A 72,089-nucleotide genomic window follows, 5' to 3' on the forward strand; every position below is an offset into this window, starting at 1 on the left:
CTATGGTCTGAGAGGCTGTTCGTTATGATTTCAGTTGTTTTGCAATTGTTGAGCAGTGCTTTACTTCCAATTATGTGGTCAATTTTAGAGTAGGTGTGATGTGGTGCTGAGAAGAATGTATATTCTGTGGATTTGGGGTGGAGAGTTCTGTAAATGTCTATCAGGTTTGCTTGCTCCAGGTCTCAGTTCAAGCCCTGGTTATCCTTGTTGATTTTCTGTCTGGTTGATCTGTCTAATATTGACAGTTAAAGTGTTAAAGTCTCCCACTATTATTGTGTGGGAGTCTAAGTCTCTTTGTAAGTCATTAAGAACTTGCCTTATGTATCTGGGTGCTCCTGCATTGGGTCCATATATGTTTAGGATCGTTAGCTCTTCTTGTTTTATTGATCCTTTTACCATTATGTAATGGCCTTCTTTGTCTCTTTTGATCTTTGTTGCTTTAAAGTCTATTTTATCAGAGATGAGAATTGCAACTCCTGCTGTTTTTTGCTCTCCATTTGCTTGGTAAATCTTCCTCCATCCCTTCATTTTGAGCCTTTGTGTATCCTTGCACGTGAGATGGGTTTCCTGGATACAGCACACTGATGGGTTTTGGATTTTTATCCAATTTGCCAGTCTGTGTCTTTTGATTGGTGCATTTAGTCCATTTACATTTAGGGTTAATATTGTTATGTGTGAATTTGATACTGCCATTTTGATGCAGATCTCTCAGCAGAAACACTACAAGCCAGAAGAGAATGGGGGCCAATATTCAACATTCTTAAAGAAAAGAACTTTCAACCCAGAATTTCATATCCAGCCAAACTGAGCTTCAGAAGTGAAGGAAAAATAAAATCCTTTGCGAACAAGCAAGTACTCAGAGATTTTGTCACCACCAGGCCTGCTTTACAAGAGCACCTAAACGTGGCACTACACATAGAAAGGAACAACCAGTACCAGCCATTCCAAAATCACACTAAATGCTAAAGAGCATCAACATAATGAAGAATCTACAACAACTAACAGCCAATTATAACCATTAGCTTGGGCCTGAGCAATTGAGGCTCCAGTCTGACATTACTGCGTGCTAGTATCCTTGATCCTTTCCTCTCTAAAGCAAGGCCATTATCTCTAGGTGCCCCTCCTATTCTGCCATCAGTGTGGCCCTGGGTTTTGGAATGATTATGTAGAAGGCCTGGTCCCTCACCTCTATTTTATATCACTGCAGGAGCAAAATAATACAACGCAGGCAAGTCTTTGTTACACAATTCTTAAGCCCAGCCAACTTCCACTCAAATTATTTGGATTCAAGGTCAAGGGAAGTCTGACTTAAAATTTCCTTGGGAAGTTTTCAGTTTATAGGGGCCCCAGTGTTTAGCTGAAGTCCCCAGAGTACCTGGAAGCTAATGTGCTCCCAAAGACATTTTAGAAAGACTTGAGTGGCACATGGTTTTTAGAACAAATTTACCTTTGTTCCTAAGCAGGTACTTCGATGTAGTCATCCAATGGGAAAGTGCCTTGTATAAGGGTCAAACCCAGGTAGGTGTGAGGAGGGAGGATGGATAAAACAACAACAAAGACTGTTAAGCTTAGTGAACATAGAGATCTGTGGTTGAAATTTTCCACAGTCCTTTACTGGCTGTGAGACTTGGGGAAAATCATACAACTTCTCTAGGCTTTGATTTCCTTGTCTGTAAGATGTGGTTAACTAATAAGTTGTTACGCTCAGCACAGTGGTTTAGGCCCATATTCCCAGAACTTTGGGAGGCCGAGGCAGAAGGATCACTTGAGGCCAGGAGTTCAAGACCAGGCTGGGCAATATAGTGAGACTGTCTCTACAAAAAAAATTTAAAAAATAGCTAGGCATGGTGGTATGGGCCTGTAGTCCCAGCCGCTTGGGAGGCTGAGGCAGTAGTACCTCTGGAGCCCAGGAGTTTGTGACTGCAGTGAGCTATGATTGCACCGTTGCTCTCCAGCCTGAGTAAGAAATTGAGACTGTCTACAAATAAATACATCCTTTAAAAAATTGTTGAGAAGATTGCATTCATGTATCTATCATAAATTCTTGATACAGAGTTATGATTTTACGAGTGATGTCACTGGCTTCTTATCTTAAAAGCAGACAGTCCTGTTTAAGGCAACACACTGCACAAAGAAAGGCTGAATGCTCTGGCTCATGAAAACAGGCCCAGCAATAGATTCCAAGTCTAGATTCAACAAACTCTTGCCAGGTTCCTCTGACTTACACCCTGGGGGCCTGCCCTTGTCTTTCAAAATGTCCTCTCTGCCCACTGTTTCCCAAGTATCTGCCATGGCTCTGCATTTCCCCTGTGTGATCCTGCTGCTCTGCTTTCAGCACAGGTGGCTTTTGCTATCAGGGTATTTGAAGTTTTCCTTTGATGGTCCTGCAACTAAGCAACTTAATTATGGATGAGCACTCTGCCTAAATGCTTGTATCTCTCTTTCTTTTTTAGTCAAATACCCCTGGCGTATATCCAGGGTTTCAATGCACAAAAGCAAAGGGAAAGCTGACCCACCCACCACTGAGCAACCCCCAATCCCTTCCCATCCATCTGCTGCTTGGTGCCTTTGTCAGAAGAGAAGAGGGACGAACAGTGAGCTAGGAGGAAAAGAAAAGGAAAAATGTGACCCATTTTCATAAAATATGCAATATTTAATTTTTTAAATTCTCAAAATGAATAATGCATTATCAGTAATGCTACTGTATGTGAAATAAGAGTTAACTATGTTCTGAGATTGTTCAAACCAATATTTTAATGGCATTACTATAATACTCCCATTTTTAATCATATATATAAAACATCACCCAGGCACAACCCTTGAAAAGAAGGAAAAGAAAAATAGAGAAACCCAATAACAAAAATATAAAGTTTCTTCGTGGTGAAAATAAAACAGGAACAGGTTTTTCTAAAATACCTTTACCTTGAGAACAGAGAAATGTTAAAGGAAGTGATTGTGTATGTGTGTGTGTGTGTGTGTGTAGCAAGAATATTCGTAGTACCAGAAGAGATATTCACAATCTAGCCTAAGAAACTAAGAAGTAGAAAGCCTAAGTAGTCCACTTGGAATCACGAAGTTGGTTACTGGTGGAGCCAGAGGTGCATTCAGATTTCCTGATTCTGAGAGTATTGCTGGGCAGAGTCATTGGCAATAAAGTCTCTGAAATGTCCAAGTAACTATTGCTTGCTAAATGCTAAGCTGGTTCATTCACCGTTTGCAGGCCCATCCTCTTTGCTCTTGTTCTTAGAGTTGTTCACCCCCATTGGCCTTCTTTTCCCAATGATTTCAGTATGCCCATGAAATCTCAAAAAGAAGATATAGCTTGTATTGATATGCCCCATAAGCATAAAATACACACCAGTCTTGAAAGACTTGCTATAAACAAGAATGTAAAATATCTCATTAATAATTTTTCATATTGATTACATGTTGAAATGATCACATTTGGGATATATTGTGTCAAGTAAAATATGCTAACACTAATTTCATCTGTTTCTTTTTATTTTTTTATAAATGTGGCTAAAAGGAAATCTTAAATGATACATATATAGTTCATATTATATTTCTATTAGGCAGCCCTGACTTAGATAATATAAAATTGTAAGTTTAATTTGATATTCTACCTTTTGTTCAAATCTAAGACTTGCTACAAAAGTTTCTGGCTCAGGAAAAATGGGAATTAGTGTAAGAGATAAATGATTAGGATATATTACACTGTGCTAATTAGTAATTGTGTTGTATTTAGAAAAGGTATAAATTATACTACTCAATAGTTGTACTATTTTGGAAAAACAGAAATTAATGTAAGCAATCAATGATTTAGATGTATTAACTTGTACTACATATTTAAATCCACCCCTTCTTGGGGTGGAACATACAGACCCTGACTCTCTGGTGTTCTTGAATATAAAATTGATGAAAAGATTTACCTTTGTGTGGTTCTTCCACCAGACTACTGCCAGAACATACTTCAGAATGGGCTAACTCACACGTTAAAGAGGAATTGTATCGGAGGGGTAGTGGTCCATAGTCTTTTCGAGAATAATTGGATGATGAGAGGAAGAGAAGGCCATACATTTACTTAAGAGCAAAGTCATTTCCTGAGAAAAATGTTCAAAAACTTGCACATTTTGTTGCTTTAGTTGTTCTCATCTAAGCCTGATTCAGACATGTAGGTGGGCACATAAAATAATCTTATAGGTGTTCTCTGCCACTACTATAAATGTAATTTGTTTTGCTTTGGTTTGTTTGTTTGTTTGTTTTTTGAGACAGAGTCTAGCTCTGTCACCCAGACTGGGGTGCAGTGATGCGATCTTGGCTCACTGCATCCTTGCCTCCTGGGTTCAAGTGATGCTCTCCTGCCTCATCCTCTCGAGTAGCTGATATTACAGGTGCGCACCACCATGCCTGGCTGATTTTTGTATTTTTAGTAGGGGCGGGGTCTCATTGTGTTGGCCAGGTTGGTCTTGCACTCTTGACCTCAAGTGATCCGCCCACCTCAGCCTCCCAAAGTGTTGGGATTACAGGTGTGAGCTACCATGCACAGCCCATAAATTGAAGGAAGAATACAGAAGCTAAAAATTAAGCCATAAAGTAACAACCAGCTCTAATTTTTTGTATGAATTTAGTGCTATAACCTTAAAAAATGAAAATGCTTTACTGTAGAGTAATATAACAAAGAATGTCAAGAATGCATAATTTTTGCTGGGAAAAAAATGGGAGGGTGTGGTCAGAATAACATTCACCTTAGCCAAAGCTGTATTTGACAAGTTACAACTTTTTCAAACTATGACTCCATAATGACAGCGGCGACTAATACTCATGAGTGCTTACCAGGTTCTAGGCATGGCTCTATTTCTCTACGCATCATGTGTTAACTCATTTAATCCTCAAAATGATACCATGAAGTACAGTATATACGTATTGTTCATTTCCTTGCCTTACAGTTGTAGAATCTGAGGCACACAGAGGCCAGATAACTTGCTCAAATTCACATGGTTAATAAACAGCAGAGCCGGACCCTGTAAACTCTGGCAGTCTAGCTCCAGAGTTCATGCTCTTTTCAATGAAGACGACTACGAATTGGCAGGTAATAGTGGACAAAGAGAAATTCACAATGTGTTGGTTTCAACAACAGTAAAGAATAGTTTTGGGTGGTCCATGGAAAACTGGCATGCAAAAAAAAATTACAAACAATATTGGCCAGTGGAGTGAACATTGGTTGGGAAGTCAGGAGACAAAGGATCATAAACCTCTATAAAGTGAGAGAGTTGGACTTCAGGCCTTCCATGTTCCTTCTCAAACCAGGGATTTTGTTAGTGCTGTGGTTTCTTGTGGCTTCTTCCAGCAATGGTTACCTAAAGACATGAATTACAAACAGAGCTGTGAAACCTAATAAGGGAAAGAGAAGGAGACTGTCCCAGTGCGAAAGGGGAAATAATTTGATATATTCAAATTATAGGGGAAAAAAAACCCATAGTGCTAAAGCAGACCAAAGATTGAAGAGAATACATTGTCAAGAATTTATTTATTTAAAACCACAGCAGGGTTTATAATGTCAGAGCTTACAAGGATAGAACTCGCCTCCTTAAACTTATCTCTAGAGCATGTATGCATGCACAGATATTTTTATATACACTTTGTGAGGATGATGGCAGTATTAGTGTTGGTGATCATTTTGAAGATAACGAAGAACTCTGGGATTTTTTTTAAAGCCAGAGTGATTAAGAACCATAAGCACTTATTCATATCATCTGCGAAGTGGGGGTAATATTAACCTCAAGAGCTTTGGGGAAGATTAAATGAGAGAAAGCAGGGGAAAAGGTAAACACAATGTCTGCTCCAGTATATGCTATTAATCGAGGGTAGCAGTGACGATAGAGGTTTTTGGGTTTTGTTTTGTTTTTAGAGACTCGCTATGTTGCCCAGGCTGGCCTTGAACTCACGGACTCAAGCTGTCCTCCCACCTCAGCCTCCTAGGTAGCTGAGACTACATCACCACACCCAACCTCTGACAGAGGTTTTTAACTCATATCCGTAGCTTTGTTTCACATACAATTTTGAACATATTTATTTTCTTCAGAAATTCATATTAGAGTAGTTTGTAAAGTTCTGTTGGGTCAGACCCTGTATTACTTTATGTCAACAAACTCCTACATGCTGGGATCACAGTTTGCTAATAAGAATTAGTAGATACCTACACATGGCTTGGTGGTCCTTTTCTTTGACCACATACTTTAGAAAAAAGAAAAAGACGGTTTTTGGAATGACAAAGAAAACATAGACTTTGAGGTCAGAAAATGACCTCAGGTTTCTTGTCTGTGAAACTTTTGTCATAATTAACTTATTCCATAAAGATATAGAGTCTTTTGAGAACCAAGTGAGATACTATCTGTGGAAGTGCTGTACAAATGCTAATGTTATTATTAAAAGTCATATCTCTTTTTGTTGAAATGGTTGCTTCAAAACCAAGAACACCAGATTATTTCTTTATAGATTATCTCTATTTGTCATTCGTGCACTTATTACAGTCATCTCTTACTCTCTCGGTCTGTGCACATATTAAAAGCAAGAATATGACTTTTTGATCTCAATATCTCCAGCATTTAGTATTCCAGCTGACAATAGGAGGCACTGTCATGTATTCTTAACCCAAGCGTTTAAAGGAAGCAGAAACACTGATTTAACCCCTTAAATATTATGAGCCACAAAATGAGACTAGATGGCTTAGGTCCAAAACTAATGAATTTCTTTCCTTTTCCAGACCAATAAATATGTAGAAGTTACTGCTGCACACTTAGTTCTCAAGAGTCAGATACTGAGTTAAAGTTTGTGGTGCAGGATGTTTATTAGGGATCAGCACCCATAGAAGACAAGTGGGGAAGCAAGCTTAGGTAGATAGAGGAGTGCTCATAAGAGTTGTCCTTCACTGGGCCAAGATAGCCAGGCCTTTATACCCTGGCTTCGTCAGTCACTGGATATGAGCCATTCTGGAAGAGCATGTCCTTGGGCAAGGTGACTCTTTGCAGCTGAGGCTGTTCCTGAAGGGGTTGACAGCTGAGGCAACAAACACTCCTTTGAATGGAGATCTGGCTGGTATATCACTATGTTTCTCACAGTCATCAAATTTAAAATGTGCCCCGCATGAGAAGATGGCATCGATATTTAGGGCACAGGATGACTTCAATCAATGAGACATTTCAAATTACATTTATAATTGAATAAAAGAGAAGGCCTATGCCCTCATAGATTTATGGTAAAATATACCAAAAATTAATGTAGTGAAGAGTTACAGAAAAACAAAAGGCCCTAACATTGATTTGTTGGCATGTGATGTCCATTTCTCATGAAATTCTGTCCTTCAGCAAGTGTTGCTGAGTACCTTCTATGCATTGAAACAGGCATCACTAAGCAAAGAGCCCCTCCCAGGGTGTAATGATACAGCAATGGAAAGAACTCTTCCCAGATTCAAGTCTCTCCACTCTTCTAGCTCCTGAAGAGAACAGGTGTGTCTGTCCAGCAGGAGTTGGCTGTACCCTAGAGTCACGATGAGTGCAGCATCAGCAGGATATGGCTTCCCTTTCTGATCTAAGCCTTCTCACCCCTACCCCTCAGCCCCAACACATTTGGCGTTTCATCTTGGGCAACTCTCTTGCTCAAATGTGTATGTTTCAATGGTGCCCAAAGAAGTGAACAAAAGCAAACCCATACCTTAATTTATTCAAGGTCACAATGAAGAAATTACCTTACTCATTTTTGTCCTTCATTTTGAGCTTCTGGGGACAGTTCAGGAGCTTATATGTATTAAGATTTAAGGGATTGGTCTGTAAAGCTGGGATCTCAAGAAAATCAATTAAGTTCATAAACCTCTCTATATTTCACTGGAGTATTAACTCATTATTATTAAATGCTTAAAAATGATGAGGGCAAGATCAGTTTTCTACAAGAGGCTTGGCCTCCACCATTATAGATTATTAGACAGATTTCTGAAATGTAAGCTACTAAAATTGTAACATATTTTAATTTTTTCATGCATAGTAAATGGGGAAGCAAATGAACATTTCTTAGGCTTTCCAGGAGTAATGTTTTTAACTCATCAATGTTTTCATTTGGTTCTCTCTCAATCCTTAAGGGTAGACACCAAAATAAAACTAAATATGTTTAATTTTTAAAAGATAGAAAACAAATTCTGTAGTAACTTAATATCCAATAATGTCTGAACTGTCTCAGTTCCCAGGACTATTTTTAGGTCTTTAGGGAAAATATAACTATTTTTCCCCTTTCTCAGCCTTGTTATGCCCCAATTAAACTTTACCCTGTCTCACCACACCCTTAAATCCTGAAAGGAGCCAGAGTCCTTTCACTGGAGGCAGGAAGAAAATCAAAGCAGTCAGGGTTGTGAGGAGCAGGAAGCATGGGTTCCAGTTCCAAATCCAAGATTGTCTGTGACTTTCAGCCAGTTCCTGCATTTCTACAGGCCTCCATTTGCTCATACATTTAAGGAGAGAATAGGATGTATGCTTTTTAATAGTCCTTCCAATGCCACTGTCCTGTGATTCTCCAATGCTCCAAGGATATTCTGCTAATTTCCATGGGGAAAACTTTGACAATAGACCATGTAATGGGATTTGAAGGGACTGTTTTCTACGGCTTCCAGAGAATTTGGAAGATATGAGTCATATAACTGCCCCCTGAAGTCCCAAACTGGTAGAAAGGAAATAAAGACTAGAGTATATAGTATGGGTTCTCAAAGAAAATTGGATTTCTAAAGCCCAGAAAATGCTTTTTAAGTCTGAAAGTATTGTTTTTCACTTTTTGATTAGCAACAGGAAAGAACATTCATAAATGTGACCAGCAGTTAATACTTTCATTATCAGTTAAAAATTATAACCATTTAACTTTCAGTATAAAATTTCATTCCTTTTATGACAAACTTCTTCACGTAATGGTCCAAATTACCATTTCATATTTGCCTTCAGAATGAGGAGAACCTCCAATTTAGTGGACTGGCTGGCTGTGTCACCACAAAGGTCAAGATCAAGGACAAGATTTAATAACATTAGTTTCATTCTGTTTCAAAGCCATGAATACAAATTTAACCCTGCTGGCTTTCTTAAGAATGTGGGAAAGCTGTGCTGAAGAGTGTTCGAAACCATTATCTCTACTGGAAAAGTAATTCACAGGTTGGCTGTACTAGCAGTCGAGGGGTTAATATCATCTCAGTTAACCAGGACAAGGTTGCCCTGGAAATTGAATTACCAAGTCTGGGTTTGTATTGAGATGCCTAAGATGGACATAACACTGAGTATTCTCGTAATGCTCATTAATATCATTGGATCCTGAGCACTGGACAGTCAAAACAGAGAAAGGTTGTGAACTATTTGTCGTTTTGCTGGCTCTTCCAACTTCACTTATTGGTATTTATTTTCTTCTGAGAAAAGTGAAGAGAATAAAAAGGCAGGGACTCCTCTGTTTCATTCCATAGCTTCTAAGGAAGCCAAAATCCATTAGATTTTGTGTTTATTCAATGGGCTAAATCTAAAACTCACAGTCAAATTTAATAAGCTCCCAACACCTTGGTACATTGATTTCAAGAAATTCTCCCATCATGCATTCTGGAACCCCATTTCTCTCTATTTTCATAAGAGATGGTCAAGTATCAAGTAGGAAAAAAATACTTATACAGTCAAAATTTTGAAGACACCCTCTTTTTATTTCAAAACATGGGAACAACTCAAAATTTGAGCCTCCAGGACAAAAACACATTTGAACCAAATGTTCAGTAGACAAGCCAGGCCACCATTTTGGCAACACATTTCACATGGACAAGTGGATATTAGCGAATGATGCCCACAACACGGCTAAAGCAATAACACATCCACAAATAGATTTATACTTGGTTGTCTAATTTGCATGCATGAGTATGGTGCATTCTCCATGCCACTAGTACATATATGCCTTTTCCAGAGTCAGTGCAGGATCCGTATTTGTGCAAGTCTTTGAAAGTCTGCTCCCTTACAAAATTTTACCATAATTTATATATCTGAGACAGCCTTCCTGTGACAAATCCTTTATGCCGCTTTTACTTCTGAAAAGTCATTTCTGAATAATAATTATAGCTGTCAAGAGTTCCAGGATCACATAAAAGAATCTGTTTGTTAGTTATTTAATGCCAGTTCTCTGGCTGTGAGTAAACCTAGCTAAACATATCCACATGCTTGGTGTCTGCAATTTGAAATCAGTAACCTTTAGCAGCAATGGCAACCTCAGATCAAAATGACAAGGTTAAAAAAAAACTATCAACAATAACAAGATGTCCAAGAAAGAGCTGGGCTTTCCTACTTTCCAAAGTAAATTCTTCCCCAATATGCACCAAACACTGACAGCCTGACACGCTTGTGTATGAGGGCCCACTTTTTCCCACTAATGCTGAATTGTTGGAAATCCAAACAGCATTGAGAGCCAAGGGGGAAAATGCCTGAATCTGAAAAGGAACCAAAAGAAATTGTACCAGAGAAAAGAGATGGGAACTGCAAAGAAGTTCCCAGAGTATCTCTCTGTGTCAACAAGCATGTAGAGTCTTTATTACTAGACTATGCAGAGTCCCAGGAGAATTGTTGCATCCTTTTTTGCCTTAACTCTTTTCTTGCCAGTCATTCCCTGGCTGGTTGAACTGCCTGTACAGTTGTCCCATCCAGAAGCCACACACAGCAGCAGGCCTCAGGAACTGCATTCCTCGCAGTGACAGGAGAGGATATACCGGTAGGTGGCAGTGAGTCGCATGCCCCCTGAGCATCGCAGCCTCAGCGCCTTCAGCTTGGAAGTCTGGGGCCGGCAGCAGTGACAGGAGGAACGGAAGGGTTGCTTGAGGACAGTGCTGAAGGACACCAAAGGCTCAGATCGCGATGCCTGGCTGCAGTGCCCCTCGCACCTGGCCAGGAGCACCATCTGGAGAAAGAAGAGTAGGTAGTTACTCTGTGGGCAATGCCGAAACCTTAGTGTGATAAAACAGCATCCTTTGAAAGATCCTCACACTCCTTGCCAATTCCTGCTAGATTAGACCAGTGGCTCAACGCAGGTTGCATTTTTTTAATTGTACTTTAGGTTCTGGGGCACATGTGCAGATCTTGCAGGATTGTTGCATAGGTACACATATGCCATGGTGGTTTGCTGTCTCCATCACCCCGTCACCTACATCAGCCTTTTCTCCCAGTGTTATCCCTCCCCAACCTCCCTGCCCCCGCTGTCCTTCCCCTAGCCCCCGCCCCCCAACATACCCCAGTGTGATGTTCTCCTCCCTGTGTCAGTGTGTTCTCATTGTTGAACATCCGCCTATGAGTGAGAATATGCAGCATTTGGTTTTCTGTTCTTGTGTCAGTTTGCTGAGAATGATAGTTTCCAGCTTTATCTCTCTCCCTACAGAGAACACAAACTCATTTTTTATGGCTACATAGTATTCCATGGTATACATGTGCCACATTTTCTTTGTCCAGTCTATCATTGATGGGCATTTGGGTTGGTTCCAGGTCTTTGCTATTGTAAACAGTGCTGCAATGAACATTCGTGTGCATGTTTTTTTTTTTTTAAGTCAACACCCAGGCCCCATTCAGACCGACTGAATTAAAATTTTGGGTGATAAGGCCCAGGATGTCACGGTTTTCAAAGCTTCTTAGGTGATTTCTAAGTGTTCTGAGGGTTTAGAACCACTGAATGAGGCCCATCATTGTGATGTGCGAATAAAAATCAAAGAACAAAAGAAATTTCTCCTGACAGGTAGTTGTCTACCACTGGCCACATGCATTGCAATTCTAGCAGTAGCAAAATGCAGAAAGTCAATTCAAATTGAAATCAACAAGTAAATTAACATGACTACCAAAAAAAAAAAAAAGGAATTGATTTCTGCAGGAAATAGCTAAAGAACAGGAATATAGTTTCTGAAGAAGAAAATAGAATAGACTGGGTGATGCTTGGGAAGAAATATTCTGGAAGCTGCAATTTGGGAAAAGAGAATGAAGTCGAGACAGGGCATGTTTGGGGCCCTGGAATCCTACTTCTGGGTTTATAAACTTTGTATGCAATGAAGGAGCCTGGGATTTGTGTAATTTCTTCTGCATCTTCAGAGTCATCTGGGGCAAATATTAGGATGTATCCATTCTGATCATCTCTATTTCCAAAGATTGAGCTGGAATAATAGGGGCTATGTGTTCTTTGCAGTAGCTCTTAATCTGGCTTTAGCAAGCAGATACCTTAAGAATCTGATGAAAACTACCAAAGTTATCACCAGAAAAATGTACATATGCACACACACAATTCACATTCAGCTTAAGAGGATGGACACAAGGATCATTTATGTATCCCATACATAAATCCTGTTATCCTGGGTGTGGAAGTCATGGGTGGGTAGGGTGGGGCAGCTTGACTCATTAAGTTACATAATCCTAATATCAAGTTAGGAAGGGGAGTGGAGAACCTGAGATTATTGGTCCATGGTTATGTAAGAGGTTTTGCTTGGTGAATTTCATGTTAAGTGAAGAAAAAATTCCCCTGGGCCAAGTGTATTGTCTCATGTCTGTAATCCCAACACTTTGGAGCCCAAGGCAGGAAGCTCACTTGAGCCCAGGAGTCTAAGACCAACCTGGGCAACATAGCAAGAATGTGTCTCTACAAAAAAATTAAAAGTTAGCCAGGCATGGTGATGTGCACCTATAGTCCCAGCTACTTTAGAGGCTGAGGCAGGAGGATCTCTTGAGCCAAGGAATTAGAGGCTGCAAGTCACTACACTCCAGCGTGGGTGACAGAGCAAGGCCCTGTCTCAAAAGAAAAGAAAGGAAAACTGTTCTACAATTCCAGAACCAACAGTAAGATCATAAAAAGTGAAACTGCTCAAATGAAAGATTAAAAGATACATATGTATGCATAAAACCTTTTGACATTTACCTTACAATATTGTAGGAATGATCAGTTATTATTAAAGACTAACCAGCCATTATCTCTGACACCCAAGGTTTAAAGGAAGAAAATGGCCAGTCCATCTTTCCAAAAGGGAGGAAAGATGAATTCTGGTAATTATAGATTATTGGAGTAGTTATCTGAGAATATGCTGGGGCTAAATCCAACAATTACTTAGCAACCAGTAATTGATACTAGAAAGATAATAATGAGATACTAGAAAAAAACAGCAGGGCTTAGGGAAGAATCAGTTGGACTAGTCCAGTGAATTTATCTTCTCTGAAAGATCACAGAGACAGAGAGGACATCACGGCTGTAAACTGTTTTGATTTTATTAAAGCTTTTGAGCCTATCCTACCTGCTCTTCCTATTGACCGGCAAAATCAACTATCATAAATTGTTCTGTTTGTTTGTTTTGTTCTTAGAAACAGAGTTTTGCTATGTTGCCCAGGTGCAGTGCAGTGGTTGTTCATAGGCATGATCATAGCACACTACAGCCTTAAACTCCTGGGCTCAAGGGATCCTCCTGCCTCAGCCTTATGAGTAGTTGGGACTATAGGAATGCACCACTGTGCCCAGTTCTGAAACTAGTTTTGAGAGATTTTGCCATAGGTCAGTAGCACACATGCCAGTCCCTAGGTCCCACTCCCACTTCTCTAATGACAGAGAGAGAGTCCAAGATCTTCCCTAGTCTGTCCTCCTGCCATCTACCTGTGTGTGGGAAGAGCTGCCTGACACCTCACCTTGGAGTAGTGTTACATTTGCTAATCTCTGATCTAGATCATCTATTAGGTCCATCAAGCAGTTATTCAAAGAGTCACCCTCCATAATGGAATCTTTGAAGGTACAGTTTCAGTCTGAGTGGACAAAGTAAATCCGTGCCAACAAACTTAATTCAAAACGGCCAACAACCATGTGGGGCATGATATCCAAATGATATCCATACAGGTGAACCAAACATAAAGCTAACCGACTGGGCCATTAGCACTGTACATAAAATGACCAAGTCAACAGCATAGGGTCATTTGTAAATGAGCTAATCTGACTGCAATTTCACTAAATGTTTTCAGGATGTACAGCTCCACCCCCAGCCCACTCTGAAGGACAAGAACCCCTGGCCCTGAAGGATGTGGGGCCACCTCCAATGGGCTGGACCCCTCTTTCTCAGGAGCTGGACTTTTATGAAAGAAGAATGCACAGATATGTACAAGAAATGCCTTCAGAATAAAATCCAAAATCTTGAAGAGGAGTCAAGGCCCTTGGTGACCGAGGTTTCACATGTATTTCCAGTCTTACTTACAACTGTTCTCATCGCTCTACTACCCGCTCCCTACTCCGATCAAACTTAACTACTTAGGAGTCCAAGAAAGTGCCCTGAATTCTCCTGCCTCTTGCCTTCGCTTATGTCTTCTGTCTCCCAAGAATGTCCTTTCCACTTTGCTCTGCCTAATAAAATCCCACCTATCTATCCTCTGTAGCCAAATTCAAGTGTCCATTCCTGGAAGAAAAGACTACGAAGCAATTATTGGACCCTCGGTGTTCTCAACATTCACACACACACACACACACACACACACACACACACACACACACTCCTAGATGGAAATCTAACTCTGTTTTGTGTGTTGAAGTGGTAAAGCAGAAGTTTGAAAGATAAGATCCTTTAAGGTATGGAAAGAACCATCTGCTTTCCTGGTTTACTCTCAATAGTTCACATTTTAGCCTTATCTGTGTTTCAGCACTTGATGAACGTCTCCTGATCTCTTCCAGATCAGAGCTTCTCAGACTGGAATGTGCATGTGAATCATCTAGGATCTTGTTAAAAGGCAAGTTCTGATTGAGCAGTTCTGGGCTGCAGCCTGAGACTCTTCATTTCTCATCAGATTCTAGCTGATGTCAGACTTATTGGGCTGATACCCACACTTTGAGTAGCAGTTCTCTGGACCCACTCAAGTTTGAGGGCTCTGCTGTAGATGGATCACTAGATAACCATCATTTCGCTAATAAGAACATTTATTGGGCACTAACAATGTGAGTTATTTTATCCTTCTAACAATCCTACAAGAAAGTACTGTTATGATCTATGCTATTATGACAGATAAGGAAACTCAGGCTTTAGAGAGCCAGTAACTTGCCCAAACTCACATAGGTGGCAAAATGCAGAGCTGGAATCAAACCAAGATCTATCTGAAATGAAACTCCTGACCTAAACCACTAGAATACCTGCCTCCTGATAATTTGTTTTCCTGAGGCATGAGCCAACTCACACCCTTCCTTATCTACATTGATTTGCCTCAGAAACCACTGACCATATCCATAGACATACAAGTCAAACTTTTTCTTGTGGGCTTCTTGGGACATTAACTTCACCACCCCCAAGCTTACGCAGAGCTGAATCTTCCAAGAGCCTTGACTGACCAAATGTCATCATTAGCATCAGAATACAGAACCCCTGTCCCATCCTAGAGCAGCATTTTTGCGCTTTTACTCCAGCAGAGAGGAAACATATTTCGCCGTTTTTGCAGCAGTGAACACTGCACCCTTATTTCCATGGTAGCTCCTGAAGCATCCCCTCTCTCCTCAGGAACAAGATTCACACATGCTTCTTCTCCCATCCTTTCCCCTGGGCAGCCTCAATAACTCAGCTCATTTCAGGGACCCAGGTCAACCTCCAGAAGATCTGTGCCAGGCTGAGGGCACCAAAAACATTCCAACCAGGGAACAGCAGAGAGATGGTGGGGGCTTTGAAAGGGTGGATGGGAGCTCAGCTAACTCCAACTAGAGTCTGGTCCCTTCACTCAGGTCATGAATCAAAGTGACACAAACTGGCCTTTGTGCACGGAACACCTCTCCTCCCTCTCTCCCCATTTGCTTGTAAGCATTATGAAGGCAAAACTTTTGTCTCTTTTTTCTTTCCACTTTAGAGTCTCCAGCACCGTCCACAGCACCTGCACATGGCAGACACTCAGTATAAATTTGTTTCTTTTTAAAAAATCAAATTACGTCTCTCAAGCTGTCAATTGTATTATAAACACACTATTCCTGACTCCCTGCATTTCTGCTGTCACACCATGAGCTTGGTGCGTAGCAGTAGAAGATGACTTGGAGGTCCCATTAGGAAGCTGTTAGGACTCAGCACTTAGCATACCAGGTCCTTTTTCCCAGGTTTTGTCTCCCAAACCTCTTTCTCCTTATCCTTTGTTGTTGCCCTTCTGACTCCTAACCTGCTCCTGTGGCCCTTACCAGTTCAGACAATCATGCCCTGGTTCCACGCCCTGGCCTGGGGTCACCGTCCCCCACTCCTCACCCAACTGACACTTTCCAGGTCTCCCTTGCCAATTTGCTTTCCCATCCTCCATTCCTGAAATCCCCTCCCTGGCCCAAGTCCAAAACTCATCCCCCTCCAGCGCCTGCTTCCTCCACTCACCTGGGAAGGGAGGTTAGACAACACTGGAGCTGTTTCTCTTTTACTTCTATCCTCCCTGTTAGCACCCAGCACAGTGGCTTACATTGAATTTGCTCTTCTGCCGCACCCCCTGCTTAACAAGAACTACAATAAGGTTCGTTTTCCTAATCCTTTAAGGCTATAGGAGATCCCAGCAGTTATTGAGGTCTCAGTAGTGACTGAAATAGAAAATTCAGTCTAAACACCTGCTTAGTCTTTAACTTCATCATCAGGGTCATAATATCATCTATTAGATGGCTATTATGTGCTGGGCACTGCTGGATGCTTTACAAATCACCAACACCCATGCCCATAACCTCGGGTGGACCGCTCTATTTTGCATCGGAAGAAACAGAGGCACCGAAGATGGAAGTTACTAAACTTCCTCAAAGTCACTCATTTGGCACACCATGGAGCTGGAATTGAAAGCCAGGTCTCTCTCACTTCAAAGCCTGGCATGCCTCAGTTCTCAGAAAGATTCCCCCGGGGCAGACTGTTTCCACTAACCACTGGTCTTTTGCCTGTTTGCTGTACAGCCTTGACTCCAAATTTTAGAGAAACCTGGTATCCCATGAAGATTATAAATGAACCTGCTACTTCCACGATCTTTTGTCCCTAATCCCAGGAGGTGCCACCACTTAAAACCACCAGGCACATCCTAATCTGTGGTCATGCTATCTTTCTTGGTGGGCCACTGTGGCCAGTCTTTTCTACCTGACTCCCTCTCAGTCCTTTCATGAATTGCTAGGAGATGGGTGGCAGGGACCTACGACTGGCCAGCTGCAAGTTCATGACTGGGATGAACAGTCTCATTGAAAGCTCCCAGAAAGGTTTCACTACTACTTATTTATTCTAGAAAATTGCTGACTATAAATTATTACTGCCAGCAGATCAGAAGTAGAGCCTGAACTTCTATGTGATGGTTTCTACATTCTTTTTTTTTTTTTTTTTTTTGAGACAGAGTCTTGCTCTGTCGCTCAGGCTGGATTGCAGTGGCACCATCTCGGCTCACTGCAACCTCCGCCTACTGGGTTCAAGTGATTCTCCTGCTTCAGTCTCCCGAGTAGCTGGGACTACAGGCGCGTGCCACCATGCCCGGCTAATTTTTTTTTTTTTTTTTTTTTTTGAGACGGAGTTTCACTCTTGTTACCCAGGCTGGAGTGCAATGGCGCAATCTCGGCTCACCGCAACCTCCGCCCCCTGGGTTCAGGCAATTCTCCTGCCTCAGCCTCCTGAGTAGCTGGGACTACAGGCACGCGCCACCATGCCTGGCTAATTTTTTGTAATTTTTAGTAGAGACGGGGTTTCACCATGTTGACCAGGATGGTCTCGATCTGTTGACCTCGTGATCCACCAGCCTCGGCCTCCCAAAGTGCTGGGATTACAGGCATGAGCCACCGTGCCCCATGGATGGCTCCTACATTCTACTTGTGTACCTCCAATGTGAAGATCCAAGTAATGGGAAGATGAATGTTGTGAGGTTTTCCTTACCAGTAGAATGGGAATAATAATGCCTGCCATCACAGGTTTCTTGGCAATGATTAGCATACATAGTATGAGGTGCATGGCACATATTAGGTGTTCAAGCAGGTATCCTCCCTCCACTGAGCCTGGGTCACATTCTCCCCTTTTGCTGTTTTTACAAGGTCAATATTGGATAAATGTGAGTCAGAAAGCATTAACAATTGGCAAGCAATTGTTTTTAGTAAATAATGGCCCTTGAGCATGATGTCAAGGGAATTTTTTTTTTGAGATGGCATCTTGCTCTGTTGCCCAGGCTAGAGTGCAGTGGTGCAATCCCAGCTCACCAAAACCTGTGCCTCCCGGGTTCCAGCAATTCTCCTGCCTCAGCCTCCTGAGTAACTGGGATTACAAGCATGCGCCACCATGCCCGGCTAGTTTTTGTATTTTTTTAGTAGAGACAGGGTTTCACCATGTTGGTCAGGGTGGTCTCAAACTCCTGACCTTGTGATCTGCCCATCTTGCCTCCCAAAGTACTGGGATTACAGGTGTGAGCCACCGGCCCTGGCAGAAAATTTTTACAGAGCAAAAAAATCTACCCTAGTCTTTCTTTGTAAAAAGGAGCTAGGGTAGATTATTGTTGGCTGTTTTCTAGACACAGGCTAAATGTTTTATCCCAAGTCTTTAAACACAAACAATTTCATTAAGTGAGACCCTTGAGAGAGAAGATCAGCCTGAGAATGTAAGAGTTAAGAATTACAGAACATTTCCAAATGAAAACAGTTTTGCTCCTGGATACATAGAGAAAAATCTAATCTAGAAAAGGTCTGGGTAGTTGAGATTTTGCCAGGCATATTTTATGGCCAGGGAAGAAAGGTTTATAATTGCAAGCACCATTTACATAAAACTACTGCTATATTTGGGATGTTTGAAAACAGATTGTTCCCATGAAATTACAAACATTTCTCCTACTATCACAATTTTGCACTGTTATTTGCCATGGCATTCTAGAACAAACAAAGGTGAATGACAGTGCACTAAAGTCTGTTTCTAAGACTCATGCTCAAGCACTGTGAATTTCTTCGGTTTGAGTTCGTGACGTCTCATCTTTGACCCTCCCTAGATCAACGTGATTGTTGCCAAGGTCCTCCGTCATTTAGTCCAGTCTTTCCAGATTGTTTTCCAGTTTTTATAGATGCTCTTGTTTCTTTGTTCCTTTCCATCATCATAGTGACACTTTCTTTGAAATAATTTTCATTTCTTTTTTTTTTTTAAAGAATCATGATTATGGAGGGCAATTCAATAGTGAAAGAAATTATCCATGGAATAAAATCACTAAATATTAGTGCTGTCTGTTTCTGAAGGAGGAGGGAAAGAGAAGCTAACAACTGCTGCAGCCTACCTTATGTGGGCCCACAATTTCTGAGCAATCACACTTGTAAAAGCACTTTTCATGGTTTTTCTCAATTTGTTTTAGTTTTCTTTCCCTAAGAAGGAATTGTGGCCCTGCAAAAATTCACGTTCCTCTATTTACTCCCTCCCTTTTTTTTTGGTTCTACAATCACAAATAAGAGCCAGAAAGTTTTCATTATGTGGAAAATCTCAATTTTTTTCCCACAGTCATAGATCTTATTAATATAATGGTTAAAATGATTTAACCCTAACTCTGATCCCCTTAAACTAAAATGAATCATCATCACTGAGCTATCATTAAGAAATTAATGGAAATGTTCAAGGCATACATACAAAAGTCATAATGTTTTGAATGGAGAATGGAGGGATTGACTTAGATGGTCTTAATTCTAGTGATTGATACTATAAAAGTTCTTAAATATGCTGGTAATTTCAAAAACTACTTGCCACACGAGAATGTTTAAGTGATTTTCGTCTCAAAACTAAAAGTCAAAATCTGAGGTTGTGCTAACCAAATTCATATTTACCAAGTGTGGACGAATTTCATTCATGTGCCTGTTTAGGGACAGTGACAGTTGTGAGATCTCATATGTTCCACCCTGCCTCTCCCTTCTAGATGGTCTATGTGGCTGGCCATTCTTGGTGGCCTTTTAAGCATGATATTCCTTTGCACACCACTGAGGCACAGATTGCCTCTGCAAGAAACACACATCCTTTTCCAAACAAGAACGATTTGGATGAATGATGTAAAAATGATAAATGATCACATTGCCCCTTATCTTTTGAAATCATTTTAACAGAAATATAGCACCTAAAGAGAGACTCAGAACACAAAGCCAGTTATTTCCCCAAGAAACTCTTTAAAGAGCCCTCCAAGAAGTATGTTCCACTGGTCAGTCACATTCTTTGCATTCTCTTCCTCTGTATCGATGACGGAGGTAGAGAGTTATAACTTGTAAACTCCATTTTTCTTTTTTGGAAAAGCTCGCTACCACTCATAAACATCACAGTCAGGAACAAAAGACGCCTCTCCCACTGGATGGGTGTGCACATGATTGATTAGGCGGCTTTACTGACAATAGTGTAAAGTGTGGGAGGAAATCCTAAAAGCCTAATTCTCGCACAAGTCCTGCAGGCCAGCCACATCACTTACATTTGGGCTGTGATCATAGTTCTCCATCCCCTGACAAATAAAATTATGGCTTCTCTGTTGGGGGGAATAGGGGAGGGACAGCGGGTGGTGGGGAGTTGGGGAGAGATAGCATGGGGAGAAATGCCAGATATAGGTGAAGGGGAGGAAGGCAGAAAATCACACTGCCACGTGTGTACCTATGCAACTATCTTGCATGTTCTTCACATATACCCCAAAACCTAAAATGCAGTAAAAAAAAAAAAAAAAGAAAAAAATATGGCTTCTCACCTGTTTCTGAGGGAAATGCTCCCTTCACAGAGACCTTGGTCTTACCTTTGAGCTACACTTGTACAATGGGTGACTGATAGAATCCACATAGTGGTGCCTCATGCAGCGTCGAGGGTCCGAGTCCATGATGAACGAGCTGTCCATTTTACTGTCTGTATCTCCCATTATCACCAGCAGGGAGAGCATAGAAAAGGATGCAGCTAGTACATGTTTTCTCATTGTTGTAAGGAAAAACTTCTCCAGAAGAACAGCAGAGGGAGGCAGAGGACAAAAAATTGGAAATGCCTTCACTTCCTAGGATCCAGTCCCTTTCAAGGAAAGGGCAGGATCGGGCTGAAGCTTTCTGGTTGTCATTGTCCTTTATGTGCTGGAGTTTTGTCTTACTCTTTGCACTTGCAATCCATCATCACAGTATCTGCTGCACAGCTGGAATGAAAACAGAAATTATTTTCCCCAGAATTATTTACCCAGAACCACTAATGGAACCCAGGAGGTATTAAGTAGAATTTTTCCATGTTATTTTGAGAGGAGAATATTGGTTTCTAGAGTGTCATTAGCAAAGGCTGTCATCCATTCCACCCCAACCCCCATAGCTTATGCTACATATTTATAACCATTTGGAGGTAGACACAATGGTTTAATGGAAGCACATGTTGACTTTAATTACTGAAGCCCATGTTCCTGGGGCAAGAATGGCTTGAACCCTTGTTAAAGATTAAACATGTTGTTCTGGCAGCAACATAACTGAATTGGGTGGTCCCATCTTTGCCCTTGGTTGGTGGGGGTAGGAGGGTCTATTCAGGTTCTCAGTGAGCTTTGGTGTCAATGTCAGCTTACAGGGCTAGAGAGGTGGCAGGTCAGCGCTAATGAACACAAGCCACATCCCACAGGGAAGCACATTTTCCATTTCCAAGTCCATACTCACCCACACACCTAATTTTCCTCTTCTGTGCTCTAGGCTCATCCTGTTTTTGTTTTAAGCCCCATGCCACCCAGCACTGACGACAAACTGCATCTGAAATACACATCATGCTAACTGGCCTCCGGCACGATTAAAGTATCGCATGTGTATCTGCCAACAGAGTCACATTTCTGCACAGCCTCTGTAGCCTGGGCACATGGTGTAATTTGAAAAAGAAAACAGTTGTTGGAACACACTTACCATTAAAATAGGATCGTATCATATCGGTTTTTCTGAAATTTGCTTTGTTCTTTGTTTCTTTGTTTGACCATACCTCTTGGACAAAAGACTAGGGTCCAGAGATCTCTCCAGATTACCTCAGTAACTCCCCAGGCATGGCCAACACTGGTGCTTTCTCTTTTTTTTAAATCACAACAGAAGACAGAGTGTCAAAAATATTTTCAAACATTTAGGAAAATTGGGAGGGCCTGATATGACATCCAAAACAAAAGGAACATGATAATTAAAGCTTCAGAAACTTTTTCAAAGGTATTTCAAAGAAAAGTTCGATCATTTTGCTCATAGGCAACATTTTCCTTAACTTCCTACTTATGAACAGTCTGAATAAACAGGGCAGAGTGTTGATAAAATCAAGATAAAGAGTTCAAGTTGGCATAAGCCAATTCATTTTGCACTAACAGAATGGCGTCAGACCCATTTAGCCTCAACTAGCTGTCTTGGAAGTGTGAGGCAGGGGACCCTAAGAGGAAAGGGGTGTGTGAGAAAGGGCTGTTTCAGAGCAGAGAATCCCTGGCAATAGCAAAACCTCAGCACATGTGTCTGAGGGAAGTCCTATAAATTGCAGGGAGGGCAAAGACCAGTAACCAGGAGACCCACCTGAACTTGAGTCCTGATACTGCCACTAATTAGCTGTGGAAACCTTATACAAGTCATTCAACCTCCTCTAGCCCAAGTTTCCTCATCTGTAGAGTGAAGGAGTTGACAGAGATGGTATCTGCTGTCCCTTCGTGTTCTAAAATGCCACCACTTGATAACTATGGATTCAGTTACCATCATCTCCATATGCGGACAGTGAGCCCAAAGTTGAGGAGACCATATTGCAATACAACTTTGCACCACTTTATGTTCATGCTAATAGCAACATCTCATTGAAATAAATCAAACCTGAGCCCAAAGTTTCACATCGGCAAAGGGTGCAGAAGAGCATGTTTATTTTCTTTTCATCTGCATAATCTAGATTTTCCTATACTCGTTACTGTGAAAATTGCCAAGACGTCAGCTCAAAGAGCCCAAACTTTCTTGGGGTCCACGTTCAGAGGATGAAATATTACTGACCATTTCCCGAGTTTCAGCATGACTAAATTATCCCAAATGATTATCTGTCTCTTTGAAGCCTTAATTAGTGTCCGAAAGATAATTGATTAGATTTCTCCTTTCACTGCTTCGGTCTACAGATATTTTCCCCAGGAGTCAATGGCAAAAGGATGAAGAGAGAAGCAGACATTCCAGTCCTGGCCCTCCTTCTGCACTGCCAGCAACTTCTCTTCAGAGCCATGGCCAGGAGGTATGGTTAAATGAGCAAAGCAAATTAAAGAAAAGCATGTATAGCACGATGGCAAAAGCAAGCTGCAGCAATAGCAAAACCCTCCATATATGTATGCATGGCTGTATTTGTTGGCATTTCCACTTTCTCCACAGAAAAGGGAAATATAAAGGACCCTTAAACATAGAAGAAAATTTAAGAGAATAAAATTCTTATTTAAGAAAATGAAAATTAAAGTACTTTGAAATACATTGTTCAACCAATCAGATTTACAAAGATTCCAAAGTCCGATCATGCACCCTATTGGCAAGGCTGTGGGAAAACAAGCCGATTTTGGAGAAAGTTCAGTATAAATTGGTCCAAGCTCTGGAGAGGCCAATTTGGCAATACCTTTGAAAAATGCAAATGTGTATAATTTGGACCCAGCAATTTCACTTCTGTGAATTATTCTACATGTGAAATCACATGAGCACATGGCTGGAATAGCATAAAATTGGAAACAGCAATGAATATCCATTAATAGGGAACTGGTTAATTGTATTCTAAAATATTCACACAACAATATGCTAACCAACTGTATTTGGAAGGATGCAAAAATTCTATGTACTGATTTGTGTTAAAATGGGGAGACATAAAAACATATATTTGTATAGAGAAGCTCTGAAAGGATACCCAAGAAACTAATAAAATTAGTTACCTATGGTAGTTGAGGGACAGGCATGAGAAAAAGACTTCTCACCATATATCTTTTTGTATTTTTAGACTTTGGAGCTTGCGGATGCATACTGTATTTAATATTTCATTAAAAAAATAAGGCTTTCTCTTTTAAAAGCTCAGCCTAAATCTGATAAACAAGTTAATGGATGTTTACTGTTTGTGCCAGTTTGAGTATTTTAAAAATATTATATTTTTATTTTTTATAATTATGGGAAGACCTGCTAGTCTCTTAGTCAAATACTCTTCCAGGACGAACACGTAGTACACTACTGCCACCTAGTAGCACCATCCTGAATTGCAAGCACAGTTTAAAATTTTTTTCCTAAAAGTGAATAAAACACTTTGCAAGCAGATACTAGGAAATTTACACAGATCAATAGATAATGTCACATACAATGTAACTTGATCATCTGGCTTTCTTTTTAGAGATGGTGAGCTGAGCCCAGAAGTAATATTAAAGAAGAAAAGAGTGACAGGAAATGTTGCTTGACCATTCATTCTAAGAAATAGATTTTTCACTTCAACACTTTCAGAAAACCTGACAGTTGTTGTCCAGTTTTTATCTTAAACTCTGAAATAAGAATGTAAGCAACAATGTAAATATGCCACAAAACTCACAGAACCCTCAAAACCAAAAGGTAAGATTCTTGAAACGTAACTGTGATTTCTTTTTCTTCTTTTGCCCTAAGCAATTGAATTGAATGAACCAACCAAAAAAAAATAAAAGATTTATAAGTGGAACAACGCGTGCTTCTTTAATGTTGCATTAAAGAAGAAATAAAAATACAGCTCAGGAAAATAGCAACACTAGGTCAAGTTGTCAACATGGTGTTGCTCAGGATGTGCATCGGTGAGAATGTGCAAAGTGTGGGAGTGAGAGGAAGACCTCACAAAGGAAAATCAGGAGTTAAGAACATGTACACCGCTGAGATCACCACTTTCTGGCAGCCTAGGGTTATGTCTGCCTTGTAGCAGCTTCTGTTGTTTTCTCAAAACTAAATTAATTCCAGTTTGCCTTAATTTTTTAAGCCATGTGTCATAAAATCCAGTGCTGCCTATGAAGACTTAGAACCTTGGCCCAGGCAATAATGGATTGAACAAGAGAATGACTCTCTTGCTGAACTCAGTAGCCCTGTGGCCAGTCTATGCTCTGGATCCATCTCTGAGACATGAACTTGGCCGATGTACAGAGCCCACATTCTAATAGCTCCAATGTGGAGCTTCTGCCGGCAGGAGAGGCACGTACGCTGGCGTGCCCGACTTTGGAGCTACCTTCTAAATGATACCAGTGGAAAAGAACAACTGGTGCCCAGATTTCCCCACCTGTCATCCTCAGCGAAATAATATAGCAGAGCTTACTGAGGGCCCGGCCTCCTGGGTGAGAGATGGTGTTGTGCCCACAGATCAGCTCACTCTTGGGCTGACCTTCTGGTTGGCAGAGGGTAAAGTGCTGGTTTCACACAAGTTGGCTCAGCAACAGGCTAAGACAAGTGGCATGTGCCAAGAATGGCCTTATTCTTGCCTTGCATGCCAGGCACAGGAGGGTGGTGCTTCAGTATCCATATTTTCCCCACTGGGCCGTTTTCAATATTAATATGTACTGATATTCCCTTCTATGGCTTCTTTCAACAAATATTTTTTAATGTGTATTTATTGAGCACCTACTATGTGTCTCCTTTTGCTCTATCAGATAAGAGACAGGGTCAGGGGAAAAATACAGGTCCTATCCTAGATCCCTCTTCTAGCTTACTGCATCTGCAGGCAAAGAGTCTTGGCCTGTTGTTTCCCTGGATAATTTTTTAGACACATTGTTAAGCTCCCTGAACATCTAAGTTGTATCCAATATTCATTCCTTCATTTCTAAGAAGATGGAGTTAAGCAGATAAAATATAATGACCTTGGAATGGAGTCAGTATATCAGCCAGAATTATTTGATATTTATCATAATATTTTTAAAAATATGATATGAAGCATAAACAAAGTAAAGACGGTAGAACATAGAGCCTCTATCAAAGAAACTGCAAAAAAAAAAGATTTATAAGTGGAACAACGCGTGCTAGATAACCCTAGATAAAACTTCATACAGTACTAGGATCAGAAAAGCAAGAAACCCAAGGTCTAAATCAGAAAGTGTGAAGTGCTAAATAGCCCCTTCCCAGGAACTCAAAGGATTCCAATTGGATCTAGTCAACTAGATGCCTTGGAGAATAAGTCAAATGCCTCTTCCCAAGGCACTTAATTTATAAACTGTAAACAGCGTGTTGGATTTTATAAAGCATCCTGTGCGCTCAATGAATGGTTTTTAATATTCCTATCTGGCAGCACATCAGTAGCAGCCAAGGAGCCAAGCCTGGGCTGACCCAGAGGCAGCGGCACTGATTGCAAACACCGCTAGGCCCCCAGCCTGCGAACTCCAGGTATCTCCAAGGATGGGCAGGCACAAGGTCAGTGGGGAGGAAGCAGTTCTTGCCCCTTTCATCTCAGAGATAGACACATTTCATGTGTCTATTCTACAGTGCAGGGGCGGTGGAGGGTGAGGAAATAAAGGAAGCAGTAACTACCCCCAGAGTGCTACCTTAGGAGAAAGAAGACAACATTCTTGTGATTAAACAATAGTCCTCCAGTCTGTGATAGGACTCTGTGTTCTCCCAACCTGCACTACTAGCCAAGTGTGGCCAAGGTCAGCAGTGGGGGTGATGGAGGAAGAAAAGAGATGGGAGAAACAAAAGGAATGGAGGAATATGGCCAGGGAAAGAGGCAATGAATTGCAATCCTGGGATAAAGAGGAGTGCTAAACTGAAGGACCGGAAATACAAATAATTTGGAGGGTGGGGAGAGGAGCCAACTGTCAGGTGCCCCCACCATGTGTATGTCCTTGGCTTGGATAGTTTTACTGTCTGAGGAGGAACTGGAGTGGGAGGACGCGACCTTGAGCCTGACTGAAGCTTAAAATTCTGATTAAATTTTTCAGGCATTGTCAGGAACACAAGAAAAACATGTCATTGTTATCCAAAGTCTCACTTAACCTACAGCTTTCATCTTTTCCTCCCAAGACCCTTTGCTTGCCTATGTTGTTAGTGTCCCGTGTCCCAGTACTGATTTGTCAGAAATGGGGCAACAATTTCACTATATTCTGAAACCTACAGAGCATTCCACTGTCACCTGATCTGGTGTAAGGATGGCTGATCTGAAGATCCTCAAGCCCTGAGTTCCACCCTCCCCTCACTGACTGTGTCAGCTTGAGCATTTCATTTGCCTTCTCTAGGACTCAGTTTCCTCATTCGCAAAATGAAAAGACTGGTCTAGATGCTTTTATGTTTCTATCCATTTCGAACAGTCTCTAACTCTACCTAAGCTTCTTAGAGTACAGCCCCTGCCTTGGGGTACATATTCCCCAAAGCAATCCTACAAAAAGAGTTCCCTTCTTACTCAAGGAGTTAATGATTGTCGAAAAGTTTTAAGGTGGTGCCTGAACCAATACTGAAGCCCAAGCTATAAGTATTGGCCCCTTAATGAGGCTGTATTGGTGGCCGAAAATAAAAATAGCCATTAATAACCATTTGGTTGAGTGTTTGCAATGCACTCGTTTATAAATTAATAATATCTTCTTAATAATAGGAAGTGGGCTGGGTGCAGTGGCTCATGCCTGTAATTCCACCACTTTAGAAGGCAGTGTTGGGAGTATCGCTTAAGCCCAGGAGTTCAAGACCATCCTGGGTAACACAGAGAGACTTCATCTCTACAAAAATAATGAAAAAATATTAGCCAGGCATGGTGGTACATGCTTGTGGTCCCAGCTACTTGGGAGGTTGAGGTGAGAGGTTTGCTGAGCATGAGAGGTCAAGCCTGCAGTGAGCTGTGATCGCATCATTGCACTCCAGCCTGGGCATCAGAGTAAGACCTGCCTCAAAAAAAAAAAAGTTAACAATAATAATAATTATTATTATTATTTGAAGTGGTGAGTGATGATATTTAACCAGTTACTATTTCTCTTACAGCTGTCTTAAAATTTGTGGGATTTTTGTCCAGTATCCACCAAAGCATAAATGGGGAGAGAAGAAAGGCTAATAATAGTCAACCATGCTAGAATTAGATTTCTTGCATTTGATAATGACAATATAGGCTGAGTTCCACCTTCTTGAACCTTTCTTTTGAAAGACCCTTATTCCTTAACTGAGCTTGAGCCACAGATCCTGGTGCTCTAATGGGACAATCTGTGATACTCTGGTTCAGGATAGAAGAGAAAGATTGATTCGAAAACTTTTCTTCTCTGCAGATGTAGAATTGGTAGAGTCTTGGTAGTTGAGATGAAGGCACTGTACTTGGTAAAGTAGCTACTACAGAACTTCTCTGCTAGGGGAGGTACAATCCAGAAGCCCTGGGCTGCAACGTAAGTCTAAAAAGACCACTGGATATGGCACTTCGATCCTGTGCTGCCTATCTGTGGGCTGCTATGGCAACAGATACTCAGCAAAGACTCATTCTGAATAATGGAAAGACTCATTCTGAGTTTTTAACAGTTGGCATAACTAACTGACTTTTAGAATACAAATCTTGCATAAATTGGAAATGACCAGGTCAGGTTACCCAAGTGTCAAGAAGTACTTTTCTGTTGAAGTCTTTTCCTCCAAGGATTTGATTATTTCTATAAATGTAGGTACCCAACTAAAAGCTGTTACTGAGATGGGGATGAGCTGTCAGAAAATGCTTAGGGGTGGCACTTCTATAGTGCCACAAATCAACAGTAGCCCTAAACACGGAGTCCCCTTCTATCCTTTCATCAATGAGGAGTTAAAGTAGGGAGACAGCAGGTCATGGGAGAAGTAACAAAAGAAGAGGAGGAAGGATTCATTTAGATGTTCAAAATCTGCCATTGCCCTTTCAATTTTTTCAAATAGCACAATTTCAGTCAGGGAAGGATCCCTTCATTTCACCCACTCCCTCCCAGGAAGGGGATTTTGTATGAGGAATGAGACACACTCTACTGCATAAGACCCTTTGGAAAGAAAACAGGAGAGTTCTGAGACACCCAACTAAGAGGATTCAGTCCTGCCAAAACGCATGAATGGACATTCTCCTGGTGGAAAAGAAAGGTGACCAGGTGTTCTGGGGACACTTGTGCTCTAATAACTAAACACTTGTTCTGCTGCTGGACTGCTGGCTGTGGTATGGCCTCAGGAGAAGAGAACTGACCAGTGTTAGCTCAGGGTACAGGCTCCGTTTTACCCTAGAGCCAAATGAGTATGTTGGCTTTTCTTCAAAGAGTGCAGCAAAGTGTTTCCAAAGCTGTGTTTGAACCTCCTCACCCGCAACAACATTTTGGAATGGTGGGTAGTGATCTCACCTAACAGCTGTAGAGCCCTTAGTTAGGAATGGGGTATAAACAACAGGAACAACTCAGTCTTTCCATTCCGCATTCAATTTGCCTTTTCTGCCCAACAGTGGGATTTGAATACTGAATTCAATCCTGTTGTAATCCGGAACGTTCTAGACTCAGACGTGTGTCAAAGGGGCAAGGTTACCATAAAAATCACATAAAAATATGTGTGTGTCCCTATATCGCTGATAACCTTGAACTCTTTGGGCTAGTGGTTTTCGGCTTGTCTTGCTTTGCTTAAACCATGCATGCTACAGCTATGTCTTTTGATTACCATCTTGTCTGTAACAATACTATTCATTCGGCTGCCTTTGGATTCCAAACCTCAAAAGAAAAAATTTATATTCTGAAAAGAAGTAATTTTCCATAATTTGGGGGGGAGGAAATCACAGAAATCTAATGAGTCCTAAAATATCCTCTCGAGTTTTAAAGAGAAATTGGACTTTGATTAGGAATTGGATTGCTTTGATTCTTTACATCCATTGTAGTTTGTGGATGCAAATTATATTTGTACCCACATCATTAGGTGCGAATGTGTATACCTACATTTTACTTCTAGTTGAAGAAGGGGAAAGTTTTTTCACTTGAGGAGTTGACCTCCTTTTCAGGTAAAGACAGCAACTTCAAAAGCCTTCCTGGGAGGGAGTGGGAGAAATGAAGGGATCCTTCCCTTTCTGAAATTGTGATATTTGAAAACACTGAAAGGGCAGCAGCAGATTTTGAACATCAAAAATAATCCTTCTCACTTCTCTTTTGTTACTTCTCCCATGACCTGCCCGCTCCCTGTTTTTATTCCCTACTGGTGAAAAGATAGAAGAGGACTCCATATTTAAGGCTGTTGTTGGTTCGTGGCACTGTAGAAAGGCCACCCTTGAGGATTTTCTGACAGCTCATCAACTTTCTTGAATGTCTTAACCTGGTGCCCTTTCATTTTTAAAGGATACTGCAGTTGGTTGGATTATGGCTCACAAGAAAAAGTTGGGATTGAGCCAGGTCTTGGAAGGGAGCAAATTGAAAAATTCTTAGCTTTTGTGGAAGAAAAAAAAAAAAACGTAAAGACAAAAACGTTATCTATTGCAAATGTTATACCCAGTTTAAAGCTACCAGTCAATGTCTATGTCCAGATTGTGCCATGAGGGTGAAATGGACCCCAATTGGATGAATTCCTGATTATGAGCACTGGGGATATGTCACCAACTGAAGTTACCCATTCTTTGCATGTTCTGAGTCAGCATTCTTCCTAACAAGAAAGTAATTGTTTCAGATTGCAAACCCCATCCAGGATTTTATGTTCTGACTGTTGAAAATGGGTCTGGGGGTATGACTCTAGTGACATATCCTTGACCATCAGGCTATGAGAACCCCCGATGAAGGGGACAGTAAACATGAATGGGGACAAGCAAATGACTGCCGGAGACACAAGAAAAAAGCTTTGCAGATGCGAGGGAAGCTGGCATCAGAAATAATGCCATCGGCACAATCTTCCTCAAAAACTCAACTGTGTGGGTGTGTGAATTTGCAGCATGCAACCTGCACAGCCTCCCCTGCCCTGCTGCACACACACAAGGGTTTCCAAAGGATTTCCCACCCTTTGTTTTCTTCTGAAATCTAACACAGAAGTTCATGATTGCTGACCTGATGGGCGAGGAGTGGGTACTACCAGCTGGAACATTGCCACTGGCAGGGGCAGACAAGAAAACAGGAATGCTCTTAATGTCCTCCCAAAGAAAACCTTTGATGGACAAAAGAGTGGTTGTATTTTTACCCTCTCCCTTCATGCTGCCAGGCGTCTTTAAATAGATCCTCTAGCCTAGGGACTTGTATGGAATAATTCATATTAAAACCCAAGAAGTGGTAGCGGAAGGGAGTTGGTTCTTTCTTCTCTTTCTTTCCCTTTCTTTCTTCCTTTTTTTTTCTTCTTGTCAGGCTAACAGGGAAAGACTCATTTTAATTCAGCTGTGTTAAATTCTTCCTTCTGGGTCCTTTAATGAAGTTTAGCTAATTTGGAAAAGACGAGCAAAGCCCCCAGAAAAAGAAAAGGGATAGGAAACCACCTTGTAGCTTGCTCTTTAACACCTTTTGGTCCCAGGGACATTAGCAGCATCTTGTTAGGATGTAGCAGGGAGGTTTACATTGAGGCTCTTAAATGGGAATCTCTAATTGGGAGGTCCACTTCCTTCCATTTGCAACTCATCAAGGAAACGGTTGTTCTGCTGTTAAGAGACACACAGAAGAGAAAGAAAAAGCCCTCCCTATCTCCAAAGCTCCACGCATTTTTTAGCTCGGATCAACCCAGCATATATTTCTCCCCTCTTTCTTTCACCAAACAGGTTTCATAAAGACATTCAGGTCTGTGCTAGCCAAATTAGAAGTCCTGTCTCTCTTTCTTTCTGTTTTGGGAGGGAGGGATGTGGGAAGGACAGATGGGGAAAGGAGGCAGGGCAGGGCACTTGTCTCTCCCCCGAAACAGAGAATAACCACATTTGTCTTAATGTAGGCCGAAGTGCATCTAGGCATTCCCATAGCGCTCCCACCCCCAAGGCCTTTGCCGGAGATGTTCGGGTCACTGTGATGGTATGTTTGTCCCTGCCAACCCGGTCACTCCAGTCCTGCTCTCGGCAGCGCAAAGGGCAGCTGAGCCATGTGGCTTTCCCGCTCTGTGAGTGGATTCAGTCTCGGGACTACAAAAAGCCCCCCAATCCTATCAGCTCAGGCAGAGCTGGTGCCAAGAATGACATCCTGGGAATACTATGGAGATGGGGAGACCTCATGGGCTGCTCTCCTCGGATGGAACAGGACCCAAGCTGTCTGGAAAACAGAGCAAAGAGCCAGCTGACAATGGAAGGAGCTCAGGCGAAGGGAAAAGGGGGCGGGCTGAGAGCGGTGGTGAGCAAAAGAAAAGAAAAGCCACATGCCACCCAGGAAGATTCCAGGACAGGCGGGAGGAGGTGGCGGAGGAAGGACTTGCAGGAAACAAGTACCCAGACATGGCACTGCCAGTCTAGCTGGATTCTTTTCTGAATTAGATTATGCGAAAGAAAGAGGGGAAATATATAGCCAGCCAGCTGTTCAAAGGCTTACAACCTTGCTTTTATTGTCCGGGTAAGTTGGTGAGGTGGGGCATCAGAAGAATTCCAAACATACCATCCCGGAGAAATTTTAATATGTTCCACAGTGTCATACACGAAGAGGAAATGACAGCTGATCACAGCCAAGGCAGGCCACAGAAACCCAGGCCCTGGAGCTCACCCACCCTCTCACGGCCCTGCTTCCCCACTCTGCCTTAGCATTTCTCAGCCTGTCCACCTGCCTCCCCATCCCCTGTGCTCCCACTGACCACCGGCCTAGTGAAGAAGGCCTGGGCAAAGCAGCAGTCACTGACTGTCATGGGAAGAGGTGAGGATGGGCTCGAAGGCCGCTGGCCAAGAAGTTGAGGGCTGGCTAGGGTGAGTCAGGCACCCCAGGGAGTCACTGGCATTTGAATCCAACCATGGGGGATTATCTGCTAAGGACCAAGTCAAGGACCCTGGTGATACTGTTTTCAGGGGTTTTTCCCAGTAACCTAACCGCGTGATAAAACACCATACTGGGTTATTTGAAAGCAACACTGTGTGACTATAATGGAGACCTGGGTTTGGGGAACAGTTTCCAGCAGCTTCCTCCCAGGGGCCTCTTGAATTTAGGCCAGGCCCAGAGGTCATTGGTTTTGATACTGGAAGCGAGACAAGTAAGTGGTGAGAGACAGTGACTGCATCTTCCTCCATGCATGTTTCTAAGTCAATGATTCATCAAGTGGCCCTGATGTTAGCTACTGAGTAGGTGACTCACACCCATCCCAATACAGACAGCATGTGGTCCTTTCCAAAGGGTGCTAGGGAGAGCAGAGAAAGGATAAACTACTCTCTTTTTCCAGGATTCTTCTACCCAGGCTGGAAAGATCTAGGCTGTGTTAGCTGTGCAAATGACGTGAACCCAGGATCTGGTAAAAAAAAAAAAAAAAAAAAAAGGCCAAAGGAGAATCCCTTAATCATAAAAGGAAAGAAAACCCACTGATGAGTGAGAATCATTTCAAATAAATCTGGAAACCGGTAGCTATTTTAAATAATTCTTTATAACAAGAAACTCATTGCCCACTTTAATGCCTATTTCAGTTCCAAAATCTAACTAGAGATAGCATATGGACTGAGAATTAGAGTAGGAGACAATGTCTCATTCACCTTTGCATCCATCAGGACTAGCATAGAGAAAATGCCTAATAAATATTTATTTCAAAATTGATGGAGTAAATAATTAAACAGAGAATAAATAGTACTTGAATGCTGAGTTCTTAAAATAAAGATTGCTGGCCACCATTGGTGGCTATAATTCCAGAAAACTCACCACAGTTTTCAAGGGCCCAGGAAAATAAATGAGTTGGAAATTGTTAAATGTATTGAAAAATGATTTATTTTTCCCTTGGCGGTGTCATTGGAACTCGAATTAAGATTGAAAACTCCACAGGCACATTTCCATCTGTGGGTGTCAGCTGCTTGGTACACAGTCATAAGAAGGCCTCAGCTAGCTCTCCCATTACCTGAACCAAATGTATTTTAAAATAAATGATGCAAAACATTGCATTTTGTGTTCAAATACTCTCAGGTAATGATCTGAATAATAGTTTAAGAAAATTGTTTTGATTCAGCTAAATGCTTTGCTAACAGCAGTAGTTTTTCTTAAAAATTACAATAAAATTTTATAGCAATGGAATCCATAGCGTCTTTTATGGCTTTCTTAAATAATGAATACCCCAAAGTTGCAAATTAACCCATCCCAATATCAAATTTTCATTCAACGATGCCTTATTAGGCTAGTTATCAGAGAAAATCAGAAAAGTTTTGCATAAACTATGTCCCGATTTGCAGTGAAAACTGGCAAACGGGACCTTAAAGTTTACTCGAATTAGCCAGACTGATGAGAAGAAAATAAGCAGATATTTGCATTTGGTTTAAACGCTCAGTTGAGAAGCATTGTACAGTCCCCGCTGTATTTGCTTGACTCCCACAGCAACCTCGCATTTCAGGCATCTCTAGGCTTTCAAATGCACCTGGTATTTAATGCTGTGTGTTGGGGTAATTTGCCAATTCCAGCTCCTTGTAATTAAAATACACTAATATTAGAAATGAAAAGAGACGTGTTTCACAGCAGCCATTTCTGTTATTAATGAGTTGCAAAGAACTGTACAAGGGACTCCCGTCTTGCCAAATAGCTTCCTTTTCCACACCTGAATCTCAGAGAAGATGGGAATCTGCTTCTCATGGAGGCTTATCTGGGCTAGTCTGTTACAATGAGCCTCCGTTACTGAACATTCTGAGTCATTAACATTCTGTACACAATCAAACTTCCCGTCCCCCAAGAAAGAGTTATGCCCAGGCCTCCTACAGTTCACTTGTTCATTTAAAGAGCGAACTTGTATTCCGAAGTTTGAAAGAACCCTCGGAATATTCCTCAGGTATCTGTAGCAGTCATTCCTACAGGTCCTGGTCCCTGTGCTGGTGGGAGCATCCTTTCCCAGTCACTCCTTGAACATCATGCTGCGGGGACCAGCTGATGACTAAAAATAACCCCCTGCAGTAAGTCCCAGGCAAACAGCATGCATTTCCTCGGACTTTTTGCCCAATCGAGATCATACAGTAAATCCATCCTCATCTCCTCGCGGTGCTCCCAAATGCATCTATGGAAGCAAAGACCTGCACGTTGAAAGAAGAGTGCAAGGGAGCAGGATTCCTGCAAAGCGTGACACAGAAAGCTAGAAATAAATGTTGCCTATTGTTTGAAGTCATTCTGAGCACTCCGGCAGAGCCCTGGCAGGAGATCAGCAGCATACATAAGTAGTAATAAAAGTAAACAGTGCACTTTTAAACTCGCAGTCTTGCCTGCGTTAATAGTGCCCCCATTGTAAGTGGGATGAGGGTGCTGGGGAAGATACTGGGCTCCATGAATCCATGTTGGCGAGTTGCTGCTTCTCAGCCCCCCTTCACCGGGTCAACTATAAGAACCATCGCAAAGTTACATCTAACTACGCAGAGAGTTTGAAAAGAAAATCTCTTTAAGTCAAACCAAAAGATATTTCCGAGCTTTTCTAGGAGGCTCCCTGCTCTGTCACAGACTTCAAAGACCCGTTCGTTTAAGAAACACAATGCTAGCATGCTACAGATTAATGCAAATTAAAGTAATGCAAATTTCAGTGGTATTTAAAGGTTGTCTCTTTGTCTGAGAGGAGGATGAAATGCTCCGTTTGGAAAGAAGCGATTTCCTAGGCAAGCCGGCAGCGCTTGTTTTCCTGCTTACCTTAGGGGAACGCAGGGCTCCTTTCTTCTCAGACTTTTCTGAGAGCTAGAAAGAGGTCCTGTTACTTCCAAATGCTTTTGTTCTTCTGTCCCTCTGTCACATGGCTTGCCTTTTATATTTGCAACACACAAAAGTTAGGACTGTTGTTTAAGCGACACAGGGAGAGAGAGAGAGGGAGAGAGAGAGGGAGAGAGAGGGAGAGAGGGAGAGAGAATGTCAAATGGAAAAGTGCCATTGCAGTCATATATCAATCAGGCGTGCGGCCGCAGCAGCGCACTAGCAAATGGGAATGCCACGGAAATGTGAGGCGCTCGTTATCGGGGACTCAGCCGCTGCCCACCGCTCGGCTCCCTTCCACGGAGCATCTTACAATGGAACAGCGTAGCAGAACAAGGGCGAGGAAGTTTCTTTCTTCCTTTCTTTTTTTAATGGTATTATGGAAATAATAAAAGGACAAATGAATATTCTGAATTGGATTCTTTTGCAATCATGTGGCTGCCGTAAAGATGTGCCTTCCGCACTAGAGACGCATAGTTTTAGAAATACAAAGGCAGAGTGGCATTCTGTTGAACGATTCAGCAGCTGACTGTGATGAAGTTGAAATTCTAAGTTAGAGAGGGGAGAGATGGGAACCAGAAATTTTTCTCTGGAGATGCTGTTGAAGCAAGTGCAAAACGCTGCCCTATTTTATCACGATGTGTGTGGGTGGTGAGAGTTCTTTTTTTCCGGGTTGCTCATCCATTAAATGATTTTTAGCAGCATATACATGATTAAATTCACAATGGCACTTTAATAAGCGCCTTCATCTGCATCGTTTAGAATAAAACTTTAGGTCTGATTTAGAAACGATGAGAACGTTCCATGACTCCTTGAGCTAATAGATAAGGCTAACCCATTACACAACAACTAGTAGAAAAGTGACAAAGGTAACTGTGTAGGTTAAGTACCTGCAGCTGAATCATGCTATGTTATGAGCTGTGGGATTACAAAGGGAAATATTTCATAATTCTCGCCCTTTAGAAGCTTAAAATTAAGATAGAAAACCGTCAGCAATTTTGGAGGAAAACACAAACAACATTTAATAATTTCTTTTCTGTCACGTAAACTCGGACCCAGAATAATTTATTGTATTAATACTACTGATGAAGAATTAAATAGAAATTTAAAAAATATATATATATTTTGTGGAAAAAGTTAACACATTATAAAACTTAAAAAGAAATGTATCTTGGGAGCTTCATATAATTGTTGATACTGAAACTGTCTTGTTCAACTGTATCAAACCATTTGTTTGTTAGTCATTAATAAATAAATTTACATTCACCTTATTACTTTTCCATGGGACCTTTACTCCAGTCACTGATATTTACAAAAACTGTCTTCAAACATTTAGTTTTACTGCCAGAAATCCCTTTTCTTATGCTTCATTTGAAAAAAAATACCCCGTCTACCTCGGACCAGCCAGTCACAAACAGAATCCACCTGCGAAGATCATGGACAAACGACAAATTCAAAGCCTTGAAAGAAAACCTGGCACTTGGCTGATGGTGATATTGGCTAGATGTCTTAAAAGCAGAAGATCAAAAAGCAAATGGAAATTGGGCCTTAAAACTGGAAATAATCTGAAAGGGGAAATGACTTGTAGCTGAGTAAGAGCCATGGAAACAGTCAGGAATACATTTTCTGGCTTAGTTTTGTGGGTCAGATTGGGAGGGTGAATAAGCTCTTTGGCCATCAACATTTTCAAATATCAGAGCTTGACATCCATCCACATTTTCATTTCTCCCAAGAAATAATCTGTGGCTTTCTCAACGTATACTCGCCATTCCACCCTGCCATCTTTTGCCTTCAGGTTGTCAGGGTCACATGAATTCTGCCCAGTGCCTGGGCAGAATTCTCCAGCTTTCTATAATCTGCCCTTCTGAAAGAGCACCACAGAAAGTGTAAAGATTGCAAACACATTGACTGCTTGGCCACAGAAGACAAGATCTCTCCCAGATGGAGCTGCACTGCTTCTTCCAGCCGTTATTTTGTCAGGGGTGGCGGAGAATGCCATCTGCTGCCCCATTCAAGAGGAAGGCTTTGCCTCCTTCCATTGGGCTCCACAGAACCCATTTCTAAGTCTGTCAATAGATTTGGCAACAGTGACTCGTTTCATTGCATCACCATGCTTTTTAGAAAGGTCACTGTGCCCCGTGTGATTTCTTTACTGGCCATCATTAATGTTGCTGAGAAAGAAGGGCTCCCTTTAACTTTGTCAAAGGGATTAAAGGACCCCTGCTGTTATTTCATGTACATTAAGGGTGAGAAGAGTTTGCAGAAGGAGATGTCTATCAACTGCATGAGAAATCCTGCAAGCGATCACTTCTCAGCCTTTTATTTCTGGTCCTGTTTCAGGTCAGGTTTCTCTTTCTTGGTAGCACTAGTGGATATTTACAGGAGTCACCTAGCATTCAAGTGCCCCTGGGGGGATGGGTACTCCCAAAGCAGGTGGGAGGCATGACCCGACTTCTTGTTGCAGAACCTGAAGAAGCAGATGTTTCTCCTCCCCTCCTCAGAACAGCTGGAGGAGCCAGGTGTAGCCAAGCCTGGTTCACCAGATGAGCCATCTGTGAGGAATGACCAAGGCATGCAGATTTTGTGGTTCCACAGGAATCCAGATCCCAAAGGTTGCAGCAACTGCTGTCGAGAGCTACAGAGTCCAGCAATGTGACAGTGAGTAATCTGGGGACACAGGGTCCACGACAGCATCCTTAGTAGTTTGGTCTCTTTGGTTGCATCTGTGTTTGCCACCATTTTATGAGCCTGTGAACTGCACCCCATCCCCACCCCCAGCAAGATCCTGCCAATAAATTCCTTTCTCCTTTAATTAGCTAGAGACAGTTTTTGAGGTTGGCAACCAGGAGTCCTAACCTGAACACTACATTTTCCAAATTTAGGCAAATTAACATCATTAACATACAGATGGAAACACAATCTCCGCTTCCTCCTAGTTAGTTTCCCAAACAAGTAAGTGGCTTCAGATTCATTGTTGGTCTGCTCTGGTCTCTGCTATATTTTAAAAGTAGAAAATTCCTTCATGGGTATATAACAACATCCTTGGTGTATGTGCATTTGTGTAATCCCAATATACCAGCATAATCTACGAGGCACACTCTATAACTATCTGTGAGAATGCTAATTTGTGTTGTCCCATGGACATGATAGTATTCATTCATTCAAAAATACCTTAATAGTAATAGTAACTACTTAATGGGTGTTTACTCTCTGTCAGCCTCTGTGCCAAATATCCTATATGTATTATCTCTTTCAAAGAGATATGCAACAACTCTCTAAAGTAAATACTATTATTGTCTGTATTTTACAAATGGAACAACTGAGGCTCTGAGAAATTGGGTGGCTTTCCTGTGGTTGACACAGCAAGCAAATGGTAGGTATGAACTCTGGCTTTCTTGTCTCCAAAGACCATGGCTTGACTACTATGCTATGCTGCCCCCATTCAACAGAATCTCCCTGAACAGCACCTACATAGCAATGTTCTGCTATTTGTTGGGGGAAAAATAAAAGTAGGACATGGACCTAGTTCTTAAAAATGTTTATAATATCATAGGGAAGAGAGAAATGTTCTCTTTTGAAGACACTGCAAGCTAGAGCATGATAAGTGCCACAAGAAAAGCAAGAGGAAAATAAGAGGAAGTGGTGCATATAGGAGAACACCACTGGGTCTGGGCTTTGAACGCACAGAGCGGGAAGTAGAAGACAAAAGTGAGCTTTTGAAGTGACTCGTAGCCATACATTTTGTCTGGGCTTAAATTAAGGCTACCATAAGCCAGGAGGGTGTAATGAGCAGGGTGAAGCCAGGCCAGGGATCTAGGGACAGGTGGGGTTAAAAAGGAGAGGATACAGTGGCAAGCCGGACAAAGGAGAATTTATACATGTGAAAGGAGATTAAGGCAGAGGAGCAAAGATAAGTAGCCTGGCAGGGATACAAACAGGTACTTTCTTTCATCCATGCATTCATTCAACAAATATTCTTTTATAAAAACTGTTTTTCAAAAAGCATGACTATTTAAAAGTCATTATCACAAATACATAGTAAATAATTTGAAATCAACTCTGAAATACAGAACATAAATTTTTTTTTGTTTTTTGTCTTTTTTGAGATGGCGTCTCTCTCTGTTGCCCAGGCTGGAGTGCAGTGACGCAATTTCTGGAGTACAATCACTGCAACCTCCACCTCCCAGGTTCAAGCAATTCTCCTGCCTTAGCCTCCCAAGTGGCTAGGATTACAGGCACGTGCCACCATACCTGGCTAATTTTTTGTGTGTTTTTAGTAGAGACAGGGTTTCACCATGTTGGCCAGGATGGTCTCCATCTCCCGATCTCGTGATACACCTGCCTCAGTCTCCCAAAATGCTGGGATTGCAGGCGTGAGTCACCATGCCCATCCCCAGAAAAAAATTTCTTTGACTGCCTCCTAACTGTCCAAGCTGTTCTCATCCCAGGGGCTCTGGCATTGGATAAGACGGACAAAGTTTCTAAGGTTGTGGTGTAGGAGTATGTCTGTATGTTCACATTAAAGACAAATGACAAAACCTTGAGTATCAATAGCTTAAAACGTAAAGATATTTATGATGCTCAGTCTGGAAGTGGGCAGTTCTAGGGCTGGCATAGTGGCTCCATGATATTATCAAAAACTCAAGCTCCTTCCACTTCCATCATAGTCAGCACTGTTGGGTTCTGTTTTCCTCCAGCAGGTCAACTCATGGGCTCCAAATGGCTGGTGGAACTCTAGAAATCACATTGAGATTCAGGAGTCTAGAGGGAAAGAGAGAAGAGTTTGCTCTTCGTCCCTTCAATCAAGAAGCTCACTGTGACTCATATGTAGAGATGGATCATGCCCAGATAAGGAGGTGGAAAGGAACAAAGTGTGGCAGGAGAGAAGTCACTGAAGTCTCCTAGACAAGAGAAGGTGGTAGCTTGCACCAAAGTTGAAGTAGTGGAGATAGAGTGAAGTGAACAGATTTCAGATATATTTGGTAGTAGAACATACTAGACTTCCTCTGCATTGGATGTAGGAGTTAAAAAAAGGAGAAAGGCCGGGCGCGGTGGCTCAAGCCTGTAATCCCAGCACTTTGGAAGGCCGAGGCGGGTGGATCACGAGGTGAAGAGATCCAGACCATCCTGGTCAAAATGGTGAAACGCCATCTCTACTAAAGATACAAAAAATTAGTTGGCATGGTGGCACGTGCCTGTAATCCCAGCTACTCAGGAGGCTGAGACAGGAGAATTGCCTGAACCCAGGAGGCGGAGGTTGCCGTGAGCCGAGATCGCGCCATTGCACTCCAGCCTAGGTAACAAAAGCGAAACTCCGTCTCAAAAAAAAAAAAAAAAGAAAAGAAAGGAGAAAAATCAACGGTGATTCCTGCCCCATGATGGAGTGAGGGAAGCATAGGTTTGGTGAGGAATGGAGCTGGATTCATTAACTCCATTTGAAACAGGTTCAGTTTGACATTCTTATATGACATCCAAGTTGAAATGTAAAGAAGATGGGTTGATATACAAGTCTGGATTTCAGGGCCAGTTTCAGAGCTGGAACTACACATTTGGAGGTTGTCAACCTATGGAGCATATTTAAAGCTATTTGACTGAGATCACCCAGACACAGACTCTAGCTAAAGAAGAAATGGTGGATGAGGAGGAGCCCTGGATCTCCCCTACATTGAGTAACATTGAAAAGAAGTCAAGAGGTAGGAGGAAAGCCAGGAAAGTAGACTGTCACCAGTAAAACAAAAAGTAGCTTTGTTTTGCTTTAATCATAGAAAGCTACTGCCTGAAACTAGAGAAAGGTCTCCATGGCTTTAGACCTGTACTTCTCAACTTTAGAATTAAATGGAGAGTTTAAAAATGCTGAGGCTTAGGCCTCACCCAGGCTAATTAAAATAAAATATCTAAAAGTGAGGGCTAGGCATTTGGTATTTTTAAAAGATCCCTTTACAACACAAAAGACACTGTCCATGAAAGACATAACTGGTAAGCCTGACCTTACCAAAATTAAAAACTTTGCCTCTGTTAAAGACAATGTCAAGAGAATGAGAAGAAAAGCCACAGACTGGGAGAAAATATTTGCAAAAGACACATCTGATAAAGGAGTGATAGTGAAAATACACAAAGAACTATTAAACTCAACAATAAGAAAAAAACAACCTTATTTTAACAATGAGCAAAACACTTGAATAGACATCTCACCAAAGGAGATATACAGATGGCAAATAAGCATATGTAAATATGTTCCCCATCATTTGCCATTAGGGAATTGCAAATTAAAACAGCAATGAGATACCCCTATACACCTATTAAAATGGCCAAAATTCAAAACATCAACAACACCACACCACCCAATGCTGGTGAGAATGTGGAGAAACAGTAACTCCCATTCATTGCTGGTGGAAATGCAAAATGGCACAGCCAATTTGGAAGACAGTCTGGTAGTTTCTTACAACACTAAACAAACTCTTACCATAGAATCCAGCACTCACATTCCTTGGTATTTACCCAAATGAGTTAAAAACTTATGTCCACACACATGTATGTATGCACACAGATGTTTATAGCAGCTTTATTCATAACTGTCAGCACTTGGAATCAACTAAGATGTCCTTCAGTAGGTGAAGGAATAAATAAACTGTAGTACATTTAGACAATGGAATATTATTTAGCACTTAAAAAGAGCCAGCAAGCCATGAAAAGACATGGAGGAAACTTAAGTGCATATTACTAAGTGAAAGAAGCCAATCTGAAAAGGCCATACACTGTATGATTCCAACTATATGACACTCTGGAAAAGGCAAAACTATGGAGACAGTTAAAAGATTAGTGGTTGTCAGGGGTTGGGGGGAGAGAGAGATAAACAGATGGAGCACAGATAATTTTTTTAGAGCAGTAAAACTACTTTCTGTAGTACTGTAATGGTGGATGCATGTTATTATACACTCGTCCAAATCCATAGAATTTACAACATGAAGAGTCAACCCTAATGAAAACAGTGGACTTTGGGTGATAATGATGTGTCAGTGTATGTTCATTGGTTGTAACAATGTACCACTCTGCTGCAGGATATCAATAGTGAAAGAGATTGTGTGGGTATGCAGACAGAGGATATATGGTAACTCTCTTTACTTTCCACCCAGTTTCACTGTGAACCTAAAACTGCTCTAAAAGATGAAGTCTATTTAAAACACACACACACACAGACACACACACACAGCATGGCATGTTCTCTCCCCTCCCCTCAAATGTTACCTGATTAATGGGACAATCTCATGGGAAAAAAAACAAAAACAAAGAATGTCAGATGATACCAAAGAGCAGTTTTTACCCATCATAAGTGAACCCAGTGTTGAGCTGTTATACATGGACATAGTCAATCAATTAATAAACAATTTCATAGTGTACATTCAAGCCAATGAACCACTAGATATGCACTAATTTTAATGAATGATCTCTTTTGGCATCTTTCCCACCATTTTATGAGCTTCTTCAAAGCACTCAGAGGACATCTTCTCTTACAACATACTGTACGTCTCATCAAAGACATAAATAAGGCATGATCTTTGGTTTATAAAAAGATGAGAAAAGAAAAAAGACTTGGCTCTAAATTTAAGCACCTTTTGAACTTCGTAAAAATCATTTTAAGAGCAACATTGTTATGTAATAGAAAAATTAAGATGATTATCTAACTCTTTGGTTTTTCAATAAATTATCTGTGAGTTACTCCATAAAGTTAATGAAAAAGTATTTTATACACAAAATTAAAAATGTAGGGATTCACGGAAGCCCAAAGAACATTTGAGAAAAAAGAAGATTTGTCTTTAAGGAGGAAACAAATCCTGTAATAAAGTGTGTCATCTTGTTTCACTGTGGTTCTAAAATTAGCCCTTCCTCATTTAGGTGAGAAATAGGTTTATTAAAATCATCAATTACTGCTCTGCCAAACTTCTGGGGTCCTCCATACTAGGAGAAGGTCCCCGAGGTCCATTTTATTTCAAAGGTCTTATTTTTACCCCCAAAGGACTCCTCAATTATATCAGACAAAAATGTGCAACTCTTGCTTAAATTTCTTTCTTCCCTTAGTCTTCAATATGTTATAGGACCCATTCCTATCTGGCATTCCTTTCCTCCAAGGTCTCAATTCTCTTCTCCACTCACTCACACCTGATGATTTATTAGGTTCACCATTCAAATGTTAGTTGGATGTCAATTTCTCTTTACCGACTTCCTGAACTCCAGAATGAGAATTTCACTTTCTCCTGAAAAATCTCCATTTAAGTATCTCATTGGCATCTCTCATTGGGGTAGCTAGTCAGGCCGATCATCTGCTACTGTATTGCTGCTACATTTTTTGTATCCTTAACTCAATTGTATCATAGTTGCTCCAGTCTGGAAACTTATTTAGCTCTGCAATTTTGGGAAAGTTACTAACTTCTTACAGCCTCAGTTATTTCATCTGTTTTATGGGTAAACAAAACTGATTTAAGAGGCTCAGTGTGAAGGTTTTTTAGACATTATTGCTCTGTGTTGTTGTTAGACAAGGCCTTGCTGTAGAACACCTAAGGAAATGGTGAACTTGGGTCTAGCTATAAACAGACCCAAGGTCTTTGACTCCCATATTATAATACCCATAAAACTACTGGCAGGCTAGGAAGTAATAATGTCCTCCACAGAATGGGTCAGAACTGTTTCTGTCATATTTGAACTTCAATTTCTTATGTTCTTGCTATAAAATAATAGACTCTACTGTCAAATCATATTTGCTCAAATTCTTTAAATTTTACAGTATTAAGAAATTTCGCTTTCATATAAAATGTGAAATTCACTTAGAAATATATTGTTAATTAATTTTGCAGGTTTCAGGATCACTATTTTTATTAGTGTAGCTCAACAAATTCCTGTAAGGTCCATTTTAATCTTCCTTAAGGTTAATCTCACATAAAAGCAACTATTATCAGAGTTTGTACAGATAGCTTATAATTAATTTGAAACAATAGTCATTGACTGGATATTCAAAGAAAAATTATATTTCTTGATCTTCTCCCAGCAGCAAAGAAAATCATACCAGTCATCATACTTGACACTTCTTTATTATTCCCAAAAGAATTTTTTCACATATTGTACAGTTTCTTTGCCCCAAATTTATGGATAACTTTTTAAATTTAAACTTAATCTTAAAAAAACATATTTGGTGGTTTGAGGCAAGATAAACTAAAAGCCTTCAATTGCAACAGAAATGATAATTGACAAATGGGACCTAATTAAACGAAACAGCTTGTGCACAACAAAAGAAACTATCAACAGAGTAAACAGACAACCTACAGAATGAGAGAAAATTTTTGCAAACTGTGTATTCAACAAATGTCTAATATCCAGAATCTGTAAGGAACATAAACAAATCAACAAGCCTAAAACAAATACTCCCATTAAAATGGGCAAAGGACATGAACAGACACTTTTCAAAAGAAGATAAACACACAGCTAGCAAGCATTTGAAGAAAATGCTCAACATCACTACTCATTAGAGAAATACAAATCAAAACCACAATGAGATGGCATCTTATACCAGTCAAAACGGCTATTAGTAACAAGTCAAAAAATAACAGATGCTGGCAAGACTGCAGAGAAAATGAATACTGATACACTGTAGGTGGGAATGTAAATTAGTTCAGCCACTGGGAAAAGTAGTCTGGATATTTCTTGAAGAACTTAAAATGTAACTACCTTTTGGCCCAGCAAATCTCATTACTAGGTATATACCCAAAGGAAAATAGATCATTCTACCAAAAAGGCACATGTACTCATATGGTCATCACTGTGCTATTCACAATAGCAAAGACATGGCATTGATCTAGGTGCCTATCAATGGTTGATTGGATAAAGAAAATGTAGTATATATATATTGTAGAATACTACACAGCTATAAAAAAAGAATGAAATCATGTCCTTTGCAGCAGCATGGATAGGACTGGAGGTTATAATCCTAAACAAACTAATGCAGGAACAGAATACCAAATACTGCATGTTCTCACTTATAAGTGGGAGCTAAACATTGAGCACACATGGACATAAACATGGGAACAACAGACACTGCACACTGCTAGATGGGGGAGGGAGGGAAGAGGCTGTGAGTTGAAAAACTACCTACTGGGTACTATGCTCACTACCTGTCTGCAATACACCCATGTAACAAATCTGCACATGTACCTCCTATATCTAAAATAAGCGTCAAAATCTGAAACAACACAAAACAAAAACTTCTTCAGATGGGAGGCAGAGCTGGGTGGACTGCTTGAGGCCAAGAGTTTGAGACCAGCTTAGGCAACATAGTGAGACCCCATATCCACAAAAAAAAAGAAAAGAAAAAATTTGCTGGGTGTGGTGCCACATGACTGTAGTCCTAGCTACTCATGAGACTAAGGCTGGAGGATCACTTGAGCCCAGGAGTTCAAGATTACAGTGAGCTGTGATCATGCCTGGGTGATAGAGACCCTGTCTAAAAACAAGCAAACAAACAAAGTGCCCATCAGAGTCCTTTCTCTGGCAGGCATCAATTCCTTCTTTCATGACAATAACTTACAAAGACTTGTAAGAAAAGAAAACAAACAAAAAAAACAAGAAATATTAAAAAGCAAAGAGAAAGGCCAGAACTTAAATATTATGATGCAACCAATTCATGTGCCCTTAAGAAAGCCATATTGCAGGACTCATGGCCCAGCAACTGAGAGACAGCCAAGAGTCTGGTACACCTCATACTCTCAAGAGTTTCCTCTGAGATGTGCTTCCATTTGCCCCTGGTTTCCCTCTCCACTATTTTAATTCAACAAAAAAAGAACTAGTAAATTTAGAATGTAAGTCCAAGAGCTTGCCTTTTATTTCAAGGAACAGCATTTCCATTGTGTCCACATCAGTAAAACAGTGGTCAGAAATGCTATTTTAAGAATTATTTATTTATAGTTTAGGAAAATTGCTGAATATTTTTTACTACAGCATGACAACATACTACAGAATGTTTCCTGCTGACTCCAATTGCATCTATAAGCATTTACTTGAAGAAAATATTAAAAAGTATATTATTACACATTTTTGAAATATATTAGAAAGCATTATCAAAACCACTGAGAAAGACAGTTCTGAAATTTGGTAACTGCTATAACTTTTTTACTATTCTGTTCCTTTAACATATCTGTATTTATTCTTTATTTACAAAGTATATAAATAGCCTTCATTAAAAATGAAAAAAAGGCTTAAATGTAGTCCACAGTTTTTCTATGCAATAAATAGAAGCAGCTTCATTTTATTCATTCTTTTATTCAATCCGCATGTATGTATGTATGTATGTATTTATTTATTTTGAGACAGAGTTTCGCTCTTGTTATCCAGGCTGGAGTGCAATGGCGTGATCTCGGCTCACCGCAACCTCTGCCTCCTGGGTTCAGGCAATTCTCCCACCTCAATCTCCTGAGTAGCTGGGATTACAGGCACGCGCCACCATGCCCAGCTCATTTTTTGTATTTTTAGTAGAGACGGGGTTTCACCATGTTGACCAGGATGGTCTCGATCTCTTGACCTTGTGATCCACCCGCCTCGGCCTCCCAAAGTGCTGGGATTACAGGTTTGAGCCACCGTCAATCCGCATTTATTAAGCACCAATTAAACACAGAAAACTCTGTCTTTCCTTGCTGAGTTGATGAATAATTAGACTTTCAGAAATGCCCATTGATTTTCCCAGGTATCTGAAAAATGATTTTCCAAACTTTCTCAGTCCCATTTATTCATTTATTCAACAAATGATTTTTAGCAGTGTCAAGCCCTGTTTTAGGCCTTAAGGTTAGAATAGCAAACAAGATAGACAAGGTCCCAGCTCCCATGAAACTGATATTCCATTAAAGAGACAGACAACAAGCTCATAAACAAATATACAATATACTGTCAGGTCATTACAAGCGCAATGAAGAAAATCCAAAAGGATAAGGGGATGAGGAGTGAAGGGGAGTGCTATTACACACCGGGTGATCAGAAAATGCCCCTAGGAGGAGGTGGTAGTTGAGCAGGGATATGGGTGAAGTAAGAGAGGTCATGCAAGGGCTGGAAGATGACTACTCAAGGCATAGGAGACAGCCTTAGGAGGGGCGCAAAAAAAGGAGGCCACTGTGGTTGCCGCAGAGTGAACAAGAACAGCAAGAGTAGAAGAAAACAAGTCAAGGGTCAGATCATGTCAAGCCTCTGGCCACTGTAAGGCATTTTCAGTGCATTCTAATGTGATGGGAAGCCACTGGGGAGTTTTGAACTAGAGGATGACCTGATGTGGTTCATGTTCATAAATATTACCCTGGGTCTTTTGTGGAAATAGGCAGTCTGGTTAGGAGGTCAATGCAGTGAAACATGGTGGAATTCTGACTATATTTTGAAAGTAGAGCATTTTCAGAACTTGTTGATGAATTCAATTTATTGCCCAAGCTGGTCTCAAACTCCTGGCCTCAAGCAGTCCAACCACCTCAGCCTCCCATCTGAAGGGTTTTGTTTTGTTTTGTTTCAGATTTCGAAGTTTATTTTGACTAATTTATCAACTAGTGATTACTTAGAGTTCCCATTTAACTAAGATAGGGAAGATCAGAGAATGAGTACAGTGGATGTGGGAGGCAGAGCTAAGAGCTCTGATTTAGACAACTAGAACATCTATTGTGCAAGAAGGACAAATGTTCTGATGACAAACAAACAAGACCTGCTGGAACAGTATTTATTGCAGATACGTGAGTTTCCCATTGCACCTCACCCTCTAGGGTAGCTCCCCAGAGGTCAGATGTGGAAAAGACATGACTGTTGGGATATGGAGCTTTTATGCTGAATGATTAGGGAAGAACCAGGCTCTACCCTGATATGATGGAAGGCCAAGATGTAATAACAATATTACCTAGTAGAACCATGTTCCATCTCTATCTTGCCAGTCATGCCTCTGGTGTGACTGGGGACCAGGGTATTATAATAATAACATGATATAGCAGAACCTTGTCCCACCCCTACCCTGCCAGCTCCTCTTCTAGTGTTACAGAAGTTGAGGGAGAATCCAAGCTCTATGCAGCGGTTGTTGGACACAGAAAGATAACAGCAAGATTTGCTACATCTGTGTTCATGACTGGAGAAGCATCGGCCCCTATTCAGACATGCTTGGAGGGCTGAGGTCCAAGCCTCATGGTTGATCAAGATTGATTGCCTCAAGTACTGGCCTTGGCCAGTTTCTGTGGAGATTTGCAAGAGGCCAATTTTCTCTCTGCAGGAAATAATTCATGGACAAATTAACAGTTCCTCTTAGTAAAAACTTGGATTCAGTTGGTAGCAGTGGAGTGGTGAAATGTGGTTGGATTCTGGAAATACTCTGAATATAGATTTCCTAAGGAACTTGGTGATGGGTTGGCTTTAGAATTTGAGGGGGAAAGGAGGAATCAAGGAGGATGTATAGGTTGTTATCCTGAACATCTGATTTAATCATGTCACTGACAAAAATAAGGAAGATTGAAGAAGTGTATAGTCGGGGTGGAGGCAGATCCAAGAGTTCTGATTTCGAGATGCTTAACAGGCACACAAGTAGAGAAATGGACAGCATCTGGAGTTCAGAAGGGAGATCTGGGCTGCAGATACAAATTTTGGAGTCATCAGCATGTAGATACCTTTGAAAGCCAGGACACTGGATTATCTTAGGAGCAAATATGAAAGAGAACAGGGCCACACAGTCTTCTGCCCAGATTGTGTCAATATTTAGAAGTCTGGAGCAAGCCTAGTGCTCACTTCTATTCCAGGCGGACTCTTGCTTGCCCACACCAAGAAAAGAAGAAAATTCAAGCACAGTGTAATCTCAGAATGATACCTGTGATTTACTGCATAAGGCATGCTTCAGGTCTATCTGAAGCATCATGTTCCAAGGCAATGGGGGAATTGTTCTACAAACACAGACAAAAAAGATGATGAAGGCACAATATTAAAAGCACAGCTTTTTCCTCACTCCTCTAAGGAGAATTCCCTGCCAACTCAACAAGAAATTGACAAAAACACACATTTTTCCTACACTTCCAGAGATTTCAATTAAAATTATAGAATTATTTCAAAGCTTTTTGAGAAAGGCTTGTTTCTCTTGAACACAACGTTTTCTTCTATCTTTAATATGGCTATATTTTACTCACTCCTCCTTCCAAGCTACAGAACTCTTAAATTATTGGACATTCCCCTCACATGATATGTCTATTTTCCACTTCAAGTTTAGAGTTCTCAGACCAATGTTTCAAGTAGGCAACAATGATGCTTCAGATATGGTTTCTCCTGTACAGATCACTTTTATATTCTTTATTGCTCTAAGGAGAAACCATCAGGGAAATCTGAAAATGTAATTGTTCTTTCCTTTGGGTCTAGAGCCAGCAGTTGGTTATGGCCAAAGCAAAATGTACAAGTCATTAAATCATGATTTATAATGGAATATAAAGGATCTTGGTTGATAGGAATGGTGCAACAAATAAAAATGTCCAACAATATGAAACACAGAATCATTTGGTTTCCTCTTTGTTTTAGCTTGCTTATTTCCTGCTCCTCTTCCCCATCTGTTTTTGTTTTGTTTCGTTTTGTTTTGCTTGAGACAGAGTCTCACTCTGTTGCCCAGGCCAGAGTGCAGTGGCACAATCTAGACTCATCACACTGCAACCTCCACCTTCCAGGTTCAAGCAATTCTCCTGCCTCAGCCTCCCAAGTAGCTGGGACTACAGGCATCACACCCAGCAAATTTTTGTATTTTTAGTAGAGATGGGATTTCACCCTGTTAGCCAGGATAGTCTCCATCTCCTGACCTCATGATCCACTTGCCTAGGCCTCCCAAAGTGTTGGGATTACAGGCATGAGCCACCACGCCCTGCCAAAAGATGTTTGTTTTTTTTAAAAAAATAAAAGTAATTAAAATTTAGTCTGTTGGATTATAAAATTTGTCAGGACCAATATACGGATGAGAATAAGACATTTCTAGAAAAACAAACAATAAATCATGAAGGACATGACAAGAACACTTATTGCTCACTCAGTTTCCATGTGTTCTTTCACATTGCTCAAACCCCTTGCTGTGGATGGAACCGTGGAACCCATTCTGGCCAATGGCCAGGAAAGGTATCACTTCCAAACCAAAATGTTTAAGATCCTGGGCATAAACTCCCCAGCTCTCTCTTCTCATGCTTCAGTGACATGAAGGCCATATATGAAGATTGCAGCATCACAACACAAAAACGGCCTATGTCACTGAATCTCTACATGAAACAAAACTGGCCTAGAGACCTGACTGACCCATGGTGGAATGTGTGTGACTGTGAAGTAAGTCTTCGCTGTATTAAGCTACAGAGTTTTGGAGTTTTGTATTTCACCATAGCATTACCTATGTATACACTAATACAAAGGGAAACTTCCCTCAATAGTTACTATTAAACAGGTCAATGAAATATGAGGGTTTATAAATCAACTTATGTATATTTTGAAGTTTAGTATATGATAAATGGTGTATTAATCAGTGGGGAAATATTACTGTGCATGTCTCAGTAAGTCAGCCCTATACTTAGTGGTTCAAAATGGCAATAATCATTTATTATCTCATGGATTTGGTGGGTCAGAAATTCAAGGCATAGTAGAAACAGTTTGTCCTTACGACACAATACCTGGAGCTTCAGCTGGGGTAGATCAAAGGCTGGAGGCTGGAATCCTCTGAAGACTCATTCACTCACATATCTGAGGCTGACCTGACACTGTCCATTGGCTTGGGGCCTAGCTGGGACTGTCAGCTGAAACACCCACGTATGTCCTCCCTCCATAGCATGGACTTCCTCACAAAGTGATAGCTGGGTTTTTAAGGGTGAATGTAGCAAGAGACAGAGAGAGTTACAAGCTATTATATAGATAAAATTTCCATATATATTATTTTATCTAGTCACCTTGCACTGTTGGAAATAACTTAACTTTGAGTCCATTACTGAGATATTTTTAACGGTATAAAGCCTTGAAAAATTCCAAGCTAAATATATTTGTGTTATATCATCTGGAGTAGAGCTTCAAGCTTTTATGTCTCAAGTGTGCATGCACTGTAGTAAATGAAAAGCAAATTTCTAGGGGAATCTTAGCCTGGTCCATAGTTTTCCCATGTCTCGCCTTAAAGCAGAGGTGATATGACTTTCTATTCAGGCATGCACTCTTGTTATGCTTTTCACAAAAGTTCAGGTGTCAACCTACTCCCAGGCCATCAATCTTCTACAAAAGTATTCCAACATAGAAGGACTGGCTGTCAGAAGTTATCAGTGATGTTTAATTTTAGGTGTCAACTTGACTGAATTAAGAAATACCTAAAGCATTATTTTGGGGTATGTCTATGAGGGTGTTTCTAGAAAAGATTAATGTGTGAGTCTGAGTGGACTAAATCCACTCTCAGTGTGGGTCAGTACCATCCAATCAGCTGGGGGCCCAAAGAGAACAAAAGAGAGAAAAGACAAATTTGTCTATTTATTTGCAGGAACGAGGATACACTCTTTCTCTCCTGTTCTTCGGCATCAGAACTCTGGGTTTCATGGCCTTTGGACTCCAGGACTTACACCAGTAGATGCCCAGGCTCTCAGGCCTTCAGCCTTGAACAGAGGGTTACATCATTAGCTTTCTTGTTTCTTGGTTCCGAGACCTTCGGACTTGGATTGAGCCAACTCCACCAGATTCCCAGGGTCTCTAGCTTACAGATGGCCTGTCATGGGACTTCTCAGTCTTTATAATCACATAAGCCAGTTTTTGTAATAAATCCCCTCATAGCACTCTCTCTCTCTCTAATATATATATATTATATTATACATTATAATATAATATATATATATACACACACACACATACACACATATATTCTAATTAATTAATTATAAAAAAGAGTTTATATCAGGAATGCAATTAGAGAAAGACTAAGGTCTCACTCTGTTGCCCAGGCTGCAGTGTGGTGGCTCAAATATGGCCCACTGCAGCCTCAGTCTCCTAGGCTCAAGCACTCCTTCTGCCTCCTACACTTCAATATAGCCACCATGTTCAGCTATATATATCTTTTAATTTTTGTAGAAACATGGTCTCACCATGTTGCCCAGGCTATCTTGCCAGATTTTTATGCGAGCACTTTTTAAATAAAATCACATAAACACGAATCCTCAAATCCAGTCTGCTTCTAGAGAAGAGCTAAGATACTCCATCTCTGTGGCTATTCTAATGTCTTTCTCTAATTAAAGTAAAACACTAGAGTGTGGGATACCTAGATTCCATGGTACAGTCCTACTGAATCAGAATCTATACATTAATGAGATCCCTAGGAGATATGTGTGAGCATCAACATTCCAGAAGCACTTTTCTGAGAAACAGCTTTATAAACTGGTTCAAGAAAAAGTAAGATATTGGAATACACCAGAAACCATAGAATAAATTACAAGACTTGTGAAAGAAGAATTACTGGGTTATATTCATCTTCATAATATTCCAATGCTATTTAAATAATTCCAAAGTAGAAAAAATGATAGAAAGCTTCCAATTCATTTCATGAAGTCAGCGAAACTACAGTATCAAAACCTGATAAAGATTAAACACTCAGAAAGAAAGCTTATTAAATGGTGAATATATAGAAAAAAAATTCTAGACATAGCATTGGCAAGCTGAGTCCAGCATGAAAATGAAAGAATAACATACCACAAGAAAAAAAGAGCTTATATCAGGAGTGCAAGGATTATTTAATATTTTTAAATCTACTAACATAATTTATCATATCAAGGGAAAAAAGCCAGAATCTCAATAGATTAAAAATTAATTAATTGATGATAAAATAAAGTATCCAATGATTATAAATAGAGCTTATGTGGTAAGCCAGGATGAAGGAAACTTTCTTAACATGATAAGTGGCATATTTTGCAAATCAACAACCCACAGCATTCTGAGGAGTGATAAGGAATAAGATAAGGGTGCCTAAAATCACAACTATTCTTTTTCATTTCTTGTGAGTTCTGAACAAAACAATAAAAGAAAAAGAAAGAAGTTTAGCAGTGAAAAGAGGACAAAATAACGTATTTTCCATTTTTTAAACCAACTTTGAGACGTTAAGAAAATCATACATGGAATGTTATAACTACTTGAAAGTAGCAAGTGACATAAATATACAAGTGTCAACAGCTTTCATTTACTTACAACTAAATATTTTTTCATACACAAAGTGAGCAAAAAAATTTTTATAAATGATATTAACAAGAAATGTTCAATAATGTGCAAAGAAAACCCAAAAACACTAAAAAGAGTTTAAAATAGAGAAAGGCACAATGTTTCTCAGTAAAAGAAACACATTATTATTAAAGTATGAATTCTTCCTAGTTTACTTTATAAATGTAATATGTTGCTGATCTAATTCAATACTAACTGAATGTTTTTACAACTTGACAAAATGCTTTTAAAGTATCGAAAGGAAGAAATGTGCAAGAAAAACCAATAAAATGTTAAAAAGAAAAATGAGAAAGGATGAAACCAAGTGTTGAAATATATCATAAAGCCATGAAAATTTGGACAATGTGGTACTGGTGCCGGAATAGATAAACAAATCAAAGTAACAAAAATAAAAATCCAGAACACACATTTAATTAACAAGAATATTTAAGAATTTAGTGTATGATAGTTGTAGCATTTAAAATAATATTTATTATATAATGTGACCAAATATTTGTGGAAAAATTAACCTCATATTCCAAATAAATTTCAGCTGGGTTAAAAATATACATTTTAAGGAAAAATTAAGAACATTTCAGAAGAGATATAAATGCATACACATTTATGTGTATGACCTAACCACCTCTTAAAGGCCCCATCTCTCAACATAGTGGGGATCAAGTTTCCAACATGTGAACTTTAAGGGACACATTCAAACCATAGCAATCATAAAGAAAAGTACTGGTCTATTTGACTATGTAAAAATTTTTAAGTTTATACACATTAAGCAATCAATATATAAGAAATCCTAAGCATACAGTGCTCTTCTATTGGGAAAGCACAAACAAAATTGGGAAAATATCATTACAACATATGAAGCAAAAAATATACATTTAATAAACAGCTTTCTCAAATCAAAAAATATATAATAAAATTAAAATTGGCAAAGGCCATAAGGAGTAAGTCACAAAATTGCAGAGCCAAGTATTTTATTTTTAAGAAACTTTAACTTCTTTAGTAATAAAATGCACATGAAAATAAAGATGAGGTATACATCACCTTTTGCATATCAAACGGACAAGAATTACATAAGACTATGATATATCAAGTGTTGGTAAGTATGGAAACAATTAGTGCCTTCAAACACAGCTGTCCAGAGTAAACATTTCATGATACTCTATATGGAAAAGTTATCATTCATATCAAAAACTTCCAAATCTGACCTTTGATGTTCTGGGAATTTTTCCTAAGGAAATAATTAGAAATTTTCCCAAAGATTCATCTATAAATAGGTCCATTACATCATTTCTTACAGTAGCCAATCTTGGAAACAAACTAAATATCCAACAATAAAGAATTGACTCAATAAATAAAGGCCTTTGTCTAATGAGATACATAGAAGCTATTAAAATATTTATAAAATAATATTTAATTAACATGGAAAAATATGCATGACATGTAGTTTAATTTTAAAACATTGGAAAATAATATGTGGTTTGAATCCCTTGCTAAAAAGTATATTCATCCATAATAAAAGGCAAGAAATAGATGCAGTAGAATGTCCACAATGGCTTTCGCTGGGTTCTGGGATTTTAGATTATTTTTAATGTCCTTTCTGCTTACCTGTATATTTCAGATTTTCTTGAATGAACATGTGCTGTTTTATAACCAGAAATTATAAGCAAGTCACTACTAACTTTTAAAAAGTCAGCAAAGACAAATACGCCATCTTGCAAATCTCTTAATGTGTCTTACTGAAAATACGTTATCAACACATGTTTGTTATGATATGCAGTGTCTCCTTCAGAAGAACACCCAGGAGAGATTCTTCTCCATTCCCAACACCAACAGTGGATGATAGTCACTATCATCCTGAGAAGTTGACCTGTGTTTATCTGATGGACCCTCTGAAGCATGTAAACTAGAAAGCCTGGAGACAACCTAAATCCACTTCTGTAAAGAAGGATATGAATCTATGTGACATGCGATTGTTCCATTTTAGAACCTTGTCATCTTGTACTTTGTGTACTCTGATAAGTCAGCTTAAGTCTTTTAAGGAAAGATGCAAGATCTGTATAAAGTAATATGTATATCCACTAAGGGTCCTGAAGCAATAAGAGAATTTTCCAGCATGCAAAAACTGCAGTGAAGGGTCTGTGCTAGGCCTATGGGAGTATTCACCCCTTAAACAACTAGGAGGAGTAGGTAATTCATCCACTCAACTAACATTTGTCTATTCTGTGTCAGACACTGTTCTAGGTGCTGAGCAGCCAAACAAAGAATGGTGAGAAAATTACGTAACTCTATTATGGGTTGAATCCCTTTTTAGCAAGGGATTCAAACCCTCCATTTATATGTTGAAGTTCTAATCCCCCAGAACCTCAGAATGTGATTGTATTTGGAGATAAGAGTCTTTATGGAGGCAATTGAGTTAAAATGAGGTCACGAGGATGGGCCCTAATCCAATATGACTGGTGTACTTATAAAATGGGGAAATTTGGGCACTGACATGCACAGAGGGATGATGATGTGAAGCCACAGGGAGAAGACCTACAAGCCAAGGAGAGAGGCCACACAAGGACCCAACCCTGCTGACACCTTGATCTCAGACGTCTAGTCTTCAGAACTGTGAGACAATAAATCTGCTGTTAAAGTCACCCAGGCTGTGGTACTTTGTTGCAGCATCCCAAGCAATTAATATTCCTGTCATCAAGGAAATAAGGGGCAAATAAGCAAACAAATACAAAATTACAAAATATGAACTGTCCCAATCAAATACTCAGGAAAGACTGCGCTGGGGAAGCACCGATTAAGCTGTAGAAGGAACAGACCCATGAAGAGTGGGAAGCATCCCAAGGAAAAAGGCAGCAGGCATGCAGGGCTAAGGCAGGGAAGACCTGAGCTGGTTCCAGAAACCAAGAGTTAAATGAGATTGAATCAGTTCTATGAGGAGGCATCAACGACAGACATCAGAACCCACTCTGACTCTTCTGTCATTTGTCTTTGAGCAGGTGTGGAGAAGAGTAATGAGTCCTCAGTACCGATTGCGTGCTCTGTTTGTATTAGTCTATTTTCACATTGGTGTAAAGAATACTCGAGATTAGGCAATTTATTAAGGAAAGAGGCTTAATTGATTTACAGTTCTACATGGCTTGGGAGACCTCAGAAAACTTATAATCATGGTGGAAGGCAAAGGGGAAACAGGCATCTTCTTCACAAGGTGGGAGGAGAGAGAGAGAGAGAACATTTGAAGAAGGAGCTGTCGAATACTTATAAAACCATCAGATCTCGTGAGAACTCACTCACTATCATGAGAACAGCATGAGGTAAACTGCCCCCATGATCCAATCACCTTCCAATAGGTCCCTCCCTGGAAACGTGGGGATTATAAGGATTACAATTTGAGATGAGATTTGGGTGGGGACACAGAGCCAAATCATATCACTGTCCTTCATTATTAACTCGATTTCTTGATAAAGTCCCCCATTATAGAAAGCCGTTTCAATCACAGATGTATGAATCCAGAAAGTCAGGTGATGAGAATAGAAAAACCTCCTTTCAGAATTTATTGTTAATTTTGGTAAGAGTGTGCTTCACAATACCCATTCTGTGTACAATTTTTCCAGCCCTTTCCCCCTTCCTAAAAACTCTTGTTTTCCTTAGTGCCTCTAAAATTTCCAGGGCCCTGCCTAATCTTGATGACATACATGACAGTGTGACAGTCACCAAGTCAGCTCTTGGCATAAAGAAAGGAGGCAGAAAACTGACTCCATGGCAGTATATGGATGAAGGTTTGCAGCTGGGAGCTTCTCTAAATAAAATTTATTCTCTGTGTGCCCCCACAGTCATCCATTAATCTGTAGGATTCATACATTCAATTACACATAGTCCCCGCTTTCTGTCACTGAGGATTCACTCCCTTGTCTTGCTCTGAGGTGTATATCCCAATAACCCTATGGAATGGTCATCCAACTCTTGGGCAGGCAGGTACTTAACTCAACTTTAGTGATGTCCTCTGACTCAAAGCAGGGTTTTATTCCTATAAGCAAGTTCCAAAAATTCTTATTTAGTTAGCAGCAAGCATCCACCAGGCAGTTACTTCAAAATTGATGTTATATGAGATTCTATCACATACCAAACTGATCATTCAGTAAGTAAATTAAAATAGACTGGGCACTTTAAAGCTATAGATTTTTATAACTCATGATTTTTGAGCAGATTTCCATATTCACTTATATACAGTACAAAGACGAGACTAAAATGGCTTCAAGACATTCATTCTAGTTGAACTAAAGCTCATTTTTAAAAATAATCTAGTGCAAGTCACTTTTCAAATAAGTTGAACAGAAAGGAATTCTTTATAAAGAAAAAACTGATCTAAGAATATTATGAACATGCTACACAATTTAAAATGTAATATTGCAGCTAGATGCTCTGCTAATCCTTTTGTGCATGTCTGTTGTAGATATGTGGCCTTGAGAGCCCATCTAGAATACCAGTAAATAATGGCTGAGCACAGCTGATAGAGCTGCCAGTTATAAGCATGGATTAAACTATGTTTGATTTTGAACATGCTACCTTGCCAGTTTCTAATAGGATGCTAATATTATTACTACTTCTCATTTGCATGCTTATTCAGAAACTTATAGCCCCCACCTCCAGGTATATTGTTATAGATACAGAGCTGTGGCCACCAGTATCCATGAGAGGTAGAAATGTTTTCTGGGTCACTGACCATTTTCCAACATGACTCCAGCATTTTTTACCTTTCTTGGACCACTCCTACCAACTCCATTGTACTATATGTCTGCTCTATTGAGAAGTTCATAAATTCTCAATATGCAACGATGTTAGTGGATGCCCTCCCAACACCAACATGTGGGAACTTTCAAACTAACACAATAGTCTTTTCTCAGTTGGTATTTGCTTTTACTTCTCTATAGCTTTTAATGGTTGGCCATTTCCTCCTTGAAACCTTTTCCTCCCCCAGCTTCTGTAACACCACATTACTACAGCTACCCTTCTAAAATTATAAATATTCCCTCCATGAACACACCTTGTGTATTACCATTTCTGTAGTTCAGTGTGGAATCCATTACACGCTTCTTTCCACTGAATTACATATTACAAATCAATCCATGCTCCCTCCTCTTTGACAACTCCTCAGACCATCCCATATTGATCTGATCTGCCACTGATTGAAGAGTTTTTAAATCGTTTTATATTAGTCAATAATCAAATATTTCTCTGTTGACATTTCTGGTAATGTAGCCTTATGTTTTAGTTAATTCTTATAGCCTTCTTATAGGGAGAAATTCTTACAGTTTCTGAAAGACAGAGTGAGAGAGAGAGGTAAACAATTTGAGATTACGACCTGAGGGTCTTTTCTTTGCTCTTCCTTGTACACACTGCTCTTCTTTCTTTCCAGTCATAGTTATCATCTATTAAGGGAAGAAAGAATTGTTACAGCAGAGTAAAGAAAACAGACGTAGTCAGTTTTGGTTCACAGACTTCAAAATAGGCTTTTAAACTAGTGACAGAGACAATAGGTTGAGAGAAAAAAGATTTAAATTCCAAGAGTATGTCTTTTTTAAAGTTTTAAATGCCAAGGAGACTCAGAACACAAAGTTTATGCCAAACTAAAGGCTTGCAGAGGAGAGAACAATGACTTGGGCTGGGCAGAGGGAGGAAGAGTCAGCAAGGGAAGGGGCTTCCCTAGTGGATGAGAGATAAGGACTGGAAGATGTACTCCCTTTCCAGGTGGAGCAAACTATAGCAAGCAAGCTCCCCAAACCTTCTGCTGTACAGTGAAGACAGACAGGTGACAATGACTCATGAAATTTGGGGATATCCAGGCAGAAAAACCTAAAGGAGACTCCAAGAACCTCCATGTACTCCAGCATGGTGAAAAAAGCAACTCAGGTCTCCCTAAGTGTAGATACAGCCAAGAGAGCAGAGAGAAACAATAATGGAATCTGAGTATTCTGAGTTCGCATAAGGAGGAGATAAGAGACCAGCAGAGGCCATTGGTCAAAAAACAGATGGAAATATCTGGGCAGGTTATCAGCAAGCACAAATGCCAATGACATGCAGAGACCACTGGGAGCAGGTCCATACTGGCTCCTCTGCTGAAGCTCTTTCCCCAAAAGGTGCTTTATGCCAAGCCTGATGGAACTTGGCTACCACCCTAAGAGGCAAAGGCAGAAATGGAAAGCTTTTAAGTAAGCAAGAAAACCTTGGATTGACTAAATTTAGGTGGAATTAACTACAGTTAAATTTCTTTTACAAGGCAAGATGGTAACTAGAGATAACCAGTTATAGAAAAGAGTTCTGGAAAACTGTAATAGAAAATCAAGTTGCATGTTTTAAGCTTAAGGAAATTAACTCTTATGCGTCATCTCCCCGACAACTAAAACAGCCAGCTATCTTTTTCTTTCTTACATTAAAGGTTTTCTTCTAAAGCTAGAAGACCTGGAGATGGCCAACAAATAATAATTGAATAACTGAACAGTCAATCAATTAATTTCAAATTTTAAGTTAGTGGCTAATTTAAGATTTAAAAAAACAATGGTCTGAAGTTTAGCATTTCACTCAAAGATTGAAAGCTACATTTAAAAACTAAACGCAGGGAAGGGGGTACTACACACTGGGGTCTATTGGGGGGAATAGGGGAGGGACAGTGTGGGGGGGGCTGGGAAGGGATAGCCTGGGGAGAAATGTCAAATGTGGGTGAAGGGGAGGAGGGCAGCAAAACACACTGCCACTTGTGTACCTATGCAACTATCTTGCACGTTCTGCATATGTACCCCAAAACCTAAAATGCAATTAAAAAAAAAACTAAACGCTCACCCTTCTTTTTACAACATATTTATTATTCAGCCCAAGAAATAGGATTTGTGTTTCAGGGAGGTGAAGAGATGTAATATATGCTTAATAATGTCTTTTACTTTCATGGAAGTCATAATGTCAACCTTGGACAGAAGAGAGGAAACTAACTCCAAAGGGTTACCTTAGCACCCATAAAGAAACATTCATTCAGTCCATCATCACAGTCATAAAGCAGAAATGCTATGATCTAGAGGGGTAGGGGGGAAAAAGCTCATGTGGATATCATTTGGGGGATATAAAATAATAATGCTAAAAGTGGAACTATAGGACAATTCTTTAGAAATTTGCCATGGATACTCTGCCTACATAAACTATCTCAGTTATGAAAACAAGGCTTTGAAGAACCTTTTAAAATGTCCCATTAAAAAGCCAGCAGAGGATTGTAACAAATGTACCACTCTGGTACTGGATGCTGATAGTGGGGGAGGTTGTACATGTGTGGGAGGAGGAGGTATATGGGAACTCTCTGTACTTTCCACTCAATTTCTCTGTGAACCTAATACTGCTCTAAAAAATAAAATCTATTAAAAAAAAAAACTACCATACTAAACTACAAACTCTTAGCGACAGAAGGCAGTTTGCTGGTTGTCCCCAGGGGCTTAGGGGAGATAGAAATGAAGAGTGGTTGCTTCATGGCTATGGGGTTTTATTTTGGGGTTTGCCACTGGATTGTTCACATTAAAATCTTTAATTTTATGTGATGTGAATTTCACCTCAATTTTTAAAAAGCTACCATACAATAGATGAGCTTCTTCAAAAATACATTGTAAAGAATTGTAGTCTTCCAATGTGGTCCTGAAAAAAGGACTTTTGTGATCCAATCTGTTTTGAAGCAGTGCTCATGTATCTTCTTGGAGATGCCTTCTCTGCATTAGTATGTTAAAAGTTCTGAGGAGCTGTGATGGTTAATTTCATGGGGCTCAACTGGGGCCATGGTAGTGCCCAGATTAAACATTGTTTCTGGGTGTGTCTATGAAGAGGTTTCAGGATGAGATCAGTATTTGGATTGGTGAACTCATTAACGTAGATGGACCTCTGCTATGTGCCTGGGCATTACCCAATGCCCTGAGGGCCTGAAAAGAACACAGGGCTGAAGGAGGAACACACCCCTCTCCTGTCACACTACAAGAGGTGGGACATGTCATCTCATCTACTCTTGCTCTCAGACAGGGATTTACATCATTGACTCCCCTAGTTCTCAGACCTTTGAATTTAGACTGGAATTACTTCACCGGCATTCCCGGGTCTCCATCTTGTAGACAGCAGATTATGGGACATCTCGACCTCCATAATTACAGGAGTTAATTCCTTATAATAAATCTCCTTTTGTGTGTGTGTGTGTGTGTGTGTGTGTGTGTGTGTGTGTGTGTGTGTCCTATCGGTTCTGTTTCTCTGGAGAACCCTAAGGCAGTGTTCTTGCAGTAAAGCTTTTGTTCGTACAAGAATCCTCACTACCCACTCTGTATCATACCTTACAACATCACACAGAGCACATTTTGGAAAATAGTACTCTAGACTTTCCATGCAAATAAAACTCCAATCCATTCTTACTTTAACTGTTCAAAGAAAAAAAAGGTTTTTGCACATAAATTTACTCTTGATATTTGTTGAAAACAACTTACCCTTCAAGTAGAAATGTGATATCTGATGAGGTCCTTTGATAAGTCTCAAGACATAGGCAGCCTTAGTAAAGCCAATTGTAAATAAACGATGAGATGTTAGAGTAATAAAGACATAATACGACTCTTCAATACTGCTCAGTTTGAAGTCAGGAGTGCCACACTAGGAAAACTTATTATCCCAGTTATGTGTAGATCAGCTAGACATAGAGTGGGAGATTTTATTCATTTGCACAAATTACATTTGCTATATACTTCAGAAAGTATGACACAGTATGTGGGCACATATAAAAGAGCTGACTTTTTAACAGCAGACATATAAAGATGTTCAATACAGTGGCAATTTAAAACAATGAAATGGCCCAAGGCTATTTCTTCATTTCAAGTAAATGCATCCTCATGAATCTTCACTCAGGCCATTTCTTAGTTTCTAAAAGTGTTGATTTAATAATAATTAACACTGACAAGACTATCTGCGGAATGGAATTGACTGTTTCACGATTGAAATCAGTTATTCTTGACCAGAGGTGGGATAAAACAGGTGTTGAACAGAGGAAAATGCATTTCCTTCGCCCAGAGGTATGTATCAGAATCTTCTGGAGGCATCTTTATTTAAAAATGAATTGTCAATATTATAATTACAGATTTTATTTTAGCCACACTCCTTATTAATTTACTTTGACAATGTAATCACAATGAAGAGGGTGTGGGATTTTAGATTTCTTCAATGGAAACATGTATCAGGAAAGGTGGAGGAGCTTAAAGGGGCATGCTGTCTACAGACAGATTAAACCCAGACAGCATGTCTATTTCTTCACCACCCACACAACACATACAGTTTCCTGAATGCCCATGTCCCAAATGTCCCAACAGTCTGGACTTCCCCGATCTGAGTGTGAGTGGGTGGGGTGTGAGAGTTCCAGGAAGCAGCATCCCAGGAGCCCATGCTCTGACTCAGGCTTTCCCTGGAGGAGTATCTGACTCTGTACTCCCAGAATTCCTGACTCTGGCATCTGGAGCCACCTGTCCTGCTCTTCTGACTTTCCTCAAAGTTATATCACCCAGACCATAGAAATTATTATTGCCTCAAAGAACTGGGTCATAAAAACACTGGTAGTGTGTCTTCCTGCCTCAAAATGTCAACAAGGGTGCATGCATGTGCTTGCGCATACACGCACGCGCGCGCGCGCACACACACACACACACACACACCTCGTTGGCCATGTTTGTACTAGTTGACTCTTGCCTCTTGGCCACTGACGACTGGACCAGGTCTGCATAATTGGCCCACCAGGACTACTTTCTTTCTCCAAGGAATTTAGAATTGAAGCCCAGAGGTCAGTGTGCTGGGAGCTTAGATCGCAAACTTAGGAAAGGTTGGGCTGGAAATATGTTATTTGACCACGAATGCCTAAAGTAGAGGAGAGGGAGGGGAGGAGGAGAGAGAGAAATAAAGCAAATGCATAGAATACAGTAGGTTCAAGAGACTATGTGGCCCTAGAGGGCCAAGGAAGACCTGCTGTGCTTCTGATGGCTTTTCAGGTCCTAGTTCATGACCCTCTTGTATCCTGCCTTCATTTCTTGGTTTCTGAGACACCTCTGTATTGTTATGATAAATCCCCCCCAAGCATTCTTGGTTTTCATCTAAAATAGCTCATGGGCTTTCTGTTACTTGCAGTCAAAAGGCCTGTCCTGTAGATATATATACATTTTTTTTTAATCAGAGAATTTTCCACATGACAATTTTGAAATCCTCAAGATTCTGTGGATAGACTGGGTGTTTTTCTGATCTATAGGATGTCAACTACATTTTGCTCATGAGTGAGCTGGAGTTGTTGATTGTTATATTAATTTTCAAATCCTGATGTAACAAGTTACTACAAGTTTTGCGGCTTAAAAAACACAAATTTATCATCTAACAGTTCTGGAGGTCAAACATCTGACACAACTGATTCTGGTCTAAAATCAAGGTGTCAGCAAGGTGGCCTTTCCCTCTGTGGGAGAGAATCTGTTTTCTTGCCTTTTTCCATCTCTCGAGGCTGCTCAAATTCCTTGGCTCATGACCTCCTTCCATTTTCAAATCCAGTAATGGCTGGTCAAGTCTTTCTCATGAAGCCATCTGGATGGTTCTGACAGTCTCCTGTCTCTCTTTTTCCCTTATAATGGATTCACCAAAATAATCCAGGATCACCTCTCCATCTCAAAGTCAGCTGATTAGCAACCTCAATCCCACCTGCAATCTTAATTCTGTCACATCAGGACCTGCTACGTAATTTGCAAGGCCCAGTGCAAAAGGAAAATGTGAGTCCCTTTGTTCCAAAAGGTGGGAGAATCTCACTTTTTTGAGGATGTCACTAAAGTTACTTTCTTATGTGATGTCTCTCTTGAGTTACCATAGTGTTTTTTATTTGCAATTCAATATCATTCTAAATTCTGAAATTTTTTAAATTATTACGTAAATTGTACTTTTTATATTGTGCAATGCCAGTTTTAAATGCACATATAATGGCATCTAACTCATATGTGTAATCACCATATTAATTCATATTTCATAGCTTGTTAAATGCATATGTATTTTCTTCTTACCATAAAAGTGGAAATGCTGCTCAAAATTAACATGTAATATAAAATATTCATAGGTTCCAGGAATTAGGATGTGAACATCTTCAGTGGGCCCTTATTCTTTTTAATTCAGCCAGAATACCTTGGTTCTTCTCCACATGGCTTGTGCTTATTCTCCTATCAGCTTTCTGATGGCGTAGTGATCTCAGAACACTCAGGTCTTTTACATGGTGGTTTATTGGCTTTTTAGTGTGAATTTTCCAAGTGGGAAAGCCTCAGTATGCAAAGGTTTATCAAGCCTCTGCCTGTGTTGATCTTGGGAATGTTCCATTGGCCAATGCAAGTCATATAATGAAGCCCAGGGTCACTGTGGAAAGGGACTTCATAAAGCAAGAATACCAGGAGGAAGCATTGATTATTCAAGGCCACTATTGGGACAGTTACCACAATCACAATTAGAATGTTATTTTCAATAAGCTTTGCACATCATCTTCAAATGTCCAAAATTACAAAAGAGGGGAGCATTGTAAATGTTACAAAATATTTACTGATTCAAATTGTCTCCATTTACTGATAACATGATCCTATATATATAGAAAACTCTAAAGTATTAGAACTAATAAATGAATTCAGCGAAGTTGCAGGATTCAAAATAAACATGTAAAAATTATTAACATTTCTATACACTTATAATGAAAAAATTAAGAAACATCATTTATAATTGCAATAAACATAAAGTCTTAGGTATACATTTAACGAAAGAAGTGAAAGACTGAAAACTATAAAACACAATGAGATATCACCTGAAGAGGCAGGGGGTGGTGGATCATGCCTGTAATCCCAGCACTTCAGGAGGCTGAGGTGTGCAGATCATCTGAGGTCAGGAGTTCGAGACCAACCTGACCAACATGGAAAAACACCATCTGTACTAAAAATACAAACTTAGCTGGGTGTGGTGGCGTATGCCTGTAATCCCAGCTAGTCGGAAGGCTGAGGCAGGAAAATCGCTTGAACCAGGGAGATGGAGGTTGCAGTGAGCCAAGATTGTGCACTCCAGCCTGGGCAACAACAGCAAAAACTCCATTAAAAAAAACAACTGAGGAAAATATAAATAAATGAAAAGACATCCTGCGTTCATGGATTGGAAGAATTAATATTGTTAAAATGTCCATAGTGTTCAAAATATCTAGATTCAATACAATTCCTATCAAAAGTCCAATGTCATTTTCACAGAAATAGAGAAAACAATCCTTAAATTTATAGAAACCACAAAAGACTGAAGAACTAAAACAGTCTTGAGCAAAAGGAACAAAACTAGAGGCATCGCACTCTCTGGTTTCAAAATGTATTATAAAATTATTGTAATCATAACAGCATGGTACAGGCATAAAAACAGACACATCAACCGATGGAAGATGATAGAAAGCCCAGAAACAAACCGACACCTTTATAGTAAAATGATTTTTGACAAAGATGCCAAAACTCACAATAAAGGAAGGATAGTCTTCAGAAAATGGCGTTGGATAAACCGGATATTCACGTGCGAAAGAATGAAAGTGGATGCTCATCTCACATCATATACAAAAATCAACCCAAAGTGGATTAAAGACTTAAATATAAGACCTGAAACTGTAAAGCTCCTAGAAGAAAACATAGGTGAAAAGCTCTAATACACTAATCTGGGCAGTGATTTTTTTTTTGTATAGGGCCCCAAAAGCACAGGTAACGAAAGCAAAAATAGGCAAATGAGATTGCATCAAACAAAACAGCTTCCACACAACTAAAGACACAATTAACAAAGTGATGAGACAACCCATGAGTAGGAGAAAATATCTGGAAACGATACATCTGATAAAGGGTTAATATACAAAATATCTAAAGCATTCAAACAACTCAATGGTAAGAGACAAATGATCTGATTTTTAGAAAATGGGCAAAGGCCATCAATGATAGACTGGATAAAGAATATCTGGCCCATATACACCATGGAATACTATGCAGCCATAAAAAAGGATGAGTTCATGTCCTTTGCAGTGACATGGATGAATCTGGAAACTGTCATTCTCAGCAAACTAACACAAGAAGAGAAAACCAAACACCACATGTTCTCACTCATAGGTGGGTGTTGAACAATGAGAACACATGGACACAGGGAGGGGAACTTCACACACTGGGGGGCTCTGTTGGGGCATGGGAGGACTAGGGGAGGTATAACAGGGGGTGGCGAGATTGGGGAGGGATAACTTTAGGAGAAATACCTAATGTAGGTGACAGAGTGATGGAGGCAGCAAACCACCATGGCATGTATATACATGTATACCTATGTGACAATCCTGCAAGATCTGCACATGTACCCCAGAACATAAAATACAATTTAAAAATATGTATAATAATAAAAATATAGTATATATTTATATATATGAAAGAAAGAAAATGGGCAAAGGACTTGCTATGGTTTGAATTTGTCCCCCAAAGTTCTTATGTTGGAACCCTATCCCCAATGCAACAATGTTGAGAGGTAGGACCTTTAAGAGGTGATTAGGTCATGATGACTCTGCCCCAATAAAGGGATTAATGTTGTTATTCTGAGATAGGTTTGTCATAAAATCAAGTTCAGTCCTCTCTTGCTCTCTCTCTTACCATGTGATGCCTTCTGCCAAGTTATGTCGCAGCAAGAAGGCCTTCGCCAGATGCAGCCCCTTGATCTTGAAATTTCCAGCCTCCAGAACCTTGAGCCAATAAATGTATGTTCTTTATAAATTACCTAGTCTCAGATATTCTGTTATAGCAGCAAAAAATGGACTAAGACAGACCCAGCCAGAACAAATATTTTTCAAAAGAAGGCTTAAATGTGGCCAAAAAGTTAATGATAAAATGCTCAACATCACTAATCATTAGGGAATGCAAATTAAAACCACATTGAGATATCAACTCATACCTGTTAAAATGACTATTATAAAAAGTATGAAAGATAAGTGTTAGCAAGGATACAGAGAAAAAGGAATCCTTATACATTGTTGATGAGAATGTAAATTAATACCATTATGGAAAATGGATAAAGCGAAAAATAGAACTACCATATGATCCAGCAATCCCACTTCTGGCTATACATAAAGGACTTGAAATGGATATGTCAAAGGGAAATCTGCACCTCCATGTTTATTGCAGCATTAGTCACAATAGCCAAGATATGGAAACAACTTCAGTGTCCGTCAGTAGACAAGTGATTAAAACAATGTGGCATATATGTACAGTAGAATATTATTCAGCCATAAAGAAAGAAGATTCTTTCATTTGCAATAATGTGGACAAAACTGGAGGACATTATGCTCAATGAAATAAGCCAGGCACAGAAAGACAAATACCACATGATCTTACTCATATGTGAAGTCTAAAAACGTCCAACTCAGTGAAGTAATGAGTAGAATGGTGGTTATCAGAAGCCAAGGGGACGGGGGAGAAGGGGAAGGGAGGAGAAGGGGAAGGGAGGAAAAGGGGTAATTGTTGGCCAAAGGGTACAAAGTTTCATTTAGAAAGGAGGACTAAGTTTTGAGATCTATCGCACAACAGGATAACTATAGTCAATAATAATGTATGGCATATTTTAAAATAACTAAGGCAGTACATTTCACATTCCCACAATAAATATCAGAAATTCCACCTAAAGAACTTATCTATGTCACCAAACACCACTTGTTTCCCCCAAAACTATTGAAATAATAATAATAATAAATAAAATAAAAAACAAATGAAAGAAAGACATTCAAATTATCATTATGTCAATCAGTTTTCTAAGGTTAAATTTAGATCAATGATTGAATGCAGCAATATTTTTAGTGAACTTAAGTTTATATATGATACGAAAGTGTATTACAAATAAAGTAATAAAAGCATTAAAAAGTCAAGTGAAGTGATATACATATTAATTAGCTTTATTTAATCATTGCACATTGTATACATATATCAAAACATCACTGTACCCCAAAAATGTATATAATTATGATTTATCAATTAAAAATAATAAAATTAGAAAGAAGTGATTTTTCTTTATTTAACTTCTAAGTTCAAGAGTACATGCACAGGTCTGTTACATAGGTAAAGCTGTGTCATGTGGATTTGTTGTACAGATCATTTCATCACTCAGGTATTAAGCCTAGTGTCCATTAGTTATTTTTTCTTGTTCTCCCCCTCCTCCTTACCTCCACCTTTTGATAGGTCCCAGTGCGTATTGTTCTCCTCTATGTGTTCTCATCATTTAGCTCCCACTTGTAAATGAGAACATGTGGTGTTTGGTTTTCTGTTCCTATGTTAGTTTCCTACGGATAATCGCCTCAAACTCCATCCATGTTCCTGCAAAGGACATGATCTTGTTGTTTTTTATGGCTGCATAGTATTCCGTGGGGTATATGTACCACATTTTCTTTATCCAGTCTATCATTGATGGGCATTTGGGTTCATTTCATGTTTCTCCTATGGTGAACAATAAACGCACATGTATCTTTATAATAGAATGATTTATGTTCCTTCCAGTATATAACTAGTAATGGGATAGCTGAGTCAATGGTGTTTCTGCTTTGAGGTCTTTGATGAATTGCTACACTGTATTCCACAATGGTTGAATTAGTTTACACTACCACCAAGAGCATATAAGTGCTCCTTTTTCTCTGCAACCTCACCAGCATGTTATTTTTTGACTTTTTAATAGTAGCCATTCTGACTGGTGTGAGATGACATCTCATAGTAGTTTTCATTTACATTTCTCTAATAATCAGTGATGTTGAGCTTTTTTTCAGATGATTGTTGGCTGCATGTATGTCTTTTTTTGAAAAGTGTCTGTTCATGTACTTTGCCCACTCTTCAATAGGGTTGTTCTTTTCTTGTAAATTTAAGTTCCTTATAGATACTGGATAGTAGACCTTCATTACATGGATGGTTTGCAAAACTTTTCACCCATTCTGTAGCTTGTGTGTTTACTCTGTTGACAGTTTCTTTTGCTATGCAGAAGCTCTTTAGTTTAATTAGATTCCATGTGTCAATTTTTGCTTTTGGCATCTTTGTCATAAAATCTTTGCCTGTTCCTATGTCCAGAATGATATTGCCTAGGTTGTCTTCCAGGGTTTTTAGTTTTAGGTTTTACATTTAAATATTTAATCCATCTGAGTTAATTTTTGTCTTTAATTCATCTTGAGTTAATTTTGTATATTCTCAGAGTAGTGTCCTCATTGCAGGGGCAAAGATAGCTCATACTCCATCCTCATTCCAGCCAGTAGAAAGGAGGAAATGGGATAGGTAAGCTTCTTCCCTTTAAAAGTTTCTACATGTTAGTCCAATTCACATGTCATTGACTTGGACTTAGTCACACAGTCACACCTCTAAGCAAATGAGACTGGGTAGCCCTTACCAGCCGAAAAATTCCTTTAGGATGGAAGAAGAGAAAAACAAACATGGGTGCACAACTAGCCATATCTTCCACACTGTGTAACTGATATTCCCCATTTATGTTGATTCATGTCTTTTTAATGCTTGTAAAAGTATATTGCTTTTGTCATGTGTGATTCTTTGGAAAGTAAGTATTAAGTTCAGGGCTATTTCTATTTTATGTGTTGGTTCTTTGTGAAAGAGAGAGAAAGAAATTAGCAACACAGAAAGTCATCACATCTGCTGGTGTCCACAGTTCAGTTTAGCTTTCTTCTGGTAATTTGAGGTCACTTGTGATTAGGATCCTTGAATCCTCAGGTTTTGTCCTCTCTCCAAAGCTCTCCTCCTGATTCTCGGCTTCCAGCTTCTTTGCTTCACATTCACCTTTTCCTGTGTGTCTTCAACTCTTAATATATCTATCTTCCTCAGCTACCTTACCGGCAATAGCCCACCTCAAACAGACCTAAAACAGGACCATCTCCTTAGTCCTTACTTTCATCCCTCCAGGCATTCCTTTTCTTTTTACTGCTGTTACAGATGATCACAAACTTAGTGGCTTAAAAGAACACCAATGTATTATTTTACAGTTTTGTAAGTTAGAAGTCTGACACAGGTCTCATGGGCTAAAATCAAGGCATATACAGGCCTGCATTTCTTCTGGATATTGTAGAAGAGAATATTTTCCCTTTCCTTTTCCACCTTGTAGAGGCCACCTGCATTCGTTGGTCATGAAACCTTTCTCCATCTTCAAAGCCAGCAACAGCAGGTCCAGTTCTTTTCACGTCACTTCACTCTGACCTCTTGCAGAGTCACATCTGCCTCTGAATCTCACCTTCTGCCTACTTCTTCCACTTTTAAGGACGGTTGTAATCACATAGGGCTGGCCACATAATCCACGACAGTCTCCACATCTTAAGATCAGCTGATTAACAACTTTCATTCATCTGCAACCTTCATTCTCCTTTGCCATGTAACATAACGTATTCATAGCTTCCAAGGAATAGGACGTGGACATCTTGGAGGGGGCACTATCTTGCCTGCCACAATCCCCATTTTTATTCTACTTTCCTTGTGGCCAAAAGCAGAAATAAAAATCTTTTCTTCTTCTCCTGGCTTTCCTCCACTTCTACTCCCAAGTCAGGTCATTATTCAGCTTAAGAATTGGTACTTGAGAACCAAGCTTTCTACCAATTGTCACCTTAATTTGTACATAATCACCTATTGAATTTTAAGTTATTCTATAAATGAATGAGTCACTGTTCAATGTGCTTAAAAGATAGCAAAATAAGGAGGCAATCTTAAGCAACCTTTTTAAGCTGCCTTGTACTTGATTATAAGTTCTAACCGCTTGACTTTGGGTTTACAGCACTCTGTGCAAAGTTAGCCGCAGCTCTTAAGAAATGAAACTCAACTTCACTCAGAATGATTTGTCAAACCTGGGAAACAGAAGCGTTAATATCATTAATTTTGGTAGTTAAGTCTGAGGCCTCAAAGCTGTTTCTGAACAGAGGAACCAGTGAAGAGAATCAGTAAGAGGAGAATGAGAATATCCTTGAAATGCTTTTATATGCAAGTTATTTTACTATAATTAGCCAAACTGCAAATGCATCGTCATGGCCCTAAGCAGTGAGATTTGGTAGAAAGATCATGGGAAGAGCAGTAGAAGGGCTGGATTTCCACCCAGCTTTTATCACCAACTTGTAGGCATTAACCATGATGAGTTTAAGTTTTATCTTCTTCAGGATGAGGGAGGAAG

General features: G+C 40.0%; 1 protein-coding gene across 1 annotated transcript; it reads right to left on the reverse strand.

Moving 5' to 3' along the window:
• Window positions 1-9,691: 9,691 nt before the first annotated feature.
• Window positions 9,692-35,791, reverse strand: NDP (norrin cystine knot growth factor NDP). The gene is made up of 3 exons (XM_002762808.3): window positions 35,574-35,791; window positions 20,733-21,113; window positions 9,692-10,947 (listed from the first exon to the last, which is right to left on the reverse strand). Exons 2-3 carry the CDS (start codon window positions 20,904-20,906, stop codon window positions 10,720-10,722), a joined length of 402 nt encoding a protein of 133 aa, XP_002762854.1. The 5' UTR covers window positions 20,907-21,113; window positions 35,574-35,791; the 3' UTR covers window positions 9,692-10,719.
• Window positions 35,792-72,089: the final 36,298 nt, after the last annotated feature.

This window comes from Callithrix jacchus, chromosome X, assembly GCF_049354715.1.
Source record: "Callithrix jacchus isolate 240 chromosome X, calJac240_pri, whole genome shotgun sequence".
Lineage (NCBI taxonomy): Eukaryota > Metazoa > Chordata > Mammalia > Primates > Cebidae > Callithrix > Callithrix jacchus.

Excerpts from the sequence above, each read along its gene's own strand:
- NDP (XM_002762808.3), bottom strand. The coding sequence starts at position 20,906 with ATGAGAAAACATGTACTAGCTGCATCCTTTTCTATGCTCTCCCTGCTG. Across the intron at positions 10,948-20,732 it reads TGTACAAGTGTAGCTCAAAG|ATGGTGCTCCTGGCCAGGTG; the intron begins GTAAGACCAAGG and ends TTCTTTCTCCAG.